The sequence below is a fragment of the Gymnodraco acuticeps genome, unplaced genomic scaffold (assembly GCF_902827175.1).
Source record: "Gymnodraco acuticeps unplaced genomic scaffold, fGymAcu1.1, whole genome shotgun sequence".
NCBI classification, from domain to species: Eukaryota; Metazoa; Chordata; class Actinopteri; order Perciformes; family Bathydraconidae; genus Gymnodraco; species Gymnodraco acuticeps.
In genome coordinates, this window is record NW_022989843.1 from 1376486 (window position 1) to 1448574 (window position 72089).

A 72089-nucleotide genomic window follows, 5' to 3' on the forward strand; every position below is an offset into this window, starting at 1 on the left:
TATCAGCAGGGGCGGCGCCAGGGGGGAGCTAGGGGGTGCTGAAGCACCCCCCAGGATTGCCAAAGCACCCCCTAAGCACCCCCAAGAAATATGTTTTTTTTAATTTTTTTTATTATTATTATTATTATTAAATTAGAAAAATTATTGATTACATCAATGCATATGTGAAACAAACACATTTTTGTTACCAAAAACATAAAGCCAACACAGGTGATATGATTAGGCCAATGGCCAGCACCCATTCGACTTTTGACCTACTCATAGGCTAAATTACTTTGTGACACTTGAGTGACTTCCTGTTAGCTAGAGCGCCAAATGATTTGCTAACAGCAATGTGAAAGATGGATCGTTTTTTAGTCCTTAAAAGTCCACGTGTGGACACTCAATCAAAACCACCTGAAAGCGAGAGGGATTCTGCACATAATAGCCTAGCGTTCTGAGTACAAGTAGCTTCTCTGGTCTCTGTGTTTCATTCAAGCTCTGCTCTGTGTGTGTGTGGCACGAGCCATTTTGTGTGCGTGTGTGCGCGAGCGAGAGAGAGCTCGCCTCGCGCACCTGTGGGTATCTACTGGAGATCGTTGTGGTTAGCATCTGGTGCTAGCTAGCCAAGCTAACGGGTATAAGGAGCTTTTTCAACAACAAGGTGGAGGGAGAACTCTCTCCTGTCAGACGGAGAGTCTCAGATAACCTCAGCTCAGGTGAAGTAAAGGACTCTCAGTGTTTAGATAGTTAACTTTAGTCTAGTTATCTCAGTAGGTCTCAAACGATTAGTTTTAAAAGGGTGTGTGATTTGTAAAATGACTATGAAGAAATAGAAAATCTGTTTACAGTTCTGTTTCATATGGGTGTTGAGAGATGTATCCATAGATCTCTTAATGTTGCTCTCAAAGTGCACCAGATTGATGCTTTTAACTTCAATATTTAAAAAGATCTTCCCGGGGGAGCATGCCCCCGGACCCTACTAGAGGAGGTGAGGTCCACCCCCCACTTGTAAAAATAGCACTTTACCCCTGCTTACACCTATATGCCGTGAGCTGATTATCGAGCCTTCATTGTAACAGTCGCGGGTGCACTGTGTGTGCGTGTGGGGAGTGTTGCATTAGAAAATTCAACTGTAGCGCTGGTGCATTAATGGGAAACCCTTAATGTTTGAGCACCCTCTATGAAACATCAAGCTACCCCACAGCACCCCCTATAGAAAATCTCTGGCGCCGCCACTGTGTATCAGCGCCGGACTGTATAAAGAAGGTCGAAGACATATACCATGTGATGATTTATATATACAGTCTATGGTGATGACACGTTAGGCTCGTGTTGTGTTCAAGGACCCTGACCTTGGCCAGGAAAAACAGGAACTCGCTTGTTTAATTTTTTTGCGGTCTAGATTTCTTAAATGTTGTTATTTTTTGCGTGTGTTTATAAATTACCTCGAGGGCCGTACACAATTGTCTCGCGGGCCGTATACGGCCCGGAGGCCGGAGGTTCCCCACCCCTGATTTAGAGCCTGGTTTCAAGCTCAATATTCACTCTCTTCTAACTCTGTTTTCGGTCTCTACCAACTTCTGAGGGAACGAGTTGTTAGAGTTTTGTTTGGTTTGGGAAAATCTCCATTAACCCGGTGGTAAACTGCAGATTAAAGTTTTAATTATCTTTAAATTCATCACTATGAGCAACTCCTTTCACATTTGTATGTCAGCTTTAAAATACATGACATTTTACACTGATAGGAAATCATGGATACTGACTTTATGAAGGCTTTGAGTGCTTTTCTTTTGTTAACTTGCATGAAACTTGGAAAAAGTTTAAAACACTCGGAGCAAGTTGGCCTCTCAACATTCACAACAGTGTTGACATTGAGGAGTTATAATTAAAGCCTTTTTCCCTCTGACCAGCAGCACTCACATTTGAGACTAAACTACAAGGACAAGCACCCTTCATTTTGAAGCCCCAAATAATAATTGCATCTTAAACTGCAAACATCATTAGCACTCTTCTACCCCAAGGCTTTTCACAGTTTCAAAAGCCAGCCATCATTTAGTCCTGTATGACAGATGTCTGTGTCGAGTTACCGGTATATGCCCAGGACAGACTTCAATAAATCTTCAAGCTTCAACATTCGGCCGATCCCTCTCTACACGGCATCTGAAATGTAGCATGACCTTTCTGGTCCCATCAGACTGCCAGCCTGTCTGCTTGATGTGTTTGGGTTTGGTATGTGCTGACAGGAATTTGGAGAAGGAGCGGAGCGTGCAGCCGAATCAGAGATGTGAAGCTATTTAGATCTACCCTGGTTCCTCACCCTTCCATGCCTCTTGTTTCAGGATCATTTAAAACCCTCCATAGCTAATAGTATTAATTATTCCGAAGTATAACTTGCCAACAAATTGTAGGCTGTATTTGTTACTGTTGTAGGCAGCTCCCTACTCTTTCAAACATGCCTGCTATGCCCTGAATGATCTAAATACTAGATAACTATTTATCTGTCAGATGTGTTTTGGTGGGTGAAAGAACCTGATTCTTTGATTGCCATATGCATTGAGCCAAAAGAGGATAATCCTTTTAGAAGGGATAATAACATGATTGCAACCATTCAAATTATGTCACCTCACAGCCTTCTCCTAATCTTTAAAAAAAAAACGTCTCCCAGTTTACTAGAGAAACTCTGGTTTGTACTTAGTAGCTCTGTCTAAAGCAAATAATTACACGTTAAAGAATCACCTGCGGGTACATAAGAAAATATAATTTAATAGAGCAGCGTAGGGAGTGCTTTGAGATGACAGTAACATGATATTGATTGGCTGCACACTGAGAGCCTGTCTGTGCTCAGACCAGCAGGTAGTGGCTGTACAGTGGGAACTGGCTGTCATAAGGGATAACTAGAAAGCAGAGTAGTTTAATAATGCTGTGTTGAGATGTATGTGCTTCCTGTGGTTTTATATAACACCCTCACCCCTTAGCAAAATAGTTTTCCAGGTTTGAAAATGTGCAGTATACTTATTTCTTTCTTCAGTTATAACTGCTTTAATCGTTGCCTGGCTTGTTCCCCCACAGTATTTAACCTGCTGCCCCGATTCCAGTAGCTGGGATAAAACTCAAGAGTCTCCACTTTCCCTTTAGTCTCTGAACTGTTATCTGTTGCAGTGAAAAGAAGAGTTTCTCTGCCTCTTCTAACTAAAAGAGCTACAGTAGCTGTAATATTTAGATGTTCATTCAGAATGTCTGACTCTTTAGGCAAATGAGGCATGTGACTGTTTCAAGCTTAATTTAGGTGTGTGATAGCATGGTAGAGAAGATGTAGGAATAGGCATGCTTTGCCCCCTGATGGATGCTTGATCACAGTAAGACAAGCTTTGATCTGTCCATTAACATTAGAAATGATTTGTTTATTTCCTGTGAAAACATTAGCCCATCCAAGACATTATTGAATAACTGGACCTAAGCTAACATCTGTTATATCATTATGGACCCGTTTTGCATCCTAGGGTACATCTGGTCCTATAAAAAGACCCCATAATTCCTGGTTGCTATGCAGTTGTGCAAAACAAACATTGGGCCAGACAACTCTCACCAGATGGACATGCAAACCATGACAGATGACCAACATGTTTAGTGGTGGACAACAGACACTTCATGTTAAATGCACCATTGAGTCTTTATTCAAATTCAAAAGCTCTGATATGAAAAGAGGCTGAAAGAGGACCCTCCATCAATGAGATCTTCAGCATTTCTTTCCTTAGACTAAATTATGCTTCTTTGTGTGTCGACCTTAGACACAAGTGTGGCACAAACAACAATACATGTTTTGCTCTAGGATGCTTGTCATGCAGTTGTGTTGACACTGAAATGGAAATACATTCTATACGGTGTACATTTGGAGGCCAAACTGTATTTTTCTGGCCGATGCATTAAGTTCATGTATAGTTCAAGTGCTTCCTCTACAGCTTTCAATAGAACTCAGTCTTTCAGACAGAACCTGAACTTTAAGCATCTATTGAAGGATTTAAAACTCACACTCGCTGAATCTTTGAAATAAAAAAACATAAAAGATAAGATTATATGTATGTACTTCATTGTGATTTCTTTTTCAGGTAAACACACAGCTACATTCAACCTATAACATAGCTCTTGCATTGTAATAAACTAAATATGTTGTTAATTTGCTAGAAAACTACTTATTGACAAAATATATATTTCCCGCCTTTCTGCTGTGTAATTGAAGGAATGTCTTAGCTTTAATATTAATTACTATGCTGTAAAGTTTTCATTGAAAACTGTGGCTAACACAGACATTTATATGCTTTAAATGAATGTGTTTAGAAGAAGCGAAGTGTTGCCATTAAAGGATTAAGTGAATTCTGAGACCCTGATTTTGATAACAAGTAATACTTGCTTAAATAACAGTGTTCAACCATCATTATGGCATTGTCGGTCAATCCACCACTTTAGTGCTGATTGAAATATCTGAAGGATATGACTGAATATATATTGAATGGATTGTAGACAAATGTTGTACACACATTTGTGTCGCCCTCAGGAAGATCCCCTGAGACATATTATTTGGTGATCCCCTGACTTTCTCTCCAGTGCCATCATCACACAAAACCTTTTATTATCCACTTTGGTTAAGAATAAACAAACTAAGCCAGAGACATTCCTATCAGGCTGAGGCCTTGTTCACACTTATAATGGGTATTTTTGTAAACAGGGTTTTCTAATTGTTCTCATAAAATCGTCACAAGGTTAATTTAAAAAAGAAACTCTGTCAAGATGAAAATCCATTGAAGTAATATCAATGCAAGTGGGCAGTTTGGGCCACACACCTTCAAAAATATGTATTGAGCCATTTCATTGGCCAATTGTATTTAGCCATTTGATTTGCCCATTTTATCAAGCTATTTTATTGGCCCATTGGATTGAGTCATGTACGAGGCAGAACACACATGGTGACATTTAGACTCTGCATATAAGCAAACAAAGTATAGGGAGCAGAGGGCAGCGCCTTGGGAGCACTATAGGGGTATGGTGCCCTTTGCAGTACCAATGAAGCAACATTCATGCTCATAAAATGCACAATACCAACCACATACCAACTTTTCTGATCATCTATATGCCTAAGTACAGCCTGAAAGAGGTGCTAGCATGGCTGAATTATTTGAAAAATTAGGTAAACCTGCAATAGGTATGAAGAAAAATACGATAAAAAGTGGCAAAAAACATATTTTTGCCAATCATATTTTAGCCCAGTGCTGTATTCGTGCTCTGTACTCGACTGGATTTACCCAAGGAAAAATATCCATGCAAATAAGGCAAGCTGAAATTGCTCTAGTGCGGTGGGTTATGGTGTGTCAGAGTAATAATCGTGTTGGAAGTATCCAAGAATCCATGAATACAAAAAAAAGCACTTATTTTATGTGTGGTGGAAGTACAAAGATACCCACTGTTTGAAATTTCAATATCTAAGACCTTGTCAATTTGGTGTAATTAGTCTCATTATCTACAGTCACAGGCATTATATTCCCACCAAGGGGTGCACACTACTTGGACTATTAAGTCTCTTATTACACACATTTCCATTCAATATAATGGCAGTGGAGGGGTGGAGAGATGCCCTGAAACACCCCTTCACAACGTTTTTTGTTGATTTGTCCTGTGTTTAATTTTGCATTTCAAGGGCACTTTGTTTTTCCTTTCAATATGAATTCCACATACAAGAATATTGTTCTTTAAATGATCTGCTAGAACAAAAAAAAAGGAAATGGAGACCATTATTTTTCTTCTTGATGAGATGAAGAGAGCTTAACATACCCATTATATTATTTAGGTTGTGTGGTAAAAAATGTATAGAAATTGTGTTTATGGTCACACAAGGTACGCTGAAGATGACTGGTTTGAGGTTTGTGCTAGACAAACATAATGTGAACAGTCCTCCAGTCTCCACCTACACTGGGTTAGAATACAATTACAGAAACATACTTCCCAAATCGAATTTCTTCAGAAGTTGAAATGTTGTTTTTTATTAAACTATCTCAACAACATTTGAATAACTTGCATGGACATTTGGTAAACACATTCATGGTCCCCAGAAGTGAATTGCAATAATGTTTGTATCCCCTTACATCCATCTGCATCATCTAGGCAAATTATAATTTTACCAATGCTCTATGACCACATCAAAAGTGTGTTTATTTGTTATCACAGATTGGGCTTTTAAGGGAGGGGGGCTTAAATGGAGGATTTCAGACAGAAGGTGAATAATCTTATGGGGAACCAGTATGGGGAAAAATCATGTGTTTTTTTATATTAAAGCATGTCAACATATTCTAATAGAAACCCAATATATGTACGAACCAGGAAATGAGGATAATATGTCCCCTTTAAGAACAGCCTCACAGACCCACTAGCACACTCTATCATGTGTGTATTGGTTTGTTGTCAAGGCCAGGTACAACCTCCAATCCTAGCTTATTAAAAATAATGAATTTGTTCATCTTCCTGATATAACTTGATAGAAAAAGAATACACACACGGATGAAAAATCCTGTGGATCTGCCAATGGATCACATCTAAACAGGCATACACGAAGAGCCATATTCCTTATATAAGACAGCGGTTTCATATCAACAGTATGCTCTGAAGCTGCCTTCATACTGCTGCTTTGTTAGAGAATTATTCATCTCTCACTCTATTCCTGGGAGGATGTTGTTGACAGCGTCTCATCTCACTGTCTGAGTACAACTGGTTTCCATTAGGGCAGGGATTGCAATATGATGTCTTTGTGGGAGATTCAACAGTTGCACTACATTTTAAAAGCTCCGAAAGCAGAAGTGATACTGAGGCAAGAAAGGAAACATTTATTGTTTATGAATGTGGTGTCACACAGGTCCTGTCAGAAAAGAACAGGGAAGTGAGGTCTTGGTTTGAGGTCTTTTAAATAATCCTCTCCTCTTTTCTTTCAACAGACAACTGAACTTTGAAACTGTTCCACATCTGCACATTCGTGTAAAAGCGATACATTGTAATTGCAAAAGACTGTCTAACATTCCACAAGACAACTAGGTTTTACATTTGTGATGCACACTGTAGTTTATATTGTTATAAAAATGTACAGAATAACATTTTTGTGTCTCAGTGCAAAAGATATATTTCAAAAGAATTCCAGAAAAGCTGTGCCCTTGATTAATGACCCCCCACTTCTCCCCTGATCTGTGCCCCCAACAGTACAATAACTGGCCTGTTCACAAGACCACCAATAAATAACCAACAGAAGCAGTTTTACAGTCACCGTCAGATAGCAGCAGTGTTTCAGCTTTGACTTTAAATACATATTCACAAACAACAGTGTGTCACTGTACCCCCACAATTCATCAGAACAACTCTAACTATAGATAATAATAATTACAGTTGTATTGATAGTAATAACCATAACAATTACAACCAAAAAAAGAAATCCAATGTGTCACATCTGCATTACAATATTTACATTGCTTTTTCAAGTTCTGTGGCTTAATTTCCGTCTGTGAATTTCCCAAGTAAAAGAAGGCAATGAAGTGTCTCTAAGCTAAAAGGCTGGGAGTGGGGAGTTTATCAGCTGGTGCAGATGCTGTTGATGGAGATGATGGCGGGGTCCACCAGACCCAGCTCCTCGTGCTCATTAACGCACAGCTGATAGCCGCAGCCTCGCCTACGCTTCAGCGGGGTCACCTTGGCGTCAGGCTTGGCGCGAGGCGGGAGGAGGAAGCCGACGCTCCCTGCGATCAGCATGTGCCAGATGCTGTGGATGTAGAAGTAGTTCTCCTCTGTCTCCACAAAGGCGTAGAGGGCCACGGCGGAGGTGGCGATCATGGTGCCCGGGAACAGGAAGAACACCCAGCGCTTCCAGGTGGGCGGGTAGCAACGCCGCCGACGGATGGTGCGCACCGTCTGACAGGTCAACACACATAAAACAATGTTTTAGGACCTGTTATTCATCCAATCTGAAGTTGCAAATGGTAATCTATTTGAGCTATGAAATTACACTGACAAAGAGCATAATAATAGAGAAGTGGAGTTGGTTGAATTTAGGTTTTCTTTTCTTTAATTGACTTTAGTTCCAATGTCAGTAACATCATGAAACTCTGTTGAACAGAGGGCTTTTCATTCTTTTTTCTTTTTCCATTTGTTCATTTCAAAGCACACCTGTCATCACATTTTAGCAAGAAGAGTCATTTCCAGGAAATAACTGCACAATGCCAAAAAACTTCAAATACTGAGATCTATTTGTTTACCCATGAACATATTTTCCCAATATATTTTCCCAATTCTTTAACTACCTGTAACAACCGCATAGAAACAGAAAGAAAATGTGTTTTTGTATTTATGATCAGAGAGCCAGTTCATTACTGATTGAAAATGGGGTTATGCTCCTCTGGGCTTTACGTTACACAGGTAAATGAGAGTATAACAAACGTGTCCACCACGAAACAGTGTCGCGTTTAAAGTAATGTATAGTAAAACTGGACATTTAAAGTGCCAGTCAACATTAGTTTGTTGAGATTTGGTCGATCTGCACAAAAAGCTAAAATTGAGTTTAAGACATTGTAAACAAATCTCCAATTCTAAAGTCCTTTCAAAGACAATTAGTACGAAACAACATCTGCTATACATTTATTTCCATAAAATGATTCGGAAACTAAGGCACCCATAAAGTTTATTGCGCACTGGTCACCATGTTTAATCTTCCTCCTTCTTTGAACACATTTCATGTCAAAACAGGTTATTGAAGTGGGAGATCACACATGGCACAGACATTAAAAAATGGAGACCAATGGGATGTGAGTGATGGACCACCAGGCAGTTTACTTTGAATGGAGGAACAGAGGGTCGGATTTTTCATAAATCTCTGCTTTATTGCCTGAAATTAGCATTCATGACTACTGCTGCAGCCTAGTACATCACAAGGATCATAATCAGCTGATAGATGCTTTCAATTGGTCATCAGCAATTGGGCGTCACAGCTTTTGCTATATTTTTTATTTATTCTTGGTACTAACTGTATACAATGTCTCAATTTGTATAAAACAGAACATTTACTCAATCTTTGCTGAACATGTAGCACAGAGAGACGTGCATCTAGTTTCTTTCTAAACAGCGTTTAGAGAATGCTTCATTATTGATTTCAGACTCTATTTTCATCGGTTCATAAACACTGATTGCTTGCATTAGATTGTTTTACCAGTAAGAATCCGGACATTGCCAAGTAAGTTGTTCATGAAAGACACAAATTATGACATGTATTCTGGCAGTAAAATTGTTCTAATTGACCATAAAATGACTTGATGATGTATGCATTTTATTTCATTGCTAATAATCTATGTTAAGCAAATTCAAGGAACTCGGTCCCTTAGAAACTGCATCATTTTTTGGTTAAAACTAAAAAATGGTCTTGTCATGTATACAAGTCAGGGACCTTGTTTAGTTTGAGTTAGGGATTTTTGGCATTGACAGATTTGAACTTCTCCCCTCCTTCTTACTGCTCATGAAGCGTCTGCAGAGCTGAGCAGCAGACGCTGGTGCCCTTCACTTGACTGATCTAATTCGGTTGTGTCTGGGAACATTCGGAATGCCAGGCTTTGCAAAAACATGACAAGTTGAAATGAAAGGGCTCTTGTAGAAAATGTGCAGCACTCAAACTGAGGGATTGAGATGCAGACTATTGAACTGTTGATAAATTATGAAGTGGTGCGTAATCAAAGCTCGAGCAAGTGTTACTTTAAACATTTGAAACAGTAGCATAACTTGCATTTTATGTTTTAAGTTGCTGTGCTTATTTAAATACTGTGGTCAGGAGGCTTGTAGGTCATCGTCGTACGTAGATAAAAACGCTGTGTTTGAGACTTTATTTTACTGCTTTCTTTTTTTCATAAAAGTATTGTTTTTGCATTTAGTCCTTTATTTGATAATTAAAGTAGCAGTAAACCAGAACATTATGTTTTACATTTGTCAAATAACATATGTCAACAAGCTCTCTACAAATATGCTAGAGCTTATAAGGAAAAAGAGCAAAATAGTTGAAGCCAATGGCTTTATGTAAACTCCAAATGCACTCACATTTGAATGATAAACTAGTGCCCTGCATGAATCCTGAAGCACTGCTGTTAATCTAAATCTAAATCATCTCTATGGTCAAATATATTGTGTCCTTAAACTGGATGATTTACATGTAGGAATTGTAACATTACTTTATCTCCCACAGTTTGTGTAGGATCCTGCAGCTCATAGAAAGATCATTCACAGTGCTACAACTCCCACACTTTATTCAGAGCAAAGCTTTCTCCAAGGAAGCCACAAACCTTGTTTTCAAACTCATGTTAGAGGGTTTGGTGTTAAAGGCTTTTTTCCAAGAACCTTGCCTGAAAGACTATTATTTTTTATCTTTTCAGTTCAGGGAGCACATTATGACTCGGAGAAGAGTCAGTGGAAGTACAAGCTGACTTATAATGAAACTACAACCCATGACTAATACCCACAGGCTGCACAACTTTTAAAGCCCCTTCCATACTAATGTAAAATAGCTTCACTGGTCAGAAACACACCGTTTTTAGCCATGCTCCAGCACTAATCTTAAATGATGTTTTAAATCCTTTTACACTTACTAGCATGAGGAACAATAGATGAACAGCGCTGACACATTTCATCTGCATGTTTCAACAAGCTTGTCTACGAATGTCAAACACACTTCATGTATTCAAATGAATCATCTGTCATCCCTTGTAGACCACACGCTGTAAGTAGTAACATTTTCTAAGAGGAAAGTCTGTCTTTACCTCGAGAAGATTAAGAAGCCTATATTTATAATTTTGTCATACAAGAGCATACTGTGTGTTACAAAGAGTAACACCTTGATTACATGCCTTTATTATTGGTATATTCCAATGAACTGGTTAAACTTGGAATGGTTCATTTTTGCAATTATACCGTTTTTAAATGCAGATGAACTCAATATGGAATAAATCAGCTTTTAGCTCTGTTGTTCTTGTCTAGTCTTCTACTATGCAGTAAATACAAGAGTAGTCCTTACCCATGCCACAGCCATGATGCCCAGGGCAAACAGGCTGGGTCCCAGCAGGTTCCACAGACCGTGACGGTCTAGCTGCAGAGCCATAGACAGAGACATCGCCCCCAGCAGATACAGCACCTTGACAAAAAACACATGGATCAATAACAGCCCTCCATAAACTCCACTGACACTGTTACTGCCTTGGTAAATAACAGGATAGTTGTGTGTTCAGGACACAACACATCAGTGGTTTTGGAGAGAGTAAAACTGTCACAAATGTAATTTCCTCCTGACATTGTATAAAAATGGCGACAAAACCTTCGAAGTCTTTTAGAAATGACTGACGGTTACTAAAACACCCGGACACGATTGTCAGTTACTAAATGTGGAACTACATCTTCTTTCTTTCTTTCTGCACCTGTGTCCTGTTTTTCGGATGCGGGTTCAACTTTTTTTAACACACCTGCTACATTCATGGAGGTCCATTGTAGCTGTAACTGTGTTGCTACAGAAAAGCTGGAATGTAGCACAAACGGGCAGGGAAAATGCCTTGTGTGTGTAAGTCAATTAGTAAGAAATGGAAAACTACAGTAAAGGAGAATTAAAATAGCTTGACATATTCAATTGTTTCTCTATTATCAACAAATAAATAAATAATAAATTACATACATTTATTTAGCGCCAAAACACACTCTAGGTACATTGGAACACAGAGAAGATAAGATAAGACAAGATAAAAAGTACTTTATTGATCCCAATTTGGGAAATGTTTGCGTTGCAGCAGCATAAAAAGACAAGGCATTGGAGAAATTAAAAGACTTGAAATAAACAATTCAAAATGTAAATGTCTCAAATAGAAGAAAACAGACAAGGAGACATAAGGCAGATGAGGCGTAGTGTGGCGTTGTCTGTGAGTGCAGGGGGATGAGTAACTAAGGTTGGAAGGCTATTTTAGACAGATGAGTTTCCAGGGTATATTTGAAGATGTCTAGAGAAGGGGCGTTATGGATTTCAGCAGGGAGGGAGTCCTAGAAGGTTTGGGCAGCAACACTGATGCACAATCCCTAAAAAGTGCGGAGACAGGAAAGGGCAATTGAAAGTATGCCAGAGTCTGAGGATCGCAGTACGTAATCCCTCCCTGAAATAACCAACACCAATCATTTGATCCTATTAATTAAAGTTAAAACATTTAGGTGCTGTTTGTGTTGTCAGAGCTTGATAAAGCGTATTCTTATGACTCAATCTCATATACAGTGTGGCATGCAGTTGATTTATCTGCAGTCCTCAACAAATGCACATGAACTCCCGTTCAATTCAAAACTGGACTTTTTGTCCTCGTAATAGCACAATATATTTGGTATCCATTGATAAAGAAAACATCCCAACCATATCCTGTAATGTTAACAGCTTCTACAAGACCAGGCTTTTCACAAATGTGTAAAAGTCAAGTTAAAAGCCTGCTATTAAGTAAGCGTGTCATCAGTGCATAAAATAACAGAGATCCGATGAAGTGTTTGCAGAACGATACACCAACTGAACTTTATTTAATGACTGAGAGCCCCAGTAATAAAAAAATAAAAAAAACACTTGCAAAAGAAGTAACTTTTTTGGTCAAGCTCACAATTTGACATAAAGCCACAGGATATGAAAGAAATAAAGTGAGAGGGAAAAAAATCAATAAACTGGGCTGCACAGCTTTGGGAGAACTTAAGCCTGTGCAGGATGCCTGAGGTCTGCTTTCTTCAGTCTGGAAGGGCACGTGAGGAGGAATTGGGGATTTTGGAGACGGAAAGGGAAGACCTGTGCTGCAGGAGAGCAGGAATAATTGGCACAGACGGAGAAGGAGAGGAGCAGCGTGGAGCAGCCCGAGGACTCTGGGCAGCACGAGTCATCAGTCATACTGCACCATGGATCAGACAGGGGCGCCATAACATGCATGTGTATTGTATGCAGGCTTGAGGTTTAGCTGTAATGAATTATTATCTGTGGCTGTGACAGACAAGCCTTCGGGAATCCTAGTACAAAGTCTATTTCTGTCTGCCACATATGTTTTCATGCTTACTTATATGCAGTAATAAAGACTGTAGTACATATGGATTACAACATGTCCAATGCCAGTGCCTCAATACATTGTGTTACAAGGACCATGCTTAGTAAAGAATAGGGCAAATAAATGTTGGGAACACTAAGATAGTGAAGAGCATATGGGAGACAGCAAGGTAAAACCTATAATACTGCGATCAAATGGGCCGCTGTTGAATGAGTCATACAGCGGCCTGGTATTAATCTCCTAATATAAGCCAATAATACACCCTCTTAATTACGAAAAGCTTTAATCTAATTTCATAGTCAATGGATACATTTATGACCTTGTCTTCACCATCTCTTCCCCATAATAAAAATAAACATGTAATAATAGCAAGACATTGTGTTTCTGTATTGTTATATGAGCTAACTTGAAAGAGAAAACAAAAAATAACATCAAAACCTAAAATGGCTGTTTTATATATCCATCACGTTTTGTCAAGATGCTCCCTCCAGCTCTGAAATCTGGAGCCATTGCAGAGGTGCCTTTAAACTGCATCATTATTTTGTTGGACCAGAGAGTGCCTTCTTTGAGAGGTACAGTAGTGGAAGGGGGAGACATAGGGGAGGACATTGCCTAATAGTACCAGGAGCTGTAGATGAACCCCTTGAAAGTCAGATTATATAGAGGTCTAGTCTATGAGAGTCTATGAGAAATAAACCTATACTTCTCACCTGATTTCCTTTCCCTTAATGTTTTTTAGTTCATCAAAGATAATGCTAACATTTTGGTAGCTTAAATATGCCTTATCCTGTGACAAGCCAATGGTTGACACAGTGACTATTTTCACTTCTTACAGTCCAAGAGGTTCAACTTTGACATAGCATAATTCCCGCAACTGTGCTTGTAAATGTATTTTTCTTGGCAACATCTTTCAGCTGTGTTTACTTCGGTTTAACCTCATGTGGTTAAAAAAGTCTGTCTTAAATGTTTTGATTGTCTGAACACTATTGTTTTATGGTTTTACGCAGATCTCAGCAATAACTTTGGTGAGGACAAGGTACCATAACAGCTCAATAAAAGAGTTCACAAACAGACAAAGATTAGATCAAAATGATATTAAACATAATTATCCTGTTTGATTTATATGATTCTGAGGCAATGACCTTCAGCAAATTAAGATAAAACAATTCTACTGAAGACAAAATGTTGTTGTTAGATATTCTGCTGACATAATTGTGATGACTTTTCAGCCTTTGGAGGTCTAAAAGTCACATACAAACAAAACACTACATGTATGAGGTGCTCCTGGGTCCTTTGCCCTCTACTGCGGTCATGGACATAAACAAACAAATCAACACGCACATACACAGACAACAAACACGCACACGCACACACACACACGCACACACACACACACACACACACACACACACACACACACACACATACCATGTATACATCACTTCAGGGGACATTACATTGACTTACATGCATTTCCTGGAGACTTATCCTAACCTTAACCATAACCAACACATGCCTAACCCTAACCCTAACCCTAACCCTAATCCTAAACCTAACCAAGTCTTCACCCTAAAATTAATTATTCCCCTCATGGGGACCTCCAATTTGTCCCCATAAGGGAGGCGAGTCCCCACACGTGACTATGTAAACAGATTTAGGTCCCCACAAGTATAGTAATGCTAGACCACACACACACACACACACACACACACACACACACACACACACACACACACACACACACACACACACACACACACACAGTCTCCATCTATTACACAAACACACAACTCCACTTGCCAGTCCTGACATGTGCGATTTGATTAGTGACTGCAGTGCTCAGCAAAAAATGAAAACTCTAGAGGACAGCAGATGTTTGTATACTCTCCCTCCCTCCCACTACTCCGCCCCCTCTACCCCTCCCTCTGTCTCATTTATGGACAGAGGGAGGGGTAGACACACACACACACACACACACACACACACACACACACACACTCACACACACACACACACACACACACACACACACACACACACACACACACACACACACACACACACACACACACACACACACACACACACACACACACACACACACACACACTTTCCCTGAGACTGCTCCATCTTGGTGGGCAGCCAGGGAGCGACATAGGGAGAAGGTGCACCTGTTAGTGTTTACTGTTATCCACCGCAATATGTCAACAACCGGAGAATTTAGCACTAGGCATTGCTGATTCTAACACATTGATCTTCTGATTAATAACTACACATTTGGGCATATGTGGTACTCATTTATATTTTCTCCTTCACAGCTCTACTTGTGCATCCTCTAATCCCTGTTTATTTCATCGTTTTCAAGTTGTCGACCGCTAATGTTGACCTCTCAGTCTCGGTGCTGTCATAATAAACGCATGACAGTGGACAGGCATGGTCTATTGATGTCTAATTATTGATGTCTGCACAAGCAAATCTAACCAGTCTTGAGTTTCTGTTTAGAAAGGATATAACTCTGTTTAGAGACACAATCTGGGTTTTTTGTGGGGGGACACTTTAATGACCTCATCCACTTGAATTCTGGGCATGTTATGTAGTGAACTCAACTGCCTTGGAAACAAAAGTGGCCATTAGTTGGAATATTAGGTAAGAATACAGCTCCATTAAAATAGTGAAACTGAATGGTTGACTTTAATTAAATGTATTATGTCAACAGATTAAACATAACTGTATTAAGTTATCAGAATCAGATATCAGTAGTATATATCAGTTAGTTGAAAGCAATAATATTATATAAGTTGAACCTAATTGTTTTTTTTAAACTTCATATTATTGCTTTTTAACTAACCTTATACAGTTATGTGAAATCTGTTGACATAATACATTTAATTATAGTCAAAATGTCACTTGACTTCCCTTTAAGTATAATGAGATCTACAGTAGGTGCCTACCTGTTTGATGATGGACTTTAGCCTGGCCATCGCAATGACAGTGACCCACACTGACATCAGCGAGCCGAGGAAGTCACAGAACTGCAGCACGTCGTACTCCATGATGCAGAAGACCACAATACCCGGCTGATCACACGCATGGTAGAACTGTCAGAGGAGAGGGAGAAGGCAGTGAGCGGTATTACACACAAGAAGATGTGACAGATACATCAGGAATTGGATTAGTAAAGTTATTTATTATGAAATGATTCCATAACAAGAGCTGACATGTACATCATTGTATGAAGAGCTGAATGCTATGCTCTGGTTGTTGCCTTCGCTAGACTATCTTCATGTGGTGAGCCTTTTTTATTTGGCCTTGATTTAGATCTAAAATTGTTATTTTAACCACCACTGTCACATGCTGATAACTTTCTGGGAACACGTGAATTTGTGTTTGTAAATGCTTTAATAGTTTCTAAAAATATATATACAACTCTTGTTTCTTTAACAAAGTGATAGTAAATTACTGTCTTTCTTAACTTGTATTTTCAACCAAAACATTTCAAGCAGGCGTCTGGTTGGTATGAATGAAGCCAAACAAATATGTTGCATACATTATCTATCCTCACTAAACATGTACAAAGCATATACCGGTTTGTTATATTTTAAAATGTCTAATGTTTGCAGCCATGTGTTGTAGTTTGCAGTCTACTGACAGATATCAAGATTAGTTTTTCCATGCAAAGTAAACCAATAATGCATCTTTCCTACTGTTTGTGCTATTATCAGACCCAAACATCTTTTTAGGTCTACTTTGTTATTATTAGTGGATGGAACATGTGCCACTGTGTTTGTGTGACAGTCACTCACAGTGGAAAAGAACATGGTGAAGATGTAGACTGAAGCCTCCAGCAGGTAGTGGCTCCGGATGGCGATGGCCACCGGCGGGACAAACATCAGGTTACTGAGGCAGAGCAGCAGGGTGGAGAGGAGCTGGAAGCTGTAGGAGTAAGCCTCCGAGTTGTCTGTGCATCCCCAGCCCTCCCAACCTAACACACAGACACACAGTCAGTACTACACTGTATGATGATCTGAGAAACTAGACATCTAAGAGAGAAGAAAGCTTTTGTGTTCCCAGGCTTTTTAAGGTTGGAAAAGAGAAACTTGAGTTAAAATGGTTTCTGACTTCCCAAAAACTGTGAATAGACTTTAAGAAAGTTGTCTTGAAGCTTTAACCCTTTAGAATTTTAAGTATTTAAAAATGTATCTCTTGACAAGATGAATGCTCCATGGGCCCTTATAAAAAAAGAAATTTCTGTGAAAAACAATCAAAACAGATAAATGAGAGGTTGTTTATTTTCTAACCAAGTCTCCTGGTGTGAACTCATCTAGAGAAAAAACACCCCTGCTCTGCTTCTTTAATTCAATCTTCAAAAATGGCTGGATTAGATACGACAGTGTGAATTAAATATTTGTGAGCACTGTTGAACGGAGAGTTTGCAGTGTGAGACGGGGCAAGGGCAAGTGCTGAATGCAAAGCGCCTGCCAGGAAGCAGTCACACATATGAAGTATGACAATGAATTGAACTGAAGAGAAAGCAGCTCTGATAAAAGAACATCAAAGGCAGGATTTTTTAAAAAGCCCCAGAGGATGCGCTTTGTTTAGTTTCATAAGCTCAGCTTTTATTGAAATGCTGTTCGTAATTAAGAGGGTGTATTATTGGCTTATATTAGAAGATTAATACCTGGCCGCTGAATGACTCATTCAACAGCGGCACTTTGATCGCAGTATTGCTAGGTCAATTCTGAAAAGATACCTGTCCCATTTAACTTTGCTGTCTCCCATTCACTTGTCACACTGCATGATGTATGTTCAAACTAATTAAAAAATATTTGCAGCAGTGATGACCTAATTCCCTTACATAAAGTAATATCTTATCTTGTATGCAAAAAAGCTTTTGACTGGTGAAAATCACTTTCACTTATTTATTCATGGTCACGCTTTTTGCTGATAATTAATTAGTGATTAATAATTAAAGACAACGTAGTACACCAAATGTGTACAACTATTCATCGACTTCTATCAAACAACTTGCTATGCTTTGTTGGTAACCGGCTTCCATAACTGGGCAGTAAATGCAAATAGAATTTCAAAAAGCGTACATTGAAATAGAATCAAAGATGACATAAATAGACCACCTAATCTGAATTCAGTGCACATTCAAAGTGTGCACTGAATCAAATCAGCAGAGAAGGAGAAAACAAGCTCTCCATGTGAGCCTGAAGAATACACTGAACATGATTTACAGATTTTATAGGGAAGTTCTTACCTGCTTTGCATTCACAGGCAGCATAAAGATAGTTGTTTGTGCGTAGAAGCTTGCACTGTCCATACGTCCCACAGTCATTGATGCATGGAGTCAGGTATGCGCGCATATACACCTCAGCGGTGACATTGGGGCATGCTTCAAATCTGAAAAAGTCAGAGACAGACTGAAAGTTAGTTGGAGGTGAAGAAGACGAATATCACTGCAGCACCACAGGGGAATATACGTACCGTTTTTTATCAGTGTGAAGGTAGAAAGGTGCTACTGTTTCGCTTTTAAAAGGATTTCAAATGACATATTCTGCTCTCAAGATAATAATAATAATAATAATAATAATAATAGATTTAATTTGTTAGCGCTTTTACAGGTGCTCAAAGACGCTTTACAGATATAGTGAAGGGAAAAGGAAGGAACAACAAATAAATATATAGTTAAAGTTAAAGTTAAAGTCAAATAATACAAAACAATCACACATTAAAAGCCAGATTGAAGAGGTGAGTTTTTGTGAGTTTTTTGAAGGTGGTGAGGTCAGTGCAGTCTCTGATGGGTTGGGGGAGTGAGTTCCAGAGGGAGGGGGCAGCGACGGAGAAGGCTCTGTCCCCCCAGGTCCGTTGATTGGTGCGGGTGGGGATGGATAGGAGGTTGGCTTCTGATGAGCGGAGGCAGCGGGAAGGGGCGTGGTGGTGCAGCAGGTCTGTGAGGTAGGGGGGGGGGGGCTGATTGTTGAGGGCTTTGTGAGTAATGAGGAGGACTTTGAAGTTGATTCTTTGACGGACGGGGAGCCAGTGGAGGTTCTGGACGATGGGAGTGATGTGGTCTCGGGAACGGGTGTGGGTGAGGAGGCGGGCAGCAGAGTTCTGGATATGTTGGAGTTTATTGATTAGGTTGGATGGTATGCCGTAGAGCAGAGGTGCCCAGTACGTCGACCGCGGGGGCAATGCTGGTAGATCGCGAGTCATTCATAAAAAAAAAAATCCTGTTCCGTTAAAATAGACAAAACAGGTTTTGATCCCTCCTCCCTACCACTTAATTCAGGAGTTTACTTGATTGACAGAAAAAGCGACCTATCGCTTTCCAGTCTGTTAACCCAGAATGCAAAGCGATACAAAATCAGTCAAGTGCCGGGAAAACTCAAATTAAGTTAAAGAGACAAACAAGAGACAAACAACAAAATGAGTGCGGGACCGAGCAAAAAGCTAAAGACAAACCACTTCCACCCAGAATGGGAGGAAGAATATTTGTTTGTGATGTCACATTGAAAGGTTATTTGCCTTATTTGTAAAGCAAGCGTCGCTCTGCCAAAGAAAGGTAACGTGGAGAGGCATTATCGGAGTGTTCACAAGGCTGACAGCGACTTCCCTGCGAGTTGAGAAAGAGAAAGGTCATGTATTATTGCTACACAAATATTATCTCGCAATCTTAGTGTCGCCAACTCGTTTCTAACATGCAAAAAGACAAACAAATGTCGGTGTATTTTCGATCTTTCCAATCGAGACGAGATCTCTCTCTCTCCCGTCTGTGCGCGAGGGGGCGGGGCAGTTTACACACACGCGGCTGCTACAAGCAGCAACACACGGAGGAGATGGCGGAGAGAAGCGCTCCAAGGTGTGGTTAAATGTTACCCGTCTTGAGGTGGACAATGCTCCTTGCCAAGAGAGTTCAGCATGTGAGGGCGGTAACACGAGCAATGTGTCTAAACATTTAGCAAAAGTGCACCACATCCAGACGGAGGAATGCACCGGGTTCCACTGTCTTTCTAGCAGCTCTGTAGCTCCATCCACGAGTAACGTTTCCACGTCAGGTGTTATGTATGCTAGCAGCAACACACGCAGTTAACTCAATGATTCAAACATGGGTTAATGATTATAGGAAACTGAGTTACTCTTTATTTTGTTAAAGTTTCAGCTATTCTGTTCACAGTTCTGTCATCAGATTGTTTAATACGATTTGTTAAAACATTGTTGTTTCTTTTGATGTGAAATATTATTTATTTAATTTAAATAAAAAGCAATGTTAGTTTTGTTCACAATTTGTTAATTTAATAATATATGTATTTTTGAATCAAGTATTCATCTTTATTGTCTTCATTGTTAGTTTCCACATGCCTAAAACAACCTCAAGCTAAATCTAAAAGTTGATGGCTAAACAAGAGGGTTTGAGAAATTGTGCAAGGCATACAGTAATAGTCCGAATAGTCGATTAGTCGTTTCATTAATCGATAGATTAATCGATTATCAAATTAGTCGTTTGTTGCAGCCCTATTATCCCATGTATAAATAAAACGTGTTATTCAGCAACCCTTGCAATTTGGGATTTTATTTTTGGTTGGTAGACCTCTGTGAGCTGGTCATTTCAAAAGTAGCTCACCAGCCCAAAAAGTGTGGGCACCCCTGCCGTAGAGGATGCTATTGCAGTAGTCGAGTCGTGAAGTGATGAATGCATGAATCAGGGTTTCAGCAGCAGAGGAGGAGAGGGATGGGCGGAGACGGGCAATGTTTTTGAGGTGGAAAAAGGCGGTCCTGGTGATGTGATTGATGTGGTGGTTGAATTTGAGCTGACTGTCGAAGATGACTCCGAGGTTGTGGATGGGGGGGGGTTGGAGATAGTTTGTTTGCATCCATGCTTTTATTTCTGAGAGACAGTTGGTGAGAGTGGAGTGTGTTGTGGGGGTGATGGTTTTTGTTGAGATATAAAGTTGGATGTCATCGGCGTAGCAGTGAAATTGAAGGTTGTGGCGACTAATTATTTTGTCAAGAGGGAGCATGTAGAGGATGAAGAGGAGGAGGCCAAGCACCGAACCCTGGGGGACGCCTTGGGACAGAGGAGCAGTGGAGGAGGTGCAGTTGTTGATGTTGATAAACTGATGTCTGTCGGTGAGTTAGGATTTCAGCCAGGAGAGTGCAGTGTCGGTGATGTTGAGTGATGATTCGAGGAGGGACAGCAGGATGGCGTGGTTGATGGTGTCGAATGCTGCGGTGAGGTCGAGGAGGATGAGGATGTTAAGGTTGCCGGAGTCAGAGGAGAGGAGGAGGTCGTTTGTGATTTTGAGAAGAGCTGTTTCTGTGCTGTGTTTTAATCGGAAACCGGATTGAAATGGCTCAAAGAGATCATTGGAGCTGAGAAGATAGCCTTTCTTATTTGTGGTCAGTTGATGTGGCCAAGCTAGAGGCATGGAACTGGAGATGGCAATGTCAGTCTGTCCTTCACGATTGAATGGATATCCATGAAATGTCCATGCTGTTCCCCAAATGATGAATCCTCATGACTTTGGAGACCCCTTGACTTTTCCTCTAATGTCACCATGAGGTTCACAGTTGTGGTTTAGAGTGAGATGTCTCAACAACGATTGGAAATACTGCCAATAAATGTGGTTATAACATCATATACCTATCAGGATGAATGCTAACAATTGTAGTAGCCATGGCATGATTTAGAAATGTCCAGATATTCAAGATTTACAATGTTATCCTGATCATCTTTGATACAGCCACATATTTCATTCAGCTATCGTGTTCACGCTCACGCAAATCACACACACAGAGTCTTCAGCTTGTAAGCCATCTTCACTCACACCTACGCTGTCATTGGAGGCAGTCGCAATTTCTACAGGCTCACACTTACCTGTTAGCATCTGGCATCTGTTAGCATCTAGCAGCATCTAGCAGCATCTAGCAGCATCTAGCTCTCCTGCTTACAAACTTTTAGCCATCCCTGCTTATTAGGGGTGTAACGGTTCACAAACATTTCGGTTCGGTACGTACCTCGGTTTTTTGGTCACGGTTCGGTTCGGTACGTTTTCGGTACAGCAGAATTTTTTTTCACAAAATAAAACATATATATATATATTTTTTTATTATTATTAAACTGTGAATAATGTATTCACGCAAATAAATACAAAATATAATAAAATAAACATTAAGGTGCAGCATTTCGATGAACTGAAATAATCTGTATTTGAACTTTAATGTAGGCTACTAGTACTCACAAAACATAAACTATTAGTTTTGGGTTTTTTATTTTTTATTAAACTGTGAATCTTCACTAAAAAAAATATAAAATAAAATAAACATTAAGGTGCAGCTTTTCGATTCACTGAAATAATCTGTATTTGAACTGTACTGCACTAGTACCTAAGCAGCCAGGTTGACATTAGGACTTGCTTGTCATTGTATTTTCATGTTTTTTTAAAGAAAAATGAACTTGTCCACATTGCTTGCCGAAAGGGCAGATCTGCTGGCACTAACAATGTCTCCTGCTGTGGAGAACACCCTCTCGCTAGGGACAGAGGTAGCCGATACAGCCAGGTAGCGCTTTGCTAACATGGCAACATAAGGATATTTGGTGTTTGTAACAGCTTTGGCTCGGTCTGAACTCTCTGCGAGTGGTGGAGGCTTACATGCTAGCGGGAGTTGGGTTTGCACTTCAGTCTTTTTTTCTTTTGGTACCGGTGATATTCACGTTCGGGTGATGCCTTTTCAAGAGTGTGCTAGCTTGATGTATTGCCAGCCGCGTAACCAATTTTAGTTGAACAATGCCGACAAACAGCTTTGGTTCGGTCCACCTGTCTTTGTCCTTCATCCTTGTACGTAACTGCGAAACCAAAATGTTCTCAAACCGGAGACTTCAATGATGCTGGAGGATTTTCGAGCTCAACTTTATCTGCGTTCGCCATTAATTTTCGACAGTTCCTCAAATTACTGACTACATTTGAACGCATCCCTCTGACCAGCTCTCATAGTATGCCTCTCATCCAATTAAATGACTTGCTCGCTCTATGACGCGTTGAACCCAATGTGAGCAAATTACTCTGAATGCTGCGACGCAGCACCTGAGATTACTTCCAAAAAGTTGTTCACGTTCTCAATTTTTTACGTTTAACGTTATATTCGTTCGGTACACTTCGGTACACACCTGTACCGAACCGAAGGGCCCGTACCGAATAATTTCGGTACGGGTACGTGTACCGTTACACCCCTACTGCTTATACAAATAGTAGTTTTAGTTGTCTGCGAACTGTGGAGGCCTATTCCCACCTGTCGAGTGCGGCTGTACTGAGGTGTTTTTCCTCCGGAGACGTCGCGAAGAGACGGAGCGGCTCCACCTGTTGCTGCATGCGATCTGCGATTTACGGAGGCCTGCTCGTCGCGAAGAGACGGAGCGGCTCCACCTGTTTGCTGCCTGTGATCTGCGATCGATGGAGGCCTGCTCCCACCTGTAGAATACGGCTGTACTGGAGAGGTTTTTACCCCGGAGTCGTCGCGGAGAGACGGAGTGGATCCACGCTTCGGGCTTGGCCTGCTTCCACCGGGCGTGTGCTGCTGTGCGGAGGAGGATTTTACCACCGCTGGGGCCTGCTTTCCACCTGTCCTGGTTCTGCTGTTGCAGAGGCCTGCTTTCACCCCGGGGATACCACGGAGGGACCGGCTGTTTTCGCCTGTCCTTTGCTGCTGTGCTGATTTTGCTCCAGGAACATCGCGGATACTGTGTGCTGGTCTGGGGAAATGGCCCATATCGGGATTCTGCTGTGCCTGTTAACTGTTTTGGACTATGAGAAGATCTCTAGTCATTCTGAGAAGACTACTGGATCAGTGGCGGTTCTAGACCAATTTCACTGGGGGGGCCACTGGGGGGCCAGTTATTTTCTGAGGGGGGCACAATAAATGCAGGACGAAAAAGAGAACTAGACAGTATGAAGTAATTGGGCATAAGAAAACAATGCAATACAGTATTTCTTTCAGTACACTTATTTATTTCAGATAGATCTTATAGTTATTACTGTTAAGTTATAGTACCATTTTTGCACTAACACCATATCATATTTATATAAAAATAAAGGCAATGAACAGTTACATCTCTACTTTACATAAGGGTGTCTGCATCCCAGGCTGTTGTTTCCTTCCCAAAATCTCACATTACAGCAACAAAATCCTGCGGTTTTTGGCAAACCGATCAACAAGTTTACGCAACAAGAGTACCAGAAAATATACATTTTTAAATCCACAGAAAAGGATTTAATGTAAAAGTCTACAAATCTTAAATGTTGACTTTTTAAATGAAATAAAATACATGGATATAGATAGAAAACATAGATTTCAGATGTATTATTTCCCATAAGCACAGACACGTAGGCTATTTAACAAACATGAAGACTGAATACAGAATGCACACCTGTTCTGCACGCGCACTAATCAGTTTTGTCTATTCCGTCACATTTCTAATAAACATAAAACAGTGATATCTGGAAAACACACAGATTTACATATAAAAATAAAGGCAATGAACAGTTACATCTCTACTTTACATAAGGGTGTCTGCATCCCAGGCTGTAGTTTTCTTCCCAAAATGTCACATTACAGCAACAAAATCCTGCGGTCTTTGTGATTTTTGGCAAACCGATCAACAAATAAGTCAAGATTCAAAGCCTTTGACCTCCTTGACTCAATACTAAGCAGACCCAGATTGCTCAGTCTCTCATCAGTTATGGTGGATCTGAGAAAAGTGTTGACCAGCTTCAAAGTAGAAAAACTACGCTCACAGGAAGCAGAACTGACTGGGATTGCGACTGCTATTTTGCAGAGTCTGAAGAGCTCAAAAAACACTTCTTTATAAGGCTCAATGAACTGAACAAGCTCCACTGTACTATCAGGTCTCTGCATCCCAGTCTTTATTTTCCTATCTAAAATTCTGCTGAACTGATGTAGCTCATGCCCCAAGTCCTCAATATTTGCATCATACAACGGAGCAAATGAAAACAGAGTTGTTTCCTTCAGAAATGCATCACTTTTGGAGTTAAGAGCTTGGATGCTATTCATCATGTCACAGTTTGTGTTTGAAAGCCGTCTATTAAGCTCATTGAGCATCTGATCAATGACAGGGTAGAAAAAGGCTGTACGAAACCCGTGTTTATCTTGTTCTATCTCTCTCTGTCCAACAGTAGTCAGTACGAAGCTTTCAGCAAGTTTAGAGCTCAGTCGTTTTTGTCGTTTTGCTGCTGGCTGTATTGCAGTATCACATTGCTCAGAAATGTTCAACACTTCATCCCACAAGTTATCAAAAAATGACTCCTGCCTGAAGTCATTCAATGTCTGAACTAAAGATCCAACTAAATCCACAGCCTTTGAAAGGTCAAGGGATGAAGACTGTAACATGTCAGAGAGAAATGTTGTTTCTGCAAACACTTTACGGAGTGTTACAAGATGCACAATGAATTCTAGATCCAACTGTGCCAGCAGACCACGTGCCTCAATAGATCTCTCACCATTGCGTTCTTGGGCTATGTCTTGCAGTACTCGCTTGAGGGCCGGTAATCTATCCATAATGTTATTGTTTCCATTATGCTACAATGATGGGGAGTTGTCTTTTCTCTTACTGTGCCACAGAACAACACAAACACTTGTATTTGTATTGTTATTATTTTTAAAGTAAAGTAACTTGTTACTAGTTACTTTTACAATTTAGTAACTAATAAAGTAACTAGTTACTTTTTTGAGAGCAGTAACTATAACTATTACTAGTTACTTTTTAAAAGTAACTTGCCCAACACTGGTAATAAATCATAATCTTTTCATTTTTTTCACTTTTCATTTTTAGGGGGGTCATAGGCCAGTGTTAGGGGGGCACTGGCCCCCCCTAGAACCGCCCCTGTACTGGATTCAGGTCTGTTCTGCCACCCGCAGTGGGCATCCCCTGCAAAGGTTCGGATGTGTTGCTCAAACAATTACCGGTTGCCTTGTCACAGTCAATCTGCTCGACAAAATATGTTTGTCTTTTTTATTTTCCTGCGATGATGGTTCTTCAGGACTGCTTCTTAAGCTCTAATCACACTCTCGCAGACTTTTCCGGTGTTTCTAAATTAGATGACAATGTATTTGTGTCGTTTAAGAGGAAAAGATGCCTGTTTTTTTGTTTGTTATTACTGTCAGGAAATGTACAACCTAACCCTGGTCCGCCCAGTAGTAGTAGTCAGATCGCTACTCCTGCTGATTTTAAAGCTAGGTCTGGGTTGGGTTTCATCCACTTGAATGTGCGCAGTCTGTTAGGTAAACTAGATTTTGTCCATATCTGGGCGAGCTCAACTGACGCTGACGTCATTGTTTTATCAGAAACATGGCTAAACAAATCTATTTTGGCCTCTGACATTGCCTTAAATGGTTTTAATGTGTATCGTACCGACCGGCCTAATAAAGGTGGTGGCGTTGCCATTTATGTTAAGAATAAGTTCAGTGTAACCACATTAGTTTCCAAATCGATCAGTAAGCAATTTGAATTTTTAGCCATAAATATAGAAGTAGCAAAGGGTCAACAGGTCATGGTAGTGAGTTGTTACAGACCCCCCTCAGCTGTCAAAGACTCCTTGTCTTCACTAGCAAATATTTTATCACAACTAGACTACAAGGAAATAGTGCTACTTGGAGATTTTAACTGGGACTGGTTAACTGCAGTGTCAGAGGATTTTAAAAACCTTTGTATCTCTTTGAATGTTACTCAGATTGTTGACAGTCCTACTCGCCCAAATATTAAGTCCCCTAATAAATCCTCCCTAATTGATCTCATTTTAACTAATGTTCCCCATAAATATTCATCTGTGGGAGTATTTGCAAATGATCTGAGCGATCACTGTGTTGTAGCCACAATTAGGGACACTAAGGTCCAAAAGGTTAAACCTCGCATTATCATTAAGAGAGACAAAAAACATTTTGTTGAGCAGGGTTTGGTGCATGATCTGTTTGATTTTGATTGGGGTAAAATTGATCTGTGTGCTGATGTGGAAACCACATGGTCTTATTTTTATCTTGGTTTTATGGAGATCATTGATAGACATGCACCCCTGCGTACATTTAGAGTAAAGGGACGAGACAATCCTTGGTTTTCTGCTGAGCTGTCTAGCCTCCTTCATGAGAGAAACAAGGCCTGGGCAAAGGCTAGGCAATCAGGCTCAGAGGTAGAGTGGCTGCGTTTTAGGCAGCTAAGGAATAGCTTCACTTCAAATGTCAAAAGTCGAAGTACTATTTGTCAGTTACCACAGAAAACCTAAATAATCCTAGGAAATTTTGGAAAGCAATAAAAATCGATATCCACCGGTGAGATCCGTAATGAGCTACCTCCGTGCCTTACCACAGCATCTGGCACTATATCGGACAGGGCCACTATGTTAAATTGCTTTAATGAGCATTTTGTGTCCTACGGTTCTATGTTTGATTCTGTGACTAACTCTGCTTCTGTGAACACCCCAATCCGTGACTCTGAACAATGTGGTCTGGAAAACCCTTTCAGTTTTACTCCTTTTACTGTCAATGTTGTTCATGAAGCCTTATCTAAGCTAGATCCTAAGAAACCGGCTGGCCCGGACAACGTAGAACCTTTCTTTTTAAAGATAGCTGCAGATTTTATTGCTCTTCCTCTTACTACTCTTTTTAACCTCTCCCTCAGCACAAATGCAATTCCAAAAGTATGGAAGTCAGCTTATGTCTTACCTTTACTAAAAGGAGGGGAGGCAACTATTTTAAATAACTATAGGCCAATCTCTAAATGGTCAGTTCTGGCGAAGGTGCTCGAATGCCTAGTGAGTGAACAGGTAAAGGAGTTTTTATGTAAAAATGATATCCTGTCTAAACATCAGTCAGGCTTCAGAAAACAACATAGCACCATCACTGCCACAATGAAAGTGGTGAATGACATTACGAGTATTTTAGACAATAAGCAGAGTTGTGCAGCTCTATTTATTGACCTTTCCAAAGCGTTTGATACCGTCGATCATCGCATCTTAAAGCAGAGGCTACTCAGTATCGGCATATCCAGCCATGCAGTGGGTTGGTTTGTGAACTACCTCTCTGAAAGGTCCCAATGTGTTCACTTTGATGGGCTGTCTTCTGAGTGGTTAAACATTGCTAATGGTGTTCCTCAAGGTTCTGTTTTAGGTCCACTTTTATTCTCCATATCAACAGTTTAGGTGAAAATGTGGATGAAGCTACTTTACATTTTTATGCTGATGATACCGTGATGTATTGTGCAGGTCCCTCCATTAAGGAGACTGGTGTTAAATTACAGGCTGTTTTTAACATTATTCAGACTCAGCTTGCTAAACTTATGCTTATTTTAAATGTTGATAAAACCAAGGTAATGCTATTTTCAAAAGCTAAAAAGACACCAGAGCCTGTTTTGGATATTGTTACTATGCACGGACAAGTACTTGAAGTGGTTACCAGTTATAAATACCTTGGTATCTGGCTTGATGATTGTCTTACTTTTAAACTTCATGTCAATAACCTGCTTAAAAAGCTGAGGGTTAGACTAGGTTTCTTTTTCAGAAACAAGTCCTGTTTCTCTTTTGAAGCCAGGAAAAGGCTAGTCACTGTGACCTTTTTACCTGTGCTGGACTATGGTGATTTGATCTATATGAATGCACCTGCCCATTGCCTGGAAAAGTTAGATGCCGCCTATCACAGTGCCCTGAGATTTGTTACTAACTGTAAAGCACTTACTCATCACTGTACCCTGTATGCCAAGGCAGGTCTGCCTTCACTAACTGTACGGAGGCTCAGTCATTGGTACATGTTCATTTACAAAGCCTTGTTGGGTAAACTACCTTTTTATATCTGCTCTCTGATCTCTCGACGAATTGAAAGTACATATTGCCTGAGATCTCATGATGTTGTTTTATTAAATGTGCCAAGTGCTAGGACTGTCTTAGGGAAGAAAGCTTTTAGTTGTGCAGCTCCACTAAATTGGAACAGTCTGCAAACATGTTTAAAACTGAGCACTTTGGTTCCCCTGCATCATTTTAAAACTCGGCTGGGTGACATGCTGTTTGATACTCATGGTACCTGTCACTGTAAATAGAGTTTGTAAACTACCCTGTACATTATGTTGTTTGTCATCCTTATTGTTGTTCTGTTGTTTTTATGTTACATGTGTAACTAATGTCCTGCAGGTCACCCTTGAAAAAGAGATCTTTTGATCTCAAGGGGCTTTCACCTGGTTAAATAAAGGCCACAAACAAACAAACATGCTTAAAACTCCAACAGTAAATGGCACATGAACATACTAGAATCAATTGAGCTTTAATTTATGAAGCAACTGGTTTTGTTTCATTGCTAGTAAACACTTCCAATTTGTAACAATTAAATCAGCATTGGCTAAATACAGAGCATCGTCATCGGGTCAACAATTGGGTAAAATACTTGTGTTTATTTGAGTCTCAAGTGTATTTGGGTTTAGTGCTAATCAAGAAATGTTGCTAAATTAAGATGGTAAACATAGATAGAATTTGTCTTGCTTAATAACAGCATTGTGATCGTGAGCATGTTAGTATGCTGACATGGACATTCACTCAACGCATTGCCAGACTAGTGAGTCAGTGCGTCTCTCTTGTTGTTTTATGAAGTCCAGCACTATGTTGGATATCAACACAAAGTCATTTTAGGGTAATAAGTCCAACAACGTTACTCTGTTATGCTTGTGCAATCACCAGAAGCAATAACAGTAGGGATTTCACACAAATTATGTCTGTCCTTGTTGTAGACCAACAAGGAAGCTAGAGCTCTATTGTGATGGTTTGACCTTCATTAAGTATCTCTAATATGTATCCTAGAACTTTCCACAACACTACCTTCTAAAGTAAAGAATGATATTTTATAAGCCAACATCTTTTTTTGTATTTCTTAAGAACAATTTTAATCCTAATTGTTTTTATTTTGCTACATGTATGTCTCACGGCATTTTGTGTTATAGTCACAACATTTAATCTATTGATTCGTGTTCACCAACACGATTTTCCCCTTTTTTTCGTGTAACACAGAACGATTTTAAAAGCAATGTATTTCTATTGGTAGTATGTTTCGTGCCTGCAGCACGTCTTTTTGTCGTAATATATGAACACATGAATAAAACTACACATCTTCAAATGTTATACATACATAAGTGTCCTACACTAATAATAACAAGTTATTATGGGGTGTGTACCTTGTGTGCACCGCCTAGTGGTTAAAGCACGTTATTGAATTTTTTTTTTTTATTATGTTATATTTGATGAAAAAAATATTAAGAGTACATACAGTACATTATATATCACATAAGTAGAAGGTCAATGATAGAAATATAGAATATAAAAAATCAAGTAGATACTGTAAGTGATCTCTACAATAAAACAGTTTAGTGCAGGATATACAAAGATATTAATAGGAGGATGTGCAAAACAGAAAAACGAATTAACCTTTATTCAAACATTAAAGAATACTTTAGGTTAAGGTCTTCTTTCAAATAAGAAAAAAGCTTTGGGGGTATCTATAGATCAATATTAAGCCTGACCAAGTACTTAACGTCTAATATATATATTGCTTTCCTGCAATGTTAACTATGTTGAAGCACTTATTTTAAAGTTGGGGTAGGTACGTTTGAGAAACCGGCTCGAGATATACTTGTTGTTATATTCCATGGAATACTCTTAACATCCCGATAGCAATGAATATATTAAATGCTTTGACAAAAAATCCATAAAAAGATTTCATCTGTGGAAGCCATAGTACTGTGAAAAGCACGACGGCTAAAATGATTGGATGGCCTACCTGCCTGTCAGCCTTCCATCTGTGCACAAACTTATCTCGTGCCCTCATTGGTCATGTGCGCGTTTGTGTGTGTTGGAGGAGGGGCTCTGATAGGAAGTGGCCAATTTGTTCCGGTTGTGTATTTTCAAATTCTAGCGCATTCTAGCGTTTCTCCAAAATTACCTACCCCACCTTTAACTGATATTATGAATTATACTCTTATGTATTTAGATAGTATAAGAAATGTGCAGAATACGACAGTTTAATGATGGAGGTATACACACATATTGATAGATGTCTTGTAATGCACTGTTGAGGAACCTGCGACCCAAGTTTTTCATTCATTGCATAACTTCAACATAATTGTGTATATGATATGTCAATAAACCTTTGAAAATCTTGAAATCTTGAAAGGGATGTGCAAAATAGCCATTATACAGTCTTTAATTAACTATTAGTAGAGAATAACGAGAATATGCTTTATAGAGATCTGCAGATAAATGTTTAGTCTTCTCAAGCACCAACTATCAAATATCTCGCCTGATTGTTGGCACTTGACAATCACCTTACCTGAATTTTACTCAGGTGTAACTAAAGTCTGATTTAAGGATTGTTTATATTTCACATCATTAATCAGAATCTGCAAAGTAACTCAAATAAATGTAGTGGAGTAAAAATACCAGCTTAACCTCTGGATTGTAGTGGAGTAGAATTACAAAGTAACAATGAGCTGTCATGTGGGTATATATTAATGCTGCGCATTATGGACACAAGCGATTTTCACCCATTTATTAATTATATGTTTTAAATTTGATAACACCAATGGGTTTAATACTGGCAACTTCTAATTGTGTGAAAAACAAAAACGTTTGCAGTAGAGACGTCCCATAGAACATTTTGTGAAACACAATAGCCAGCATGTGTAGTTCTGAGCGGGGGGGTCCCGTTCGAGTCCAGTTTTGGATAGTCTGCCGTGGTTTCATTCCATTTCAAAGTGCTGTTTGACGCTCGGCGTAACCTTGGCGCACTGCCACTCCAACATCCAATCCCAGAGCTTGAAGATTAATCACAGGGTTTGTCAAGCAAAGGGACTGTAGTCCCAAACAATAGCTGAGGATTATGGGTAGTGTAGTGTCTTCGGCCATCCTAAGCTCCAAAATGTTTTTCGTATTTCATATCGCATTAACACCATATCCCAACGTGCATTGCGGCTAAAACATCCAATCACCGAGCTTCAACCATAGCTGAGGATCTTGGGTAATCAGTTCAGTGGCTGTGTATCGCAATGATGCTCGAAATGTCCCATATAGGCATAGGTCTGTTTCCTGTTACTTTATTTTGAAATTCAGTTCCTGACGGACGGCAAAAAAGCCTGAGATTATAGAATCAAACAAATAAATAAAAACAAGGATAATTGTGTGTTATTGTTGAATAAATAACAGTGTGTTATTTAGAAAAGAATAACAAAAAAATATAGATTTCTCTGAGCCTCATTTATTTTCCTCAAGGACAGCAAAAAAAGTCAGACATTATACGATTTAAAATAAAAACAATAATCGTGGCTTGATATTGAGTACGAATATGTTTTTATGAACCCCACAGCTTCCGGTCTTCCAAGACCCGAACGGACAAAAAGACGTGGTGCAGGCACGAAACACATTACCAATAGAAATACATTGCTTTTAAAATCGTTCTGTGTGACACGAAAAAAAAAAAAGGAGAATATCGTGTTGGTGAACACGAATCAATAGATTAAATGTTGTGACTATAACACGAAATGCCGTGAGACTGGGTTGGCCTGTTAGATTGTGTGGTTATGCAGTTAACTGCAGCTATCAAACTAACAGATTCACATGGACCTATAAACAATGTCTTAATCTCTCATGCTACATAGGATCAAAGGAGCAACCTTGCATTGTGTTGCTTGCCTTGAATCTTTATTAAATGCTAGTTTATACAATCAGTCACATGAAACAATGAAACTCCAGGAGGTAACAAATGTGTTTCTTTGCTTTTTCCCAGAACCCATTCTTTTAATTGGCACAGCTGCTCACTTCTTAATCTTTACGTTATATCACTCAGTTTAATTGCCTTGACGAGCGTCTATCGTTCACACTTCCTCTTTTCTTCTCTAAGAAGGCCTGATTAATTTTGCATGTGGAAATCTATCACATATGTGAATGTTTTCCACATTTTCATACCTCAGCACTGCTCTCGTGTGAGGATGAGCTCATGTCCCGCACCATCTGCTATTATTTGTTATTCAAATTCAATTGGAAGTCCCATGTTGCGAGCAAAAAAAAAGCTTAATTTCATTCTGTTCGCAATTTTGTGCCATTAAGAGTTCGGCTAAACAGCTCAATCTGCTGATATTTAATACTTAGAAACTTGTGAAAATCATTGTGATGGACAACTAAATGGAAACGTTTTGCAACATTTCTCATAATGACTTCAAACCACACTCAGATAAAGACGGTGTTGTGCTCATCTGTGGTTGAAACTGTACATGAAGCTGGAGAAAACAACAGAGATAAGATATGTTCTAGTCAAGAAAAAACAAGGGCTACAACCAAAGATTTCCAGTCAATTCAATGTATTATGGTCTGCTTAGTATACCAAAAAATGAGTTTATTTATCTCTTTTACACTAAATTACTACCTGCCAAAATGATAATCATTTTGTTAATTTCCCACTATGCAAATGTCAAAATATGAAAAATCTGCTTTTTAAACCTGAAAATCAAACCCTCCTCCATGTCATGCGCTAGGTGTTTGCCAGAGGTACAGTACATTCATGGAGTCAATCCCAGTTTAATTTGCTGGGAGACAGATGGGAGGGAGTGAGGCTGAATGAGGGAGGCAGCAGCGTTCAACAGGGAGCACGGTGTCTTCATTAGAGCACTGACTTATTAATGTTGGGGAATAAATTACTTATTCTTTTACAAATATGTTCTTAAGAAATAGGACTTTATATCCTATTTTGCAACTGTCATCCTGCAATTGACAGCAACATTGTTTCACAGAGGCTGCTTTGGGCCACTGGGACCAAGCTGAATAGTCGATTATGAGACTGTCAAAGTCATCCGGCTGTTTTCCGTGAATTTTGACTTCAGAGAAAACAATTCGTACCAATGTTTTTGTTTTAAAAAGAATAGATTGACATTTAAGCACATTTTCTTTCTTGTTCGATGAGAAAATAGAGACTTTCATGTCTGTAAGATAAAAATGATCCTAACACCAGCTTCAAGAAGACGGGAAACATGGACAGGTTGCTCCTGTCCAAAGATAACTAAATCCACGTACTGAAACACCTAAAGCTGTCTTATTCACTTTTTAATTGTTGTTGGTTATTTTTGTAAGATTTACGTGACATTGATCTTTGTATACACTTTTGGATTTTAACACTTTTACATTTCTCAATCTCCACTAAAGCAGCGTGTAATCATACAGGATAAACACATATCTATATAAATACAGAAGCAGCCTTTCTTACCCGTGTTCAGTGCCACATAGAGAGCGCAGACTGAGGTACCAGGTGCCTGTCTGTGGATAGGGAATCCTCAACTTGGTGATATTAGCAGAGGTGTTCACAGAAAGGAAAAACCCAGCCTCTGTTTCTGCAATAGAAAAAGAAAAATCACAGGGTTTGAAACTGAAAGAGCTTATGCAGCAGCATTAAGAAAACAGTTGACCTCTTCTGAAATGAATATATGTTTTCCTGCTTCTGAAATTGTGCATTAAAAACATTAGAAAATACTAAAATAGTTGAGGATGGAGTTTAAACAAGTGAATACTGAATGAATATGAAGTGGCATTTAAGTAGCAAGCAGTGACATACAAGAATTAGATGAAAATAAAGTGCAGAAAGGAGTTGAAGATTCACTTCAATTAAAAGGAGGTGATATGTCAGTCGTGTGTGAGTAATATTGAGGTGTCACTTGTTGTGAGTGCTGATCAAACGAGTGCTAGTTCAACTGAAAGATGATGTCAGTTGAAGAGCTATCTGAAGATTAGGCAAAACAGTGGCCAACGTTTTGGGTGAAAGAGAATAAATGTTTTTGTTGCTCAAAGGTGAAGATGTGGAAGAGCCTCACACTCCAAGTTGTCAAAGTTATATTAGACATACCTGATTCACACTTCAATGATGAGTTATCCCGTAAGAAGAGAGGCATCCCGTGGTTCAGGCAGCCGAACACTGTGACATTAGCTCCTTTCAACGTAGACTGCAAAATGAAACAAAAACTCTTTTTGTCATTCAAGCATCCGACCATCTGCTGCCATCCTGCTGCTAAGCTAACGCTGTTTGTGATGACTTCAGGTCTCATTTCAGCTGTGAAAAAGTCAACTTTAAAACTAACAAATCAAGTGAAACAGCTCTTCCTCTGACTGCCCGAGGCAACTAAATAAAGATGTTGGCAGTTTATCTCCTTAAAGCATCAATTATACATTAACACACTCAGGCATGAAAAATAAATCCTGGAGAATTATTCAAGCGTTCGGAGCTGCATATGCTTACACAAATTGGCTCATTCTGCAGAGAGGTGAAAGGAGACCACTACAGTCCAATTTGGTTTACCGGTGGAAGGACTACTGGAGTACGAATAGCAGCAATACATCACTGCATATAGTATCATTCAGGCATCAAATGTGACACTTCCCAAGTTTCTAAATTCCTTCTAAGTTATTCACAGTGTCTCTGTCTTTGGGAAGGTGACATGTTTTACAACTATTGTGAAAAGTGTCCAGCGAAGTTACTGAACCTTTAACTGCTTTAACTGCAAATTGTAAAAGTTGCTTTTTAAGAGAGGTTACAGCAGAGCATATTCATTTGTGTCCATAGGGAGATGTGCCTGGTGGTCGGGAGAACTTAACGTAATTATTTATTGGATAAATACGACTTCTATCACCCGTCCAAAATGAGCATAATGTATGTGCCGGGAGTTGGCAAAGTTGTTGATTAATGGAATGACGCTTTGCCAGGTGCTGAGTTTTCAGGCTTCCTAAACTCGCCATCTGGCCTTCTCTCTTGGTAGTACAGTAAGACTACTGTAAATCACGCCCAATGGCAGAAGGTGATTGAGTGAGAAAAAAAATGGCCTTTAACTGTAACATTTTTTGTTCAATATTTATGACCAGAAATTCACAAAATCAACCATTCGCTTCAAAATAACTTCATAACTGTCATTAGTGCTCATTAGTAATTGTTTTCACCTAACTTAATAAACTTCCATGCCGTTGCAAGCAGGGAAGCATGCTGATGTCAAATAACGTCTCAAAGACAAACTAACATGGCTGTATCTTATTTTAGTTTTGCTCTTGACCCCATAACACTCACTTAATATACAGTTAGTTTTTTAAATACTATTTTTGTCATATACTTGTTAGACACATATAGCTACACAGGGTATACCCCAAGTCTATGTGCAGTTTTCAATCTACAGTTTTACAGTTCTACATCAGCACTTATGTCTACAGCAGAGTAAGAGTTGCTAATGTTGCTAAAGAGGTTTAAAACACTGCTGCTACAAGGATATGCCCTGTACACATCTGTGCCCGGGGTACAATTGTGCTATTAAAAGTCCATTCAAACATAAAGCCCAGAGTCACAACAACAATCATTTTTAAAGACTGCTTTTTAAGTTAGACCTCTTAAAGTTGTTGACGCTTCCCTTGGCCAAAATAAATCAACACGTATTTAGAAGCTGACACATTTTTGAAAAGCAAAAGTATTGTTGTGCGTTCTTCCTGTCATACAGAAAAACTAAAGTGATCATCAATGTGCATGAGGAGGCACACAGGAGGAATCCAGCCAAAATAGAATAAAAACACATCTTATTCTCGCTTTAACTGATATCATAGAGGTGTAAATATTTGTGTTTTCTTTGTGTGAACAAGTATTACCCCCTCGCAGTTGTATTCCTCTATCAACCAGTCAAGTGGTAATTCACATCTATATTTAAAATGTCATCACTCGATAATTGTGGGAAATGGTCATAATTAGCATATTAATGTTTGACACACACACACACACACACACACACACACACACACACACACACACACACACACACACACAGTCCTAAATGGGACAATAATGATGAAAATGACAAGCCTTGTGCCTTTAAGGCAAGTTGCTGAGTGTGAATTCAACAGGATGCGGTTTTGACCACTACTTATCTACTTATCTGCCTCACTACTTACCAATAAATGAACATTTATTGGTTGGATTAGATTAAACCATAATACATAATGCACTCAAAAATATAATCTAGTTCAGGTTAGTAATATTTTGGCAATAGAAATCCTTTTGGGACTTCTGAACTTGAATCTTGAATACCCTTTTGGGCAAGAGTTGTTTTATGAGGCCGCCTCATGTAATATGCCTGCTACCACCAACAGAATATTACATTAATGAAGCTCCATACAGATGATTCTTTTTGGATATGTAAGATCCTTCTCAACACGTGTCTGAACCATTGATCAGTTGTATAAATCAAAAGGTTCCTTTGTTTTCCACATCAGTCTGCCTGGGTGTAGCTCACATTAAGATTTCACTGATAGCTCTGGAGTCTGAATCCATCTTCCAGCTCCATCTCCATAACCAGTAATTCACAAAGAATGTCAATCTTTCCTCCCCATGCAAGGCGTTGTTGTTAATTTATGTTCCAGTGTTGTAGAGCTTGTCTGTTTTTTGCCTCATTTTAAATTCACCTTGGATTTGTAATGCTCATTTTGTTTGGGTTTTTATTTATTGCTGATAGTTGTAGAGCCCTTTGTAACATTTCTGTGAACATTGCTACATTAATCCTGTTTAATATAGTGATTTATATGCCTGATCCATTATGCAGCTGTTACGAATGTGTGCGTGATTTCATAATTCAAACAGGAGCGCTCTCTTTCATCGATTAAATCTTCAAGGTTACTGACTGAGGCAAACTACTGTAGAAGAGACTTCAGAGTAATTGCTTTAAAATAATGACTACAGATTTCTGATTTCCACTCTCATAATAGTAATCTGTTGTGTAGCTTTTGATTTGCTAAATTTCCCAGGAGTTTCGCTGATGACATCTGCCGAGTGAGACACAATGCCAACTGATGCAAACGCATGGATGAAGTTGGCATGGAGACTGTATGCTGCACGTCCTAGAGCCCAAACTAATTAATATAAACTCCATTATAAGTTTGAATTTTGTTCAGAAAAATATCAAACAGGCTCTGTTTTGACTTATTATACTTGAACTTAATAATTTGAATAATAATAAATATATTATCTTAAGTATCCCCCCCTCTGAGTATACAAATGCTGCTTAGCAACAGATAAGATAAGAATGTATTACCAATTTGGGATCAATATAGTACATCTTATCTTATCTTAGGTTTCTAAGAGGTTTCTCCCATTTTTCCCTTTAAACTGTGGGTTTTCTCCGGAAGTTTTTCCTTGTACGATGTGAGGGTCTAAGGACAGAGGGTGTCGTTTTTCTCATACTGATATTCTGAACAAACTGTGCTGTTGTATTTGCTGTAAAGTGTCTTTACTGTAGGGTATTTTTATTATATGTACAGCACTTTGGCTCGACCAAAAATCGTTTATAAATGTGCTATATAAATAAAACTTGATTTGATTTGATTTGATTTATCTTAACAGCAAACATGAACATATTTTTCAGTTCAATTGTTTATATTAAAAAACATAATTTTACAAAAATGCTCGCAGACCTTGGGCCCCAAACGTAAAACTATAGAGGAACTATAGAGGAATAAATAAATGATGTTCCCTTCAAATAATTAAATCATAATGTTGATCCCTAAAAAGGGAAATAAATAGATTAATACTCGTAACTAAAGTGTATTCTCATTTATTTTCCATTTTCAACATTTATTTTGTGAGAGCTAGTGTTAAACAACTATGCCATCTTACCTGGCTCTCATTCACTGATTACAAATGTGGTTGTTAATAAATATCGAAATAATTGTTTAAATAAATGCAAATTTACATAAATCAATAAAATACCTAGAGAAAAACTTGTATCTATTTATTGCCATTTCTTTTTTTGGGGCAACATTTATATGAATACATGTATATGTAATGTATCATGCTTATATAAAAATAGTCATTAATTTAAATTCATTATGTGTGTGTGTAAAAAAAACACTGTAAAATAAAAGTTAACAAGTCCAACCTTCTCATGGACGCTCATTGCAGTGCTTACAATGTCTTGTCTACATACCTGGAGAAAACGTAGAAAAAATGGATCTTAAGCAATTAAACTGATCTACCACCGGTTGAGGTATCAGTGGAACGAAAAGCCATATGCATTCCTTTCACAGAGAGTGATGCAAGGCAGACAAGCAGCTCCAGCTATTGTCTCCTAAAGCCCTGCAAATCTGCCAGAGTCCCCCCGTGGCAGCGCCTGACTGGATCCTGCTGGGACAAGCGAGTGACAGATCACCGCCGGGTGGGAGGAATCTGTCCATAGAATAATATCGCATGACAGTGTCTCTGAAGAATACATCTTGCGGCTCATACAGCGGTTTTAAAGCAGCAAACTGTCTCTGTGACATCCGCCGAGTTAAAATTAACCAATAAACACACAGTGGGTTGGAGGGGTCAGGGTCTCCCCCAGAATTGAACTAACTGTCAATCAATAAACCATCATATTCATTACTGTCAATTATATCCTTTCCTTGCAGTTAACTGTTTGTGTTTTTCTCTGACATTTTGGGAAATAAGGCTCTTTGCTTTCCTACCGGAGGTTAGATGGGAAGATTGATTATCAATTTCATCTCTGTGTGTGCAGTGGAGATGAAAGATGAGTTTAGGCTGGCTTATCACAAAGTGGAAGCAGGCAGACAGCATGCGGCTGCATGATAACAGCTTTAAACCTTTCGCTTTAACATGTATAGCGAAAAACATATTACATTCATCGATTTTAGAGGTTATATTTTATCTAAATGTTAAAGAGTAATTTCCTATATAATGAAAAAACAGCAAAATATAATATATGTTTTGAAGCTTTTAAAAAAAAAAGAAGTTCATAGGCTCACTGCAGTTGAAATGTTGAAAAACCCAGAAACGTCTTGGCTGTCTTGGTGGCTAACAAGTAAACAATGTAAACCATTTTAAAATCAAGCATCAGTTTTCTTATCTCATCAGAAAGTCGGTTCAGTCGATTTCTTTGAGCTTTTGCGTGTATGACACTAAAGTATTTCACAGTCAAAATATCAACCTTTAATCTTAAGCAAATTTGAAAAAATACATACTTATAGACAGTGCTCTGAAAGAATTGACATTCTAACATATGCCATAACATTATAACTGGGCACTCTCTTACAGTTTGCTTTGGTTATGAATGTGCATTTACATTTTGTACGCCTTCAAGTGAAGATCAAACTGGCTTTTCAATTGATGTACAGTATTTAAGACTAAGCTGATCACTAGTTGTTTTTATCTGTAACTGTGGTTCCCATTGATATACTATACAAAATGTATTTTCTATGTGTCATGTGTCTTCAATCAACATATTTTTAGAAAAAGGAAAACATTACAACTGGGCAACTTGCTCTGCAGGGGGAAATCATGTGATAAGATCAAAATGACAACAACAGCTACCGAATGAACCTCGCAGAAAGATTGCTCTGTTCATCTGACAGTTGTTTTAGTTTTCTGTTTTTTCTAAAGGATAGTTGTTTCTTCCTGCTTCTGCCTTTGGTGCTAAGCACAGATCTGCAGGCTAAACATATCCTTGACCAATATCTTTCCTGAAAGCAGAGAGATAACACAGATTACAATCCAACTCCCAGGAAGACAAAAAGATATTTCCGAAATGTCAGGATACGCCTTTGAACTGAAGATGTTTGACAGAGTTTCATGCTTCATTGTTTCAAAACTGGCTGCCTTGCTTTTCATATAAGAATGAATTGTTCAAAAGTCCATCTGCCAGCCAGGAGCTCTCCAGAGCCACTGCAGGTAGCATTAATATCTCAAGAACAGCCTAACAAAGACATATCAGATCCTGCTTAGCAGATATTTGCATGTTCTTCTTCTCAATTAGAGATATGTGTGACAAACCCTTTCCATTGTGAACCTTTTCAGCTCCACAGCAACGTTTATGACTAGACAAGCATCCATATTAAGATGCTCTCTGAGCCAGACACGTTTCCTAGTTTCCCTTCGCTGACTCTTGCATATTTACTTAATTATTTTGATCTCATCGTTTGCAATATTGCAGCAGTTGAAGGCTGACGATGGCAACATTTGGAACCAAGATGTCTGCTTTATGAATCCTCAAGGTGTCTGGTAATCTTCTTTTACTTGCCAACCGCATTAAGGATTTATCTCCCCCTCAAACCACATCATGGCCTCATGATGACGCTTTACATTTATCAGACTCTATATTTATGGGCAGATTGAGAATTAATTTTGAACTTTGAAAGACTTCTCATTATTCTCTTTTTTTGTTCATGGTTGCAGGCTAGCTAGCCAGCTACAAGTGATAGGCATTGATATTAAGACTTGTCCATTTAAAGTAAACTATATTCAGATACAGACACCTTTGTGTACATTCTAAACAAATATATAAGGATTGAAACCCAATTCATGTGTCTAGATAACAAAAATAAGCAAGTTGTGCTTGTAATCTCATCATTAATAAAACAACATTAATGTTTTCTTGTATAAAAACTAACAAAATACGAGCAGTATCAGAACACCTAATCACTCATATTCAGTTTTTCATAGTGTATAGCTTATAAATAACCATAATAAAAACCTTCCAACCAATTTGTAATAGCAAATTGGCGTTAAACATTTCTTTTAACATTGTATCATGTATTGTGCCTTTAAATAAAATAGATAGTGTCTCTAGAGCAACTCACCATGTTGAGTTTGAGCTCCATGTTGAGGACTCCTCCGCTGTCTAAAACAGGCATCAGGTTGATGGCGAACACAGCAGCCCTGTCCGGTGGGATGGATATATTTGGACCAAAGAAGACGTAGAAGTGCACAGAGAAGGTGTCCAGCTCATTGCGCAGGGTCGGGCGGATGGGCCAGCACTTGTTGTAGTCGGCCGTGGGGGGGAGGTAAATGATGCTGTCCTCAGAGGTGTGGAGGTGACTGTCGTTCTGCGTCAGGCTGGGCAGGGAGGCAACCGACAGCGTCTCAGACAGAGAGAAACCCATCGCCGTTCCAAAAGACTGAGGCATGTTCATGGAGGAGCTGGGCTGAGACTGGTCCTTTGACAAATTGGTCTTGGAGCAATCTTGTGAGAGGAGAAAATATTAGATTCATAAAGAAAATCAATCAAAGCGACCCCAGTATGATGGAGTTTTACTGGCTTGTTGCAAGAGCTTTCAAGAATGTACCTTGCTACATCTTGTGTAATGTAATAACACTGCCTACCATAATGTCAAACAACCAATCCCCTGTAAGTCCCAAACAAACAGGCAATAACCAAGTAAGTTATTTTACTTGCGATATTATGCATGCCAAGCAACCAAGTCTCTTGCAAATGTTTGAAATGATCCCCTTCGGCTGGCTTCAATAATGTAAACAGCGAGGTTCAGCGCAGAACACTGCTTTTTAATGAGATAAAGATTCAGTGTAATTGCAAACAGTATGCTTTCACTCAACACAAAGCAACTCTGCAAAATGGTCATTGATGGCAACTGGCAAAGTACCATCAAATACTGCCAATCCCCAAGGGGAAAGGATTTCAAAGGCTTTTCTAGATCAGCCTCGTTTGCATAGTGTTGTCTCTGAAAGGGTTTGAAGTATTTTGATGTCCGTTCAGACAGCTGAAGCTCTCATAAAAATACTGAAATACCAAATACTGCTGGCTCGAGGCAATTGCAACTTTGGTTGGAACAAGAAAATGTGATGTATAAGACCAAAATATGTTTAGGAATGCATAATTGTGGGTGGGTGGGAGAGGCGGGGCTGTGTAAACATACTGTTTCATAACATTATAATCCAAAGAGCTGATTTCTTTTTGATTTCATACACAGCACAACACACAATCTCTCTTCAATGCGGATATTTTAAAGGGCAGGAAACCTGCAGTGGAAATACGGTATAAACAACTATAAATAATAAAGTGCAACCTAGTTTCACTACTTCCTGTCTATGCAGCTCCCAAAATAATACGTAAATTAGACTGGATTGGAGTAAAGGGCACATCATTCTAAGAAGGCTTGGAACAACAATAAGGTATGATGGCGAGAAAAGCCTGAGAAGGTGAAGACTCCAGATGGTCTTTTCTCTAAACCTGAGGTGTTCTTCAATTTAAATCCACAAAAAGGTCAAGTAAGATCTGCCCGGCAGGCGGGGGGAGAAACAGAGTGTGAATAATTAGTCTCTGTGTTGCTATGGTGACAAAGTGCACTGTACAGTGTCCAACACAGGCAGGGGATCGCTACACGGGAGACGACTTCCCACAGATTTGTTAGCCATCCCTGTAGAGTGAGCATAAAAAATATCTCCACTCTCTCCACACAGCATGCAGCACGTTAGCATCCGATCACTGGCTTCTTAGCGATCCCATAAGAATCCCCTCTGTTTACGCTACATCCTTTACTCAAACAACTCTACTAATGGTCCGGCGGTGTCTGGCCATTGTTTCCTGATCAGTACACATGTTCCAAATTAATTTGTGCCCCTCGCATCAAGCTTTAGCATATTGGAAACGTTTTAAAAGACATTTTATTTTTGCTTTTTTAAGGATAAATTACACCAAAGAATCAGTCATGTTTTTAAAGAACCTGGGCCAATATAAAACCAAAATCCTTTCTTCTTTGACTCTATAATTATGGATGTTGTATGTGGCATGCTGCAAAAATCCACTTTTATTTGGTGCAGTTAATGAGATTTCAGGTTTATAAAAACGACCCCAGTATCATGTTGAATTGCACATCAAAAGCAGCAGGAAGAAAAATGTTGAATGAGGCTGGAAGCAAACAGCGCTCAGAATGTGTCAACAAAACGTAATTTATTCTAGTGAGAGTAATCACAAACACATTACCTCTCATAAATCATGTCATCATTTTTGTTTGATTGGCAAAATTGGTAAAATACTTGTGATAAGATATTTTCATATTAAGAAAAAAAGAGAAAAAAAACTAGAGAACTCAAATCACATTTTTAAACCTAATAAAATAATACGAAAAATGCTAAACGTATAACCTACCCATAATGTTCCCATATAGGTGATTGTAAATGTAAGAAATAAAGCAAATATCACACTATGAGGGTCAGATCTATAATGTAGCCATTACATTACAAATACAGTTGAATATATATTGGGGTACCAGTATGGAGAAAAAAAGGAAAGGTAAATAGATGAGGGGTATTCTTTTTTATTCTCAGTGTTTACTGTAAGTGTGTTTTTTGTTTGACGTTGATGTTTGATTTGGTTGTTTTTCTCATATAAAGAAAGGTATTTTCTTTATAGTAAGCCGTGAAGCCTACATTTAGGCAACAGAAATTCATAAAAATGAAAAAACAAAACAAACAAAGCCGAATACTCATTAATCACATTTTAAAAGACACTCACCTGTGACCTGCACACCGATGCGGAAGTAGACGTTGGAGTTAGTTAGATATCTCTCCACCAGGATGTAGTACCATTGTTCCCAGGCAGGCACGAGCGTGTCTAACTCACAGGGGTTCCACTCCCTGCAGTCGAGGGCACTTGAGTTATGCACCGGCGGCGCCCGCGCTCTTATCTTCAGCACCACGGGACAACTGTTGCTGCTCCTGTTCTTGGTGCTGCAGTTTACCAGCTGAACCTTCACCTTTGATATATAATTGGGGATGAACACTCTGCACAAGCACAAACACACACACACACACACACACACACACACACACACACACACACACACACACACACACACACACACACACACACAAATTCATATTTATTAGATAAAAACACTGGATAGAAAATGTTACAATAATTATTACTATGAAAGAACAGTGTGTCTTTTCAGTTTTAATTATATGAATTGCTCCCAGGGTAATACATCCTTTGCTTTTTTAGGCAGATATATAAGAATATAAAAAACATTTTTCATATTCCTCTGCTCACAACGTTGAGGTGACTTTTAGAGAAGAGGAAGTCAATAAAGATGCTCACACTGTAAGCACACACTTTGCAATTTCATTGTCTTTTAAAATGAAAATGCACAATAAGCTCACAGAGAACACTGAGAAAAAACCATAAGAAGGAAATAAGAGGTGTGGTGGGGAATAATGGAAGACTTACTTATAAAGTGCAGATCTGTTATGGACAGGGATCATCTGGTCAATGAAGTATCCAGGGTAAAGCACCGAAATCCCAACGAGCCTCTGGACGATGAGCTGAGGTTGAAACAGATACTGGCATTCTTCAGAGAGACCCTAGAAACAAAACACAGCAGCAGACGGCATGTTAGCGGTTAACTCAGCAATATTTCTTAAAAGCTGGTAAGGAGGACATTAGATATAATTCAGACTGGCTGATAAATCCTAATGGACTTTGTGTCAGCCTCCTGGATTAATATGGCTCCGTCCTCCCTCGGCCTGCCACACAGCGTAATATGCAGCCAGTAGTTCACTCATGTTGTTCTGAACCATTAATGCTTGATGTGCATTACTCTGTGAGATGAGCCGAGCACACAGAATGACTCCGAGCCAGGAGGCCGTGCATTGTTTCCACACATAATCATTTGTTTTAAAAAAGAGAAAGGGGTTCTTTTTGTGGCAGATTCAAAAGGACAGGTGTGAATGCCAAATGAGGCCCTTCATTCCTGTCAGACGATCAGTGACCCTGCCTGCTCGAGCCACAATTACTGTGGCATGTCATTAGTCCGGGAGCTGCCGAGGTGACCCTTTGATTTATTACAGCCTGTCAGTTGGACCAGCAAATCTGTCTTGTAGAGCAAGTTGTGTTTTAATTAAGGCTCAACCAGTATGGAGTTTTTAAGGCCAATGTTTTTACAGTATAAGTGAAGACATCTTATGATGGCTTTAAATGTGACTCTTTCCAATGCCAAAAATAGATATAGGCATTCATTTATGTTCTGCAGAATTTCAGTCTTGGCAGAAAGCCTCTAAAAGTCCATCTAGGCCATATAGCACTAAAACTCTCCATTGGAAACCCGACTAATTGCATTACTTTAGCTCTTTCAGCCAGAGTGACCCTATGAGACTATGCAATTTGAGGAAAAACTCTGGGGTATACACTGAGCTTTCACTTTATTAGGTACACCTGAACAATCTAATGCAATCCTCCGCAATAGTGCTGCAATAAATGCAACATTTGAAAGCTTATGTACAGCTTTATTGAACTCTATGGTCACTTTTCAGTCAGTTGGTGGTGATGTTGTATTGCATCACAGTACATTGAGTTTCTTATATCAATTACATTACATTACATGTCACTTGTTAGACGCTTTTATCCAAAGCAACTTACATAGTCAATACTGTGGGCAATCCCCACAGGAGCAATTTGGGGTGAAGTGTCTTGCCCAGGGACACAACGACATGCTGACTGCAATGGGGTTTGAACCTGTAACCCCTTGATCCGAACACCAACGCACAACCCACTGCACCACACGCCTCCCTCCCTGCATAAATACTTCCATTTACACACTATACTGTAATGAGACGGAAAGGATTACTTCTCAATATAATTATAAGGCTGTTACTGGAAGGATTTGTGGCGGTAATAATACTTCAAATGGAAAAAGACCATATCATCTTAGAAACCTTAGTGTATTTGATATATGCTCATTTATAAGACAGATGGAAACTTTAATTAGTGAATAATATGTGCCAAAATTATACTTAATTGCCACTTTTAAACACTGCTTGGCAATATTTTCACACTGGGAGTGAGCCTCATTGTTCTGACTGTTGCAAGCGCTGACTGGCAAATATCCAGCATTTAATAAAAAGCTAATAAATCATATAATAGCTTGATTTTAACGATCATCATAACATGGTAAGTCTGTTTGAGTAATGGGTAAGTAAGAGAAAAGAAACCCCTACAGAATTGTGATTGATTGTGTTGAGAGTTATTGTTTTTAAAGTCTTCCCACAACCCTTGCTTTTAATGATATGTTACTAAAGCATCACCATAACCCAGATACAAGATCAAATGGTTGCTTTTAAGGTAAAAATAATAATATATTCAACAATTAGTTACAAAAGAGAGGTATACAGGTCAATGATTTTCAGAGAGACTTGCCTGAATGAAATACTATGATCATATAGAGGATCTTGCCTCTCAAACAATGGACATTTCGGAAGGTCCCATACGAACATATAAATAATGTATTTGACAGGAAAAGCTATTTATCACTGCTTCTTTGTTCCTGGTTGCTAAATCCTTACCCTGTGTGTTCAGTATTTTTACTGAGATTCTTATAAATGCACAGTGCATTCCCTCCTGTTCCGCTTCCACCCGTGTTTCCTTTCTGATCTGATAACATCACAGAATGGTTCTGAAAAATTGCTTCAGAATGTGTAATTTCCATCCAGTGTGTCAGTGGATTTCAGCCACAGCTTCTATTCTCAGAGCCCCCAAAGCAAATCAATGCCTTTGTACATGCAATGTTGATTTAAACTTTTGATGATATTTCTGCTTGTTGTGCATTCCTGGTGAACGTTTGCCCGCCAATGGAAACCACAAAGGGAGCACAACTGAATACCATGCCAATAACAGATAAATTGCCTTTAAAGTAAATCAGCAGGAGTTTTTATGTGGCCAAATGGGAGAACATGATGAGATGAAGAAAACTCTTCTGCTTTTTTAAAGCTCTGAAGCACTATCAGGAATACTAATCCCAACCAACACTTACATCATATTTATTCATGTTATTCTTTTCATGGAGGGGAGATAAGTAACCATGAAGAACATTTTCGATAAAGATGTCATTCAAGCCATCTTAAATAACACTTTCACATGAACAAGCTTAGCTTTAACCAGTCTCTTTTAGCGATTAATGTATAACTATATCGTGACTCATTTGCTGCTCTGAACAGCTGATTCTGGTTGCGATGTATTAAAGGTGGGGTATGTAATTTATTTCAGAAACACTTTTTGTTATATTCCATGGAATGCTCTTAACATCCCGATAGCAATGAATATCTTAAGTGCTTTGACAAAAAATCCATTAAAAAAATGTCATCTGTGGAAGCCGTAGTACTGTAAAAAGCACGACCAATCATCTGAGCCGGCCCGGCTACAATAACTGGATGGCCTACCTGCCTGTCAGCCTTCCATCTGTGCACAAACTTATCTCGTGCCCTCATTGGTCATGTGCGCGTTCGTGTGTGTTGGAGGAGGGGCTCTGTAAGGAAGTGGCAGATTTTTTCCGGTTGTGTATTTTCAAATTCTAGCGATCTCGAGCTGGTTTCTCCGAAATTACCTACCCCACCTTTAAGGCTGTATATGGAGTATAGGCATGGCAATGTTGATCTGTTAGTTCAATATTCTGTACAACTTCTGTGATCCCCTTTTCCTCTGAGGTTGATATTTGAGGTTGACATTAGCTTTTTGATGGATTGCCATGAAATTAGGTATAGCCAATGCCATTCATGATGCCTAAAGGATACATCCTACTGACTGGCATCTGGAGACTTTTAACTAGTGCCACTATAAGCTGGTCACTTATGCAGTGAAATATATAAAATATAAGATATAATGGCTTTAACCTTGTACCTCACATATTACTTTTCCACTGAAAAAAACCGTAAATAGATATTTGTGATATTGAGTATTGACAACAACACTTCGATGGTTCAGACTTTTATGTAATAACTTAAACAGCATCAGGTCATACTCTCTATACAATACTTGCCTTTCAGTACCAACAACTAACAACACCCGTAACCGCCTCATAGTGTTAAGAGAAAAACTACCAAATAACAGCATGATATCACACCAAACTTTGACAGCTAACAATACACCTGCATCTTAGCATTGGCATTGTTAGCATTATAGACAGGGCTGCACATAACTGGTGCGCAGGTGCGCATGCGCACCTCCGCCAACAAAAGAGCACCGTGTCATTGGAAAAAAGGCGCATTTGCGTACCAACATTGAGAGAGAGAGAGAGAGAGAGAGAGAGAGAGAGAGAGAGAGAGAGAGAGAGAGAGAGAGAGAGCAGAGAGAGAGAGAGATAGAGAGAGAGAGAGAGAGGAGAAGAGAGAGAGAGAGAGAGAGAGAGAGAGAGAGAGAGATAGAGAGAGAGAGAAGAGAGAGAGAGAAAGGAGAGAAGAGAGAGAGAGAGAAGAGAGAGAGAGAGAAGAGAGAGAGAGAGAGAGAGAAGGGAAAAGAGAGAAGAGAGAGATACATATATTTGCGAGTTGCATATGAACCTATGATATGAACTCAGGGCCGGCCCGTCACCCTGGCGTAATAGATGTTCGCCAAGGGCGCCAGATCTGTGGAGGCGCTGCGCTGGCAGCTCTGGGAGGGAAAAAAACATTTTTGACCGTTGGGGCTCATCCTAATTTTCGGCCTTGATGTAACGATATTCACAATTAAGTAAATGTAACACCCTTTTCACCCCGGTTACACGTTTCATTTGCCCTGTACGATGGGCACTGTAAGTGATGAAAATGGGGGATGTTGGCTTATCTGGCGCCCGCAGCTCACAGCCAAAATGCGAGTGAGCGAGGGAGAGAGGGAGGGTGCACCGGTACCGGCGCTGTTGTTATTAGAATCTGGTGCTAGCTGCTCTAACGGATATAAGAAGAAGATGTTTCTACAATAATGTGGAGGGAGAGTCCTCTCCAGTCAGACTGAGAGACTGATAACTACAGCTCAGTGAGGTAAGGACTCTGAGTGTTTAGATAGTTCACTTTAGTCTAAATTCAAACGGTTTGGTCACAATTTATGTAAACACATATTTCCAAGGCACTCCTTTATAATTATTGGGATAAACAGGTTTGAAATCATTCCAATGTATACTATAGGACAGTAAACAAAAATATCCTTTAAAACTGGAGAGATACAAACAAATACATAAATAAATAAATGTTAAGGTAAAATAAGATATGAATGAATAACATAAATACAATAAGTTACATTAATTTGTTATTGGCTATGGTAGGTTATTGGTTATGTTCACATACTTATTTGATTACATCCACTTTTCTAAGATGACAACAGAGACTTTCGACCCAAAACCAGCTGTTGACTTGTGGATGCAAGCATCTAATCGCAGACTCAACCAGAGAGGAAGAAGTAGGCCTACATCATCAGCTACCATGTCTGACAGAGAGGAAGACAGTGAGGAGAACAGTCAGGAGGGTAGTGATGACAGCTTGTAGGATTACTGGTCGTGCTCATGTTGTCTTGTGTTCACCTCTGCATGTGTGTTACTGTGTTCACCTCTGCATGTGTGTTCAGTGCCGTGTGTCTGGCAAATAAAGTCAAGACCCCTCAAAAGTTACGGTTTATTTCATTTTAAGGATGAGCACCAAGCAACATCTCCAGGTGCTCCTTTGAGAACCAGGGCAAAAAAGTTATGTGCACCCCTGATTATAGAGTGATTATATTAGCACTTAGCTCAAAAGCATCACTGTGCCAATGTACAGTATAGTATCACAGAGCTGTTGCATGTTGAAGGATGAAAGGTGGATATCGTAAGCTGTAAAAGCAACTATATGGTTCAGAAACACTAAAGTGACCAACGTTAGCATCATCTCAGGGTTTCATATTCAAAGCTGAACCTACAATGTTGATTTGTGTGAAATGTTCAGGCTCACCTTGACTGAGATCTTGCCTTCGTCCTTGGGTAAATGTGCGGCTAGGAACCAGTCTCCAGGGAGCGGGCTGGTCACGTTGAATGCTCCTGTTGTACGGTTTGGAAGAGTCCAGGTAAGAGTCACAGCAAAGGATCCTGGGACGACTGTATCCCGAGGGAAGCTGGTGTGCAGGGGGTTTATTACTGGAGGAGCGCCAGACCTGAAGTACCTATTAAACACAAAGGCAAAATATAATCCTTGTTAGGCCTTATGCTTTCCCAAATTACAGAGGCATCTGCCAATAAGTCATTCATATATAAGAACAGATGATGGCATGAGCACAGATGGCATCTCCTATTTTAAAAATGCAAAATTCAAATCCAAAACATTAATTAGCACATCCACGTCAATCACAACACCACAGGCGCAGAGAAGATCACCTGAAATGCCAGCTCTCATGACAAACAATATATTATGACCAATATCATGCAAATTGAAAGGCGTGTGAAAAGTGAAATGCAGTTTTAACAGCAGTTCCCTGCATACGTCGAGGCTGACAGTAATAGCTGACACTGTTTGAGTTGAAGCAGCTGCTGGACCCTTTCCCCAAAGGTAGAATGCATAATATTCTTGTTGATATATATATGTATACCCTAGAGAAGGAGCAGACGGAACTCCCTCAGTTTCCAACCTTTACAAAAGAACAACTAAAGAAAAAGCTGAGCACAAGCGACTCCATTCCATGAAAGATATGTTGTGATCCTCGTCTTACACAGTCACGTTGCGGTTGGGGCAGCTGTCTCCAAACGTGCCCCCTTGCTCCTTGAAAGTGATGAGGTTCCATACGGCCATCATGGTGTCGTCAGGCACATTGAAGTGGAACAGCTCCACACTGGCAAAGGAGTTGAAAGCATTCAGCTTACGAGGCGTTCGGGTGAAGTATTCAGTCACAAAAAGGCAATCTGTGGGAAACAGAGGAAGGACGCTTTGAATATGTGTGAGGATGAATGTATGGAACACATGATATAGCCTCATTAAGAGAGGCCTTCTTTGAACAACAAGAGTCTACCGCCATTCTTACTGCTTTAAGGCTTCACTTAGGTACAGCAATGTTTTGAGTTCAATATAGCGTGCTATCATATACACAATGCTTACATGCTATGGTTAAGCACCAACTTAGTGTTCAGGCTAACATCTGCACATGTACACTGCACAGTTCAGATGTGGCTGATGATGAGACACAAAACAAAGAAGTGGATGATTAGAAATGTAGATAATCTGGTAGATATTATTCACATAGTAATTAAAAACATTGACCCACAGGCGGCGCTACCCACAGAGTGATGCGATCAGAAGTCATCCTCTGGGGATCATTTGTTTCTTCACAAAATCCAATAGCAACCGCCCCGTAGTTGTCAACTGATTTCAGTCTGAGCCAAAGGGCTGGACCTAGCCTCCCCTGATGTAAGACTTTTTCTTTTAAAAGATTGAATCTCAAGTACAAACATTTTCTGTTTTTCTCAGCACTATCATTCTTGTAAACAGAAGAGAGGCAGACGCAGTCTATCCGTCTTAAGTCCTTTACGACAAGCATCTCCTTGAACCCGACACACTGCAGAGAGCTAGATCATCTAAATATGTGATCACAGACTTTAACTCCTGCTAAAGCAGCGGAGGGAGATGTATATATGCAGGCTCACTTGCGTCCTGCATAATGTCAAATCCTTGGATTACATGCAGGGAAGGCTCTGCATATAAAATCAGCGGAACAAGTGACAGCTGTAATCTGCCATTACCTACATGAGCCATCGAGCTACACCCAGCGGGTGGGCAGAATCTGGGGGGAATGGAGTGTGAGACAGTTAATTGCTATAACTATATGGTCTTCTATATAAGATTCAGTAGAACATGAGGTCGAGTGCGGATATGAAGGAAGACGGCAATATTTCACAGAACAATGAGAGGTTTGTTTTTCCACTGGAGACACAGTCCCTTTGTGTTCATGCATATCAAGGCTTTCTACCATCTGTACTTGGAATACCTGTGGCGGTGTCTGTTTAGTTTCCTTTTGGGGATAATTTATCTCACCTGCAATTTGTACAAGTATACTTAATGCTCAGAAAACTGAATGCAATGAAAAGCCTGTGCCTCTAAAACAGCATGAGCCCAATTTGTTTAAGAGTTGCAATGACACAGTAAGCGAGCACACAGAACTAATGCTGTCATTTGCAGCTGCATGGTTTGCTTTTGCTTCTGCTTTTACCTTGATGACGAGACAGAGTAAAAAAGCGACCCTCAGGGGTGTCAAACTCAAATACACAGTGGGCCAAAATTATAAAATGGGTACTCGTCGAGGGCCGGACTGGTTCAATGTTTATTGCGAAACTTATTGAAATGAACTTATTGCACATATTAAACCTGGAACTAACAAAGCTTAAATTATTGGCTATAAAAACAACATTAAACATTACATAATCAGTTTTATTCATTTCGTATGGCTCTATCAATGTTTGGGGTCAGGCTCTGAGCTGAGGAAATCCTCAGGATTGAGTGAAGGTGTGCGAGCAATATACCGGTGGGTCAGATCTAATAGTAATTCGAAATTATCCTGCGGGCCGAAATTAAATCCACCAAGGGCCTGATTTGGCCCCCGGGCCTTGAGTTTGACACATGTGCTCTATAGTGTCGAGGAGCTTGGGCGTGGAAGCATATCAAGGAAAAGGTTTTCTTGAATGTGCAGTGTGTTCTAAAGCGTGTTAGGAAACAGAGAAACATGTCTCTGCTACGCTCCTCTCCCCAGCACTATTACCAGTCCTCAAAGCCCTCACCTATGGATGCAACCTTGAATGCTAAAGAAGCAGAACAAGGAGGCAGAAACTCAAAAGAATGAAGCAATCTTGCTGTCAAGAGCAAAGGCTTAATCCCATACAAAGCTCTCAGCCTTAATTTTCACTCTCATCCCCTCTGTTTCTCTGTGCTATATATGTGAGCCTGCTTTGCATTTGGGTTCTTCTTTGCAATTTCATTACAATGATGTCTGTGAGTGAGGCTGAGGAGAAACTGCTTCCATGTCACACATTCAAGTGCTATAACTCAAAAGGTGGAGGGTGGCCCCAACGCTGCTGAAGTCACTCTGCAGTAAGCCTCCTGTACGTTCTGCTTGTCTGACTAGAAAGAGACAGACCTCTTGTTCCAGCTACAGATCACAGCTAACACCACTGAAGTTTAATATCACACTGTAACCGGTTCATTACCTGTTGGAGAGGAAAAAGTCAATGATATTGCACATCTGGATATTGTCAAGCTGCATTATTTAAAAATAGCCATTAGACTACGATGGATTGCGCATCCCTACATACATTGAATCTTTGAATTGAATCTTTGAACAATCCCCATTATAACATGAAAAATAAGGTATTATACACTCCAAATGAGGGGTTGCCAAAGCTGTGGTTAAGGACCCCCAAAAGAGGTTGAGCTATGATTAAGGGGAGAAGGACCAAAACCGATCCAATTCCTGCTACATGTACACTTTTAAAATGGTTCCTTTCTTGTGGTCTTACTTCTTCACATTTAGGAAATGATTCAAGTGATTCTTTGTAGGAAAATTGCCCATCAGTTGAACTGCTCACAAGTCAGAGACATTTGAGTAGGTATATTACTGAAGGCATCTCTTTGTATTAAACATGGTCTAAACTGCTATGTCTTGGTATGAGGTAATGCCTGCGAAAAGTCAGTGTACCAAAATGTTGCTTTTTTAAACTAATGTACGTAAGCGTTGACAGTGTGCAGCAGATCATTTTTTCTTATTCAAGTCATTATTTGTTTGCATACAAACCTTTCTGCAAATGTGCAAAAATATTTGTATTTGTTATTAATGTCAATGAACTGTGAAGGTAACATTCTGAAATCGTTTTCTGAATGTAAATAGTCCAAACGTTGTGTTTGCCAGTTTTTCACATTTTGTAATTATTATGTTTAATTATGCAGGTTGGAATCACTCAATTGACAATTGAACACTTCAATTGTGAAGTGTTCTTGTGACAAAAGAAATACATGACTGTAACCGACATGCCAAGTTATTATAAATAGAACAAACAAACCTGCATCTATTTATAAACCGGCTCTATGTGAAAAACAAAGATTAGTCAAAGGAAATGTCTCAGTTGCTCTCAGTGTGAACATATTCAAACATTTTAGTTTGCCAGCTGAATAAAGACATTTGAAGATAAAGACAGCAGAGTGCTTAAAGGCATTCTTACAGCACATTCTGAATTCAGTCCTCTCAGTAATCTTCAATGAGCACCTCCCAGCCACTGTTTTACCCTGTTAGAGGCTTAATACAAGCATAATCCGGCTTTTTGTCATCTCAACCAGAGATTTATCCCTGACTTTGAAGACTTCATCTTTTTGGAAAGGCGTAGGTAAATGCTGCTTCTTAAAATATATCTTCTCTTGGCAGGATTTTGAAGATTTTTTTATACATAAAGAAACAAAATCAAAATCTGGCAATTAATTGTATCCCCTTTGTCAAACACACAAACCTAACTGAATAGACGACTTCCTGCTGATCATTAATGAGCATTACATTCTGGATTTAAGACTCAATCTTAAAATATCACGCTGACCCCTCTTACTGTAATACAAAGAAAAAGAGGGTAAAGGGGGAACATTCTTCTCACTGACTTCAACCAAGTCTAAGCATTTAACAACACGGATGGAGAGAAACAGCAACAAGTCTGTCAGGGGACTGCAACATCCTCAGACAGACCTTTAAGGTCTTCTTTGACCGCAGCAGCACAGCGTGTGCAAGAGGTATGGATTCATTGTTGTCTCACAATGAGCTCTGAGCTTTTTGTTTCATGCCTCTGTCTTGAAGCAGCAAAGAAACTGGGTGTATGGACCCCAAAAACACAATAACCAACACTCCTTATTGGTGTTTTCGTGAGATTGATCTCTTTTAAAGGAAAACAACTTAGACATTTTAACTCATCTTGTACATTTTTCATGTCATGTTTTATGATAAAAAGGAGCAGAAATCAAAGGGATTTGAGAGATGTTACTTAAATATTGCCATATTATTAAAGGAAATCCTCTCATTTAGATTTAGACTAAATTGAACCAGAAAATAACAAGGTTACTTATTGTCTTATAAATCCAGCAATATTTTCCCATTTTGCCAACGACACGTTTATTAACTTGTCTCGAACAAAGCACAACACCGACAAACAAATGTCAAAGGCACCAACAATGAACGCGTCCAGCACAATGTATGTTCTTGTGGCCACATACATCCCTCAGTAACATATCGTACAACATATTGGAGCATCTGTCAATGTGTTGCGTGCCATAATTAGCAGAAGCTTCTATGCGTCACGTAAGTGAAGCATGTCTTTATTAAAAACGGTTTTAATTGTTGACCGAGAATAGAATCCGCAGCTGTGGATGTTTAGTAGACTACAATCAAACGACAAACTGGACCCGATGCTGCTGCTGCTCTCCGAGGTTTTCAGCACCCCGACAAAAGGAACAGCTCCCCGCGAATCAAAGCAGCACACACTGAATGGAGAGCACTCACCTCCAAGAGCGCACAGATAGTAAACAAGCAAGAGGAGCCTCGGAGGGCTACATCCTGAGCCCAGGCGCTCCAGCTGCCACATCGTTAAAAGCCAAAAATGAAGTGGAGGGCTCCAGCCCGGGTGCAGTTCTCAGTCGCTTTGCTGGTCTACATATTTTACGGATTTTTTGCCAACGACCAGCTGTTTGTGCATGACGTAATTGAGACGACGACTGGACAGCGCCTCCCCTTTGGCTTTGATTTGACAACCTCAATATGTCGACTTATCTCATTGGACCTCCGGCCCTGTCAGTCTGGGCACGCTGCAGACGTGCATTGCACCACAAGGCTCGTCACTCCGGCGTCCGGGCCACCACACAGCACCGAGCCGGGAGAGGCTGCAGCTGCCCCGGCGGCTGCCTCTTTACCCGGGAACCGGGACACACAGTTGGGGGGAGCATGCAAGCATCTGACCTGATCTGATCCAGTTCAGCCACCTGAACTCAGACACACATGTGCCATAAGCAATGTTTTATCTTTTAGACATTTGCAGCCTTTTCTGCATTGCAGTGTGCAACATGGCAATAAAACAGCTACTTGTAGGTTTACAGGAATCACATTTTTTTCATGCAAACCCCCTTTGTTCTCTTTTACATCTTAAAACGTATTGTTAACTTGTAATTTCCTAATCTTATGGGAATTACATATATACATTAATGAATATATAATAATTGTGAAATATATCGTTTAAACACATGTGTATTGTAAATATTCAACTCCAGTTAACAACAAAGAGAAGGATAATGTTTATTCAGGTTTTAATAAGGTAAAATTAAATATCAATCAATCAATGTTTATTTATATAGCCCAATATCACAAATGTTACATTTGTCTCAGTGGTCTTCACAGTTTGTACAGAATATCAGTATGACAATACGACACCCTCTGTCCTTAGACCCTCACATCGTACAAGGAAAAACTTCCAGAGAAAAACCCACGGTTTAAAGGGAAAAATGGGAGAAACCTCAGGGAGAGCAACAGAGGAGGGATCCCTCTCCCAGGACGGACAGACGTGCCATAGATGCCGTGTGTAAATCGAAGAGATAATACATACAAATGTATTAGTATACACATTTTGTTGGTTTTGCAATTAGTTTTACAACACGCAGCAGTGGTGTATCTTTTATACAATGAAGGTTAACTAAATTACTGAACCAATAATTACATTAACATAGTTGCACTGGACTTGAATGAAGATGGTATCAAAAATAATTGCATTTTTGTTATTAAGTTTTATTCTATTTGAAAAACAAGGCGTAGCTTTTTTTCCATTAATACACAAATGATTCTCCTGGACATTTATATATTCTAATTCAGCAGTCGAATAGGCTACAGACTTATTTGGGGGGGGGGGGGGAAACAAAGATTTTTACCAATGTCTGCATCAGACAATAATCCATGGCACAGACTCACTCGAAATCTCAGTCATGTTTATTTTTAGGCTGTGGTGTGACTTCATGAGTCATGACGGTCCAAGCAGATCTGACAAGAGGGATTGAGCTCCAGAAACAAGTCGGGCGCAATTTATTTGACACAAATGAATCATTAAACAGAGTTTTGCCCTGCATTAAGAACAAATGTCTAGGAGGTTGAGAATGACAAGTAGGTTCAAATTCACTTTGTGACAATTACTTTTTGCTAACCTTAAACTAACCCAACTCCCTCAACATGATTTTAGGATGAAAAACATAGTATTTTGTTGCACCATTTCAACCAGTTATTGATTCCTATATTATTAGTCCAACTAAAAACCAACAGAATACTATAGTACATTTCAGAGACCAACTAAGAAGACATTTAGTTCAATCTTAGGAAACATGCAAGATGTGTTGTGTAGCCTACTTACTTGTCTTTTTGCTGAAGATATGGAACAATGTGGCAAGAACAATTGACAAAACACTCTTTGTTGTGAGCGTTGTGTGTAGCTCGTTGGTAGCTGTATTTGGTCAGCACCAAAGTTCACTAGATACCACGACCTACGCGTAGCAACCAATCGTGTATGACTGAGCTTGTCAAAGTGTTAAACACAGCTGCACTGTGTGTCAATGAAGCAGTCTGGTGTGTCCTTCATCAGCTCTAGACATGTATCCCTATAATGCATTCACACTTTGAAGACGGACAGCACTGATACGACGCAAAACTACAATTAATTTCTTAGTTACAAATGCTTGCTGTCTTGTTCCAAGGTTTGAAATGTTTTCCTTTTGAACCTGGAATTTACATGTATGGTTTTTGGTCCCAAGACTTTCAAGTTTCGGACAAACTGGCTGCACATAGCTGTTAATGAGGTCATCTGTCTGTGTACAGATGATGCAAGGAATGTTGTAATCTTCTAGTATGCAAAGTGGTGCAACAACTCAAAGCCACTGTTCTCATCATAAAATGGAAAGACAGCCATTCTTCTCCTAAAAAAGACCTGCCAGCCACCTAGTGAGACATAATCACGGCAAAGCAGTCACTGTCATAGAGAAAGGCTTGGTCAAAAACCAAAATCCTAAATCTTAACAAACCACTGAGATTGATTAACCTTCTACATTTCTGTGATCCTTGAAAACATGAACACTTCCAATCATTAGACCTCAAAACCTCTGGAAAGTGTTTCTTGCTTACATAGACTTTGGTGAAGCTTTTAAAACGGCTTCATACTGTTTGGTAATGATCCCACTATATGTGGTGGAAGAACATGAAGCATAATCAGCGAACCAGTTTTAAGAGCTGGTGGTGAGAGGTGGTGGAGGATGTCTGCGTGTGGGTGGCACACACACAACCCTAGTTATTACTATAATAAGGTCATGCTTTCCACAGTCTCAGTGTACACACAGTCATACACAGATGAGCATGAAGAGCTTCAAGTTATTTTAACCAGCTAAGTTTGTATGAGGATGTTCAAACATTCAAGAACACAGCTGCAGCTAATCCACCAAAAATAGAGTAAATAATGGAACTTGTTGCCAAAGTCAACTCAGATGGTCTATACCAATTATGTGAGCAGACCAACTGTGTGCAGCATGTTCAGTTTAAGAGATAAATTGACACAATGGAAAACATGGGGGGGGGGGCAGGGTTGTCAGTTGGTTAAGTTAAGCATTACTCTTCTTCTGTGACTCGACATACTCTGCCTTATACAATACATCTGGGCGATTATTAAAGTTAAAATAAAAATATATGGCTGGCTGTGTCTTTGAACAAGATAGGTTAATGTAAAGTGGATTTAAAAATTGCACTGATCTTGGAACTTTAAAACAAAAGTGTTGTTTTGAATTTGACTCTTAACAGCTCCTCTGTCAATATGAGAGCATCACTGTGTTATCTAAAAGGCATTTAGCGTGAACAAGGTTGAGTTTGCTTCTCGCGTCTGTTAAGCCTGTGGCCAATCAGATATCTAGCTAAACAGTGCCCCCTTATGAATAGTTTTACTCTCTGACATTTCTTTACCAGGTACTGAGCAACATTAATGGTCCTGAATAAAGACTACAATTGTGCGCTTTTATAATTTTATAATTAATCATTTACAGCATTCAATAAAAATAAAAAAAGAAGGGAAAATAAAACATTAATACAGTTTGCATTTATAAAGGATTAGTGATAGTTAAGGCACAACGTCTTAGTGGAAATATCCCACAACAACAGCACACCATCCAATCACATCCCCATTGATCCGAGGTCTGCGATTCTACTTGAGTCATTATTTTCTGTGTTTGTTGCCCTTAATCTGGTGACACCTCACAAGTAAAACTACAAAAACTAGTTTAGGTACAGTATATGTCAAACTCTAACAGGTAAGCAAGCGTCATGAGCATTACATCCTGAACACTCCAAAGCGTGTCTTCTTCGTTGGTGCATTCAGTGCGGCACTGAGGCTCAGACCCAAAACCAGACGAGTATCTGCGGGATCAATGATCCCGTCATCCCACAGTCTGTGAAAAAAAAGCATCACATTATTAAACAATCTCACTCATCTGATGTGTTTTGTAGTCCTAAATATGATAACTACAGAATTAATGTTTTTTTTGCTGCTTTATTTGATAGTCTTTAACTGGAAATACATTTCTAGGGCTTTGAAAAACATTTTGGGAGACCTTTATCACCCGATATGTGCTTAGCTCACGTAAACCATGAAAATAACCCACAGGACCAAATAATAGAAACAAGCAAAGATGGTTCATATTAGCAGAACAACAGGACATCTGATGGAGAATAAATACACTTTGAACCCATCACAGCTTCACTCCTTATACATGAGCAGTATGATTTCGAAAAGCAGGGTAATATGATTTGATATTGGAATGATTTACAAACGAAATTAGAAGCAAATGCTGCTGGCATGTTGTTATTCCACCTCTGCAGAGTATTATCATTTCAAAGAGATCATTTGAACATGTAGTCAATGCTGTGAAAGCCTTTCGGTGAATACTTGTATCCCACACACAGAGTGAAGTGTCATGACCAAAGCTCACCTTGCACTGGAGAAGTATGGACTGCCCTCCGCTTCAAACCGCTCGACGATTGGCTTCTTCATGGCAGCCTCTTGCTCTGCTGTGAACTGTGAAATCAAAAGTAATTGGTGCTGCAGGTCTACCAAAGATAATTGCATTAGTTTTAGCATTAGTTTTAGCTAGGAGGACTGAAAAAACTAGCAACTGAATTCAACAACGTTTACAATGAATAGATTGCTGTAGCCACATGAATTGTGCAACATTTGCACTCCATATCTGTCCTGCCTTCAGGTATGATTCACAAAAGGTAATGCCCTAACGGTATTACATAGTAAACATATTCATAAGCGTTGCGGCTGAGAGCGATTTAAAGGCAGCCTGAGCCAGAGGTTGTCAAATTATCTGAAGGCAATTAAGAGAGAGGAAATGGGAAATGTAAGGTCAGGATTTGGGAAAGGAAAGAAATGTGTTTATCTCTTGTTATATAAAAACCTTACTATTCATTCAAATACAAAATTATATTTCTCCCAAAGTGACAGGTGGCGGAGCTTCACTCATTTATTGTTCACTGTCACAACTGTCTTGGCACCCCGTAACTGCATCCCTAAATAGACTAGTTTGAGCGTGCAGCACTTATATAGGTTATATATGGGATTGCAGGTTCCAATTTGTTCACTGTAACAGTGTGTGGATATTAGTGCTAAACTTTCTAAATAGTAATGTGTCTGCAATGAGGCTCACTCGGATAGAAAGGTGACAATTTGGTACCAAATGTTTGTGTATTACCTCATTTAAATAGGTGCAAATAGCGTAGAAGCATTAGCGTCTCCATTTGTTTGGCAGCACAGTCAGGGGTTCATTTCATCTTACTGTAGCTGGTGCTTTGAGAATTACAGTTTATTTCCATCTTATTTGCACAGGTACACCCTGAGTGTACACCATGTCATCTACACCATGTCAGTTAAAGACACAGTGATGTATACTTATATTTGTCCAATAAAACTTGGGACAACAAGCTAAGTCTGTAATGTAATCATGTTAAGCCACGCTTTGTATTAGCTTGATGATTGTGTTAGTTACAAGAGTGGGATCATGGGTCAGTTGTGTGTTTGGATGTCAGTTGGCTTTAACCTTGAGCGAGGTTGAGGTATAACTTATGAATTCCTCCCTCGTTCACTATCCCCTAACAACATTAGGGAAGTGAGGGTGGAGGCCAACAGTATCTAGCGCATGTATTAACCATGCCAAGGCTATGTCAATGTATGTTGTGTGTTGATTTGTTCATACCAATGCAGATTTACATCTTTAGAAAAAAGCACTTGTTCAACTTTAAATAAGAGTAGAATAAAGACTGTTAGAGGAAGACTTCATTTAAATGTTTTAAGGTGCCCTAGTATGCTCATTTTCAGGTTCAGATTTGTATTTTGTTCCTCTACTGTGTCATGTTTCCATGCTTTAATGTTCAAAAAGTGCTTTGTTTTTCTCATACTGCCTGTGCTGCAGCACCTCTTTTCACCCTCTGTCTGAAACCAGAGCCCAGTCTGCACTGATTGGTTAGCTGGCTGGTTCTGTTGTGACTGGTCAACCGCCTTTCACGTACAATTTGTTGGAGTGCTTTGCAGACCATTTACATGCACAAAAACCTATAAACTAATACACCACAGGAAAGGGAAAACCACAAAAAGCACAATAGGGCATCTTTAAAATAATGTTAATAATAACTTTCCTTTTCAGTCTTTTTAAATCCACACAGTGAGAAACAATCCTGAACATCAGTGATTGAAATGCATCACCCAAGGCGTGTAATATACTGAAGCTATGAATGCACTCTTAATACACCCATAACAGTGTCTCTGACCAAATGTAATGCAGCCATTTGATGACTGCAATATTCTGTCATCACTCTAACACTTAACATTGATATATCTTTATCCTTGTATAAGTGCCATGTCAAACCATTACTGAAAGAAAAGTGACTTCATAATGTTTCTGCTTTTGGCAGCAAATGCAGAAAAGCTCATTTAGGCCTTTCCAGTGAAGCACAGACGGGAAGATGAATGTTACCTCCTTCCCCTCCCGTGCCCTCTGATCCTTGGTGATGGTGGCCAGGACAGTGGCCGCCTGCTCACCGCCCATTACAGAGATTCGGGAATTCGGCCACATGTACAGGAATCGTGGGCTGCGAGAAGAAGAGAAGGGATTGCCACAATTTGTTCGCTTTTTGCTGGGCCAGAATAGTCTGCTAAATAATGGATGAAAAACTAAAACAAACAAAACAACATCCAGAAATGGAATGGAAATGTTATATTCTAGTAATGGTTTAATAATCTCATGACAGCTATGGAAAAACATCATTTATGAGAGCCATTAAAAATACCACTCAGGGAATATCAAAAGATCCAACCTAATGGGAATACCAGCCGCAATTTAAGATGTATGTAAATTGATTGAACAATTATGTCATGTCCTATTGCACACTGCACATGTCAGAAACACTGTGTGAAGTTGTTTGTGGAGTATAAACCAGCCCATCATTTTTGCTTCTTATTGTTCTAAAAGGCAAACCTCTCAGAGGATGTCATTTAAACAAATTAGGAACAATGAAGAGGCGAGGAAAGATAGCCAGTGTCAGAAAAGTCAAACTCAAATGGACGTTTCTTTACTAGAATGTGTTCAAAAATGAAACTCTCCGTTTCTGTGGTTACAAAGGGTCATTTTCATCTGAAAAGAAAAGTCAAAAGGCTTCTGATGCATATTTGTCAACATAATGAACAGCATGCAGAGCACATTTTGTACAATTGAATTATGCACAGCTAATGATCTTCACATTTATGTAAGGCTGCTGGTCTTGGCCAAACTCTTGTGTTTTTTTTCCTTTGTGAAGTATTTTCTATTTTTCATTCATGTATTCTTACCTGTAGGCTCTGCCGCACATGCCATAGTTTCCTGCACCATAGGAGCCTCCGATAAGAACAGTAATCTTGGGTACATTGGCACAGGCAACGGCAGTAACCATCTTAGCTCCATCCTTTGCGATTCCTCCTGCTTCATACTCTCTACCCACCATGAAGCCTGAGAGAAAGATGCAGAGGAGAGATTGCAACTGAATTTGACTTAGTGTGGTGTGAGTTCAAATAACACGTGGGAAAGAAAAGGTTAAAACGGTAAACCTAGAGCCCCTATTTGATTATGATGCGAACCATGATATTAAATCAAATGTCATTGTTTTTTTTAAATGTGTCATTTCACGATTGTATTAAAGACAGGCTTTCAGTAGGGGCCTAAGATCCTAATCCAAACTAACCGTTTAATTATATTTTCACTTATTTAAGAACTTTAATGATTATGAATAAGATTTAATGTTCACTCGGAATTAAGGTAATGAAGCAAAATAAAGAGAATGATTAAGAAGAAGAGACAGTGGTGCCAATAATCCCAAAACTTCAGAAATAAAAACATCCCACTCACCGGTTATGTTTTGGAGGAAAATAAGAGGAATGTTTCGCTGGCAGCATAATTCGATGAAATGGGTTCCCTGAAAAAGGAATACAAATCTTCAGTCGACCTAATTAACTTCCAACAGGACAAAACACATTCAAGTTATTTTGCCAACTTAAAGGGGACCTATCATGGAAAATGCACTTTTGTACGTCTTTTATACATGAATATGTGTCCCTGGTGTGTCAGGGAACTCACCAAGTGTCAGAAAACACAACCCTCTCTCTTTTCCTCCATACCCAAATCTCTAAAAACGGGGCTGCAACAGAGCTGATTATTATTTGAATTGTTCTGACGTCAGAAAAGGGGTGCTCCGCCTATATGGGCAACTCTCCACCTATCAGGGGAATGAGAGACCGCTCGAAAGCGCTGGAGAGTAGTACATATGCCAGGCCTGTAAGTGGCGCTGTAGTCTGCCACAAAAGCAGAATCAGCCCTTGCAAAAACAGGGCTAGAAAAGAGCAAATAGAGCAAAATGAGGCATGACTAAAATGCATGATCCGTTTGGTATTTTGAAAAAATACTTCACAGACATGTTTTATATAGGTATGGCCCTACAATATATGTTTCAAATATAGCATGATAGGTCCACTTTAAGATATGAACAGGAAAAGAGCCTTTACCAACAAAAACAGTGTTTTCTAATGACAGTGATTCTGTTCAAAAGCGCCGGATCATATCTGGAGTTTGTGCGTACACGAGAAGATGGAAACTTTTTGAGAAGCTGAAGGCCCAATCAAAGTCAATATAAAAATAGACAATTGCTTCATGCTCATCGAACCATTAACAAAGTGATGGTCCTGTGAAGAATTGGTCTCACCTTTATCTTCATTTGACTTGAGACAGAAATGTATCAACTCTGGAGGTAGAGTCATCTCCCGCCACTCATGCTTTGTTCTTGCTAGATTTTTACTTTGAATATGAAAGAGCTGAATGGCCTTCAGCCTCGCCAGAGAAATACATTGAAGAACACAGAGCTGCCAGGAGCCATTGCACAGAAAAACCAAGCACAAAAGACTGTGCAGTGTGCGGAGACACCTCATTTCCATATATTTCGTATTGCTGAATTGCTCAGGTGTTTTCCTCATTTTGGCAGTTACCTCTGCTGGCTCTCTTTCAGTGAAGCATGCTGCCTTGCATTGCAAAGAGTAAACACAAGTTGGAGACGGCCTGAAAGACGGTTGCTTATTATGAACTGTCACTTAGTTTTAGTTCACTCAGTTTGCTCCCAAATGTTCACACAACAACAGAAATGTAATATTTTCTCTGTTACCTCTCCCTTTCACAAACACCTGGGGAAAAGCTTTTAACAATTTAACAGTTGGCATAATAGAAGCCTGGGCAAATCGTTAGTGATGACAGCGTGTCAGAAATGCATCTCGAAATGCAGGTGCTGTATTGATTTTCTTGGATATGCTCTCAGACACAGATGTGGAACCGACGTGCTCAGTCTGAAGCTCTGTGTCAGTATCTTTTGTAAGCAATTTCACTGATGAGATAACCAATGCTCTAACTGGCCTATTGAGACCTCACAGGAAAAAGAGAAACAAATAATCAAAGAAAGAAATATTTTTTCAGGTCAAGCTTGTTATCTTATTTGAAATGTGTTTGAAAAACGCATTAGGCTATAATCACAAATTCAGCTCCTCATCTTTCCTAAGCCTGGTTAAAGTTCAGCTGTTCACGGCAGACTGGCTTACAAATTAATGGAATTACTTTGAATGAAAATCATGATTGTCCCTTGTCCATCATTTCTAAATGCTATGTTATTACTATGCGACTCGTCAGAGTTCTCCTGAGATGCCCCAGACAAGTGCAATTTGAGAGCTTATTGTGAGAGGGAAACTCGCCTCTGAAAGGTCAGTGGAAGCATCTATGAAGACTAAAGCTCCCTCAAGAGAGACATATTGGTAGCAAATCCCTATGGACAAAACTACCTGAAGTGCTTCAGTATTAAGTTCAAGTCCTTGACATTCAGAGGAACATATTGAAAGTACAATTCTTACCCCTTTGAACATTGAACCCGATCATGAGGCTTAGCTTTCTACAGGTTACACAGGTGTCTGTTTATAATATCACAGGATTGAAGCTGTACCATAAACTTAAAGGTTTTCAGTGAAGCCAGGGGCACATTTCAGCTTTTCTAATAACACTGTGGAGACACTGTGAACAGACCTTAGAAACCAATATGTATCCTTTAGAGAACACTCACTTATAAAGGTTTCAGACATCTTAGTGTACACACGATATTTACCTTTTTCGCAGACTCTGAAAACAAGACTCCGTTGTTGCCAATGATTCCCACAGGGTAACCGAATATTCTGGAAAAGCCTGCCCAGGTACAGAGTTTAATGTTAATGTTGCTAAATTCCATGGGAAGAAACATAATTGTAGACGTTCTTTTCTGGGTTGTAGTAATGCCATTTTACATACCTGTAACAAGCGTGTCTCCGTAGAAAGCCTTGAACTCGTCAAATTTACTGCCATCCACAACTCTGGCGATGACCTGCGATGAATGAATAGAGGGAAGCTGTAAATTCCCATAATGCAAATCCAACGACAGTAATGCAGATGACACTTGCAATACCAGTTTACCATGTTGTTATAGTGTGTTTATTCCAGAGCCTGGGATATGCCATAGAGAGTATAAATAGAAATTCAGACCATGATTTATTAATTTGTGCCTATGAGATGTAATCCATGGCCACAATTTAATTCAATTGTTTCCACATTGTTGGCACAACAGACCAGCCTTTCTCTCACCTGCAGTGCACCTGCTTCAAGTATCAGTATCTTCAACTCTGCCTATTGCAGGATTTAATCCACAAACTCTCAATGTCCTCAACAAGTTCTGTCAACATGTCTTGATAACTCATCCCCAAGCTAAGGTAATCCCTAATTAAAGAGTCTCTATCCATAGCTGCCTACAACCAAGGGTGAGTGCCTTAAGCAGCTGGCTGCTGGGATGAGTGACTTGGCCTTGTAAACTGCCAGATTCTTTTAATTTCTTTTTGAGTTTTTATTTAATTGGGGTTAACACATTATAAACTGTGCGCACAAATTAGCAAATCGCAGCTTTGATATATATGTGTTTATATACTGTATAAATATGTTTTTGTAAAACCAGAAATATTCCATATTTATGATATGTCAACATATCACAAGCCCTCATTTTATCCATTACCACGGAGGATGTAATTTATTCAAAACTATATATAAATATATTGATTCTAAAAAAGAGCTCAGAAAGCAGCTGGGCCTTTTAGTTTTCAGCAGAAATGACTGAAAAAGAGGTAAACCGAGTATTTTTAGGGGACCATTTTAAACCAAAGACATGGTGGTACGTATGAATAGCACATAGACAGCATGTGTTTAATTAATATAAAATAACATAATGTAATGGCTATGTTCACTGTTATGAAACAGTGTGGCTTATTAGTGTTTTTGTAATATGTTTTAGACAATAGAGCTCAATGGCAAACATTTATAAGAAATATCAGGCTTTGACAGACAAAAGTATGATATTTGAATCATGATTGATTTAACTTAAGCGATGCAGGATGCCCAGTGCTGAAAATCCCTTTACAAGTTAAAAGAGGGAGAAGCCCCTTGATCCTGTTTGCTAAATGGACTGCCAATACTGTTCTTAACTACAAACACTTTGACATCTCTACAGTTAGCAGCGATTGTGGCTCAAGGGTCTAAATCAAGAATCAAAGGCACAGGCTTTAAACCAAATGAGAACAGCTGGCAAGCCGTGCCAGAGAGAAAAAAAAGTGATTGATGCCCGCTGTCCATGATTGACTCCTAACAGAGACCCGACAGCTACAAATTGTTTAGAGTGCATTCTGAACCTTTAAACGTCAGGTTTGCTTGTATTTTGTTGCAAAGTGTGCATATGTTCTCTAAATCTTGTTACTGTCGGTAATACTATAAAAGAAAAATAGATCAATGAAAATGGGCTGCTAAACACACATTTCAGAAAGGCAGAGGTTTATAAAGAGGTTTTAGACTTCAAAAGTGATGCAACATCACCCAATGTAATAAACCTCAACATTATTGTTCAGATCCTTTGTGGCAATACTAACATTTGTTTCTTGCCCCTTTGAGGCAAAGTGGAGGAAGCCGGACAAATACCTCTCTGACATCAAAGTTGCGTTTCAGGTTTGCTCCAACTATGCCGTAGAGTTCATCAGCCGGGTAGAGAGGGGCCTCCACCGGCTCTGTGGTGACCTGAGAAACAAAAACAGCCTTCACATCAGCAGAGAGCACACACAGCTTGAATTGATGGATGAATGGATTTAAGGTGACTGTAAATGACTCATTTGACTGACATCAAGTTGTTTCCTGTAGTTGAGATTTCTCACTGCTTTTCTTGCTAAATGGAGTGCGTGGTTATCATCCAAAGCATAATGGTCCGTCACACCAGATTTTCTGTAAATAAGCAGGAAATTAATCACCGTGACATTATCATTTCAGCACATTAATCAATACTCAACACTACAATACTGATTGGTGCATGTGTTTCATTCATGTAAATTAAGCTAAATAATGATATGCAATCAATACAGTTAAACACGAACACATCATTTTGTGACTCAATGACTCCTGACAGCTTGTATTTAAATGAACAACATAGATATACAAAATAGATAATGAATTACTGTTTTTACCCAACTGTCTCCAAAACAAAATAACATTACCATATTACTAAACTGCATGATCAATAATGTTTTGATAGGTAACACATATTCTCCCACATTACGGCCATCAGTTTTTAACATGTGTTTTAACCATAGGGTTTTAACGTTATAAATTGCAATACATCTTTTTTCTTCACATTTATAATTTCATAGGTTTAGTAAAAAGATCCTGGTTTAGCTTAAGATAAGGTTGTAATTTATTATAACACTCCAAGTGAAACTACTCTGTGTAAACCCAGCTTGTAAAAAAGGCGCCACTGCTAAATATGTCTACAATTGTGTCAGAAATGTTTGTGTATTACAGGGTTTCGTATTCTGATAACAGCTTATTAATGCAAGTTTATGAAGAATGCTTTTCCAAAAGCAGAACCATGATATCAAACACCCATACATAGTAAGTCATGAAACATATTGGTATATCTTACTTGCAGTGAAGATCAGCACCACCAAGGTCCTCTGCAGAAACTTCTTCCCCAGTTGCAGCTTTGACCTAAAACAAGCAGAAGCACAGACTCTTCAACAAACACAAATATCTGTGGAGTATTTTTAAAACGGCTGCAACCTGGTCGCTTTTTACTGTACAGCTAGAATGAAATTACTACCAAAAAAAGTGATATTAGTAGGATATATCTTGTGCTTAAAGGGGGCATATCATGCTATATTTGAACAATATATTGTAGGGCCATACCTATATAAAGTATATAAATATAGTTTTTTTTTCAAAATACCAAACAGATCCTGCATTTTAGCCATGCCTCATTTCGCTCTATTTCCTCTTTCCAGCGCTGTTTTTGCAGGAGGCTGATTCTGTGAGCTGCAGCTGACCACGCCCCCTGCAGGAGAGGGGAGCGTGCTTTAGATCAGCTGCTGGGCTGTCAGAAGAGGGGGAGAAAAAGAGATCTCCGTCCTCCGTGTTTTATTCTTATAGAAGTAAGAAGAGAAGTAATGGGGCAGAAACTCTCCTTGTTACGCAGTGGTCCAGACTAGACATCAAACGGCGACACATATTCAGTGTGCAGTTACTTTGGCATTAGGGCAGGGATATCTAGATACTTTCAAAGGTTTGACATAATGAATTGTGCTACTTTTAAAGCAAGCAACAATGTTTTCAAATCTGTAATCAAAAAGCTCCTCAAAAACACTATCGAAGCAGTTCCTGCCGTTGCTACGTTAGTTCAAACAGTAACAACGGACTATTTTTCTTAGCGGATGCATGTCCATTTAAATCAATACATAAAACTATTTTTTAAATCAATAAAATCATTTTCTAAATCCATAAAAGCATTTCAATTAATATTGGGAGTCATGTCGTTACTTTGTTGAGAATGTGGCCATGTAATAAGCGGGATAATGTGCACATTGCATAATGTGCCTTCTTGCCGATCTAGATCCCTCCGCTTGGCGTCGGGCTCCTGATCGGCCTGTCGGTGTTCTTTTCCCCATAATGACGGCGTCGCTGCACATTATCCCTTACATATGATTATATAGAGTCATTATTCATTTGCTTTAAAGCAGGAGGCGCAAACGCTTGCCTCAGGGAGGGAGAAAAAGAGCCACAGCGGAGAATAAACAGAAGGGCAACCATGGCAACCATGCGCGGGAAGTCTTCTTCGCTGCTTTTGTGGCAGACTACAGCGCCACTTACAGGCCTGGCATATGTACTACAGCGTCTCCAGCGCTTTCGAGCGGCAATGGCCGGCTGTGGCCCAACCTCTCATTCCCCTGATAGGTGGAGAATTGACCACTAAGCGGAGCACCTCTTGTGTGACGTAGAAAATAATTCAAATCTGGATCAGTCTGTATCAGATCCGTTACAGCCCCTTTTTTAGAGATTTGCGTATAGAGGAAAAGAGAGAGGGTTGTATTTTCTGACACTTGGTGAGTTCCCTGGAACACCGGAGACACATATCCATTTATAAAAAGACGTACAAGAGTGCATTTTGCATGACAGGTCCCCTTTAATTTATGATATATGCGATTTATGAATCCCAAATCCTCTCAGGATTACGAGACAATTTGATGCTTTAGCTTTCCTCCTAGTTTTATAATCTAACAACAAAAAGATGTCCCACCAGTGGAGGTCCTCCGAGGAAGATGGTTCCTTGCTTCCTCACGATAATGCTCTCATCTGCCATGGCAGGAACATAGGCCCCTCCAGCGGTGCAGGAGCCCATCACAACCGCAATCTAAGGAGTCCAGAAAAAGTCTCATTAACAATCGACAATTGGCAAGACATTAAAGTTTTGCTATCAAATAAATATCAGATTTATCTGAGGGTGCAATAACAGCTCAAAGACAACTTAGCCCCAAGCAAGTTAGTAGCTTCACACTTTGTTTGTACCAGTAGTCATTCAGATTCAGAATTGATTTTACGCTCCACCATGGATCTGTCCTTACGGGGCCTTTTACTACTGAACTGGTACATTGTGTAAGTCTTGTGGTAAATGTTGTGGTTATACTCAATATAACTTTGAGAGAAGAACCTAAAAGGGAAAAGAACAAATACTACAGAAGGGAAATCCTGAAATAATAAATGACTTTAATAATTTTGAGGGACAATATTATCAAGAATTAATGGGCATTCAGTTTGTTGGAGATATGTGAACATATTCAGGTGTGTGCCAGAACGGACTTCGCTATTGCACCCATCACATTTCTCAGCTCTACACTTCTTTTTGTTTGTTTTTTAAACACAATGATGTTTATTGTTCTAACAGTCAAAAGGAAGCTGAATCGGTTGCCTGCACACAATGAAAAGATGAAATACCTACAGTAGTGCAGCTAATTTAAATGTACCATCTGTGTCCATTATTCAGACAAACCTTTCTGCTTCTTAGAAATGATCCATGAATCAACACAAGGTTCCAAAACAAAATCACGCTACAGTAAGAGACAGCTACCAAAGGTTGACAAGCAGATTATTACGCTTTGGTATCTGCTCTAGGTGCGTTAAATGATTAACATGTGAAATGCAATGTTATCAACCAAACAAAAGCATTTACATTACATTGCATTTAGCTGACGCTTTTATCCAAAGCGACTTACAATAAGTGCATTCAACAAAGAAGATACAAACTTGAAGAAAACAGAATCATATAAGTACATCAGGTTTCATAGAGCCAAAACATTGTAAGTGCTACTCAACTGGCTTTAGATAAGACAGTACTTTGTTAGTATATAAGTGCTTTGCTAGTATAGCATCACCTGTGATATT

The 72089-nt window shown here is 39.4% G+C and overlaps 2 protein-coding genes across 2 annotated transcripts in view; both read right to left on the reverse strand.

Moving 5' to 3' along the window:
• Positions 1-6831: 6831 nt before the first annotated feature.
• On the reverse strand, positions 6832-56381 carry tmem8b (transmembrane protein 8B). Its single transcript, XM_034236361.1, has 13 exons — positions 56200-56381; positions 51394-51583; positions 50643-50850; positions 45148-45281; positions 44434-44702; positions 41762-42144; positions 35013-35109; positions 34380-34503; positions 18349-18491; positions 16889-17067; positions 16037-16183; positions 11057-11173; positions 6832-7920 (listed from the first exon to the last, which is right to left on the reverse strand). The coding sequence occupies exons 1-13, from the start codon at positions 56279-56281 to the stop codon at positions 7585-7587; spliced, it is 2409 nt and encodes an 802-aa protein (XP_034092252.1). The 5' UTR covers positions 56282-56381; the 3' UTR covers positions 6832-7584.
• Positions 56382-59718: 3337 nt separating this feature from the next.
• mccc2 (methylcrotonoyl-CoA carboxylase 2 (beta)) overlaps positions 59719-72089 on the reverse strand; it is a 15910-nt gene continuing 3539 nt past the window's right edge. The window contains exons 6-17 of the mRNA XM_034238046.1: positions 72080-72089; positions 70948-71061; positions 69301-69365; positions 68507-68606; positions 68310-68405; positions 66606-66678; positions 66427-66503; positions 64143-64209; positions 63590-63746; positions 62739-62853; positions 60696-60781; positions 59719-60155 (exon numbers count right to left, since the gene is read on the reverse strand). The exon at positions 72080-72089 is cut by the window's right edge and continues 103 nt beyond it. Coding sequence (XP_034093937.1) covers positions 60038-60155; positions 60696-60781; positions 62739-62853; positions 63590-63746; positions 64143-64209; positions 66427-66503; positions 66606-66678; positions 68310-68405; positions 68507-68606; positions 69301-69365; positions 70948-71061; positions 72080-72089 — 1078 coding nt within the window. The 3' untranslated portion in view covers positions 59719-60037. The remainder of the gene's footprint in view (positions 60156-60695; positions 60782-62738; positions 62854-63589; positions 63747-64142; positions 64210-66426; positions 66504-66605; positions 66679-68309; positions 68406-68506; positions 68607-69300; positions 69366-70947; positions 71062-72079) is intronic.

Bases quoted from the DNA above. Each gene is read 5' to 3' on its own strand.
- tmem8b (XM_034236361.1), bottom strand. From the start codon at position 56,281: ATGTGGCAGCTGGAGCGCCTGGGCTCAGGATGTAGCCCTCCGAGGCTC. The intron at 35,110-41,761 runs GTGAGTTGCTCT...TTCATTTTGCAG, and splicing joins TGGAGCTCAAACTCAACATG to TCTACGTTGAAAGGAGCTAA. The intron at 17,068-18,348 runs GTAAGAACTTCC...TCTGTGTGTTAG, and splicing joins TGCCTGTGAATGCAAAGCAG to GTTGGGAGGGCTGGGGATGC.